This window comes from Macaca mulatta, chromosome 14 (genome assembly GCF_049350105.2).
Source record: "Macaca mulatta isolate MMU2019108-1 chromosome 14, T2T-MMU8v2.0, whole genome shotgun sequence".
NCBI lineage: Eukaryota > Metazoa > Chordata > Mammalia > Primates > Cercopithecidae > Macaca > Macaca mulatta.
The window spans coordinates 113,249,100-113,321,188 of record NC_133419.1 but is presented as its reverse complement, the minus strand read 5'-3'; the positions used below and the strand labels follow the sequence as shown (position 1 = coordinate 113,321,188).

At 43.9% G+C, this 72,089-nt stretch overlaps 1 protein-coding gene across 1 annotated transcript; it reads left to right on the top strand.

Annotated features, from left to right (window-relative positions):
* Positions 1-23,675: 23,675 nt before the first annotated feature.
* On the top strand, positions 23,676-45,620 carry LOC144334587 (uncharacterized). Its single transcript, XM_077964899.1, has 4 exons — positions 23,676-23,825; positions 26,132-26,327; positions 31,175-31,286; positions 43,993-45,620. The coding sequence occupies exons 1-3, from the start codon at positions 23,676-23,678 to the stop codon at positions 31,219-31,221; spliced, it is 393 nt and encodes a 130-aa protein (XP_077821025.1). The 3' UTR covers positions 31,222-31,286; positions 43,993-45,620.
* The last annotated feature ends 26,469 nt before the right edge of the window (positions 45,621-72,089 follow it).

The window sequence follows — 72,089 nt, the reverse complement described above, 5'->3', positions numbered from 1 at the left end:
CCACAAAAGTATTGATAATGATGCCTTATACCAGAAAAGCACTTTCCCCCCAATCTGGTGGAAGAAATTTGACATCTATTATAACATTTAACCCTCACATCTAACCTATACAGAAAACCATGTTTAAATAGATAAGGAAATGGAGAAACAGGAACAACACGGACTTGCCTCAAGTCACTCACTCATTCGCAGTAGAGCTGGGGAGAATGCAGGTCACCTAAGCCTCGTTTATTGTTCTTGCCAATAGGCCATAATGCATTTAGTTTTCTTCTTCTTGGATTTTGTCTTGGAAAGTTTCTCTTTCCCTCTACCTCCTCCCCTCCCCCCTACTCTGTTATTGCAAGCACAGAATCTGGCAGATGAATGACCTGGCTGATCTCCCAAGTTTCCCTCTGAAATGTAGAACCCGACATCCCTTCCATTTGAAATTCCAAACACAGTCACTGCTGTGTCAGAAAAAATATTAACCGTTTGAGCAGTGGACCTTGCCACCAGCCCAGGAGAATGATAAGCACAGGCAGAGAAGGGAAGCCACTCACTGCCTTTGTTCAGCTCTAAGGGAAGATGCATGACCTAGCTGGGGTGGCGATGCTGTTTTTTAAAAATAAAATATAGGGATTCGAATGCCTGTGCTAAGAGCATTTGCTCCATGGGGAAACGGCCTTCTCCGGGAGACCAATAAATGTGTGCTCGGGCTTATTTATTTGGCTTTCCTTTGAGGTTGAAGTGGCAACCAGTGGGCAGGTCCTGAGGCCAGGGCTTCTGCAAATGTTAGGCCATTTGGAATGCTGGCGATTCCACTGTTCTTTTTTATCCCTGGGAGTGAATCACTCTGACAGCCTGACAAGGCTGCTGAGAGACAGAGTGAGGCACCTGTTTAGACAGTTGTCCCATCAGACTGGGTAGCCTGCTGTCTCTTCACCAGTGGGGGTCAGGGCAGGGAGGAGACAGGAAAAGGATGCGGGGCTGAGCAGAAAGCTGCACTGTCACCTGAGGATGTCCCCTGGCCAAGTGCCTTGCAGGCACCCTCCTAGGGTATCCCAAGCTGCTCCACTGGCTGGTTTGGAATTCTCAGCTGGATCAATCAGGTAATGTATGTGATTTGCTTCCAGAAATATCAGAGACAAAACAGGAAAATTTCTACATCTTCATCCATGAAAAACTGAGCTCTGAAAGGCATTCTCTAAAAGGAATTTCATGTTGTTGGCAATGGCAGTATCATTGGAAGATGACCCACACCTATACACACCCACACCCATTCACACACACACACATGTGCACCAGCACCTCCTCATTCCCTTATATTGCTTTATTTTTCTCCATGGCACTTACCATTTTTGCTGTCACTTATTTATTTGTTATCTCCTCTACTAGAGAATATTCGCTCTGTGAGGGCAATGACTTTGTCAGTTGTTCACTGCCGCAGCCCCAGTCCATCAAATGGGGACTGGCAATAGTTAGTTCTCATTAAATAACTGTTTCTTCACTTGTGGCCTCAAGGCCTATTACTGGAGATTTATTAACTTAGTTTTCAAAGACTTCAATGTTATTAAAATGCAAACATCCTTAGAATCGCTCTTTAAGTCTTAATAATAGTTCTCAGCTAATAAATTTTGAGGATGAGAGAGTCTGCCATCACATTGTGAAGCGCAGATACTTTCTGGAGTTATGCTTGAGAGGAAAGCATTACAGGTGAGGAGGATCTAAAACAAGAGGGTGAGTAACAGTAAGGCCTGGAATGTGGCCTCTTGAGTATTTTGCCCCAGTTGGCCCTGCCTGAGTCAGATTTGACTCTCGGGTCACTCTAAATCCAACGTCAGCAAATCCTATGTCAGCTCTGGTAGAGAAATCCCCTTCTCTCCACTCTCACTATTGATACCAAGTGCAAGAGCCCTTCGCCCTGAAATACCCGTGGTCAATCAACATAACCAGTCTGCTGCCTCCAATCTCCCTATCTCATCCCTGTTGTGTACCACTTCCGGGCCAACTTTCTAAAACACCACTGTCTTTGGACTACCCTCTGACAGTCACTAAGATGATTTCTGAATATTTCTGGTTCTCCCTTTAGAGACCAATGATAGGCACGTGCATGACTAGTTTTGTTCTGTGAGTTGTGAGAAGACACAATAGACATCAGTTCTGGGCGTGAACATTTCATTGCTGATGTGAGACCCCCCCCCCAGAGCTCTTTCTGTCTGGCACAGTGACCACCAATATTTCAGATTAGCCTGGATCCTGAGTGAACAGGGTGAGCAGACACCCCTGGTAACCCACAAGGGATATAAAATGTAAAATTAACCTTCATTATTTAAGGCCCTGATAATTAGGGGTTGCTGATTTCTGCAGCATAACACTGACTATCCTAATACCTACCACATGCAATAAAACCTATAATGTTTCTCATTACTCATTATCATGTGTGATGTATAGTACACAGATTATGGTTCTATAACCAATGTAATAGGTTATATACAAGTAGGTTACATAGTACCTCTGGTACTATTAAACAGACATGGATCTAAGTCCTAGTTTTGCTACTCACCATCAGACAAGGGCAAGCTATGTAATCTCCTACTAAGTCTCCTCCTTTGTAAAATTAGAATAATACTTACCTTGGGGTGATTAAATGAAATAACAGTGCTGGTGACAGGCCTATAGTAGTCATTCAGCAAGGATGCCGAATGTGGGTAAGTTCCCTTTTCTCTTCCTCTTCTTTCTGCTGACATTCACATGTCTCTATCACCTGGCCATACCCAGCCCACCTGACTTACCTCCCACTACTCGCCTGCACAACTGATGCTCACATAATGTCACAAAGAGTGATGCTCAACCCTGGCTTCACATTTGAAAAATTCGGAGTGCTTTATTAAAATACCCATGCCTCCTCTTTACCTTACGCCAATTAAATCAGTCTCTAGAATTGGGGCCTGGGCTTGGTTTTCTGTAAAAGCATCTTTGGTGATTTAAATGGGCAGCCAAGATGGAGATCCCTCATCTGCAATTATATAAAGGGTTGTGAGCGTGGACTCTGAAGCCAGTTGCCTGCAGCTACGTCTTAGCCACATAACCTTAAGTAGTTTTCTCTGTGCTTTTACTTCCTCATTGGAAAGCATGGATGAGAATAATGAAACCTCACCTCTTAAGGCCTTTATGAGGCTGGCAGAAAAGTGTGAACGCACTTGTGCCATGCCTGACTCGTGGCCAACTCTCAGTGAGCATGATTGTCCCTTCCCCCAGACTGTGCTCCGCCCTGGAATGTCCTCTTCCTCCTCAAGGCCCTCTCCTCCTCAGCCCCTGCCTGAGTCTTTGTTCTGTAATTCCTTTACATGCCTCCTCTACTCCAGATACGACTGCATAGAGAGCATGTACCATGATTTGTGTGAAGAGTATGTACCATGATTTGCGTGGAGAGCATGTACCATGCCTTTACATATGCAACATATTGCTCTTCGATCTACTAAATCTATCTCCTCATAGAGACTAGAAACTGATGAAGGAAGGGGTGATATCCACGCTTCCTTTCCTTCTCTATTCCTTACAACAACCTGAGTGGCACTGTGCACATGGTACCATTGGCTGATTGATGGGCAACTGTTGGATTCAAAGCCATTCTCAGCAATGGCTGTAGCCACTGGCATGTCAACAGCTGTAACACCCAGTCATGTCCTCAAGGCTGGCTCCCCAACCAGAAATGGGGCAGAGGTTGAATACCTAAGCAGTCAAGGACCTGAACCTGGACCATACAGCACAGAGGACAGTGAGACAACCCTCCTCTCCTCAAGTCCCTGTGAGGGTGGTGGGGCCACCCAATCAAAGGAGAGACCTGCATTGTAACTTTTATACTGTGGCTGACAAACGATCCCGCTCCAAAGAAAGGGAGTGCTGGGGAGATTTTATTTTCATCCTTCCTGATCTTCTGAGATCTGTGGAGAAACGCTTCCCACCAGCGGTGGGCCCTCCTGGCGTAGGCCCAGGTGACCTGGAGTCCATCCGGGAAGTCACAAGCCTGAGGATACGTGCAGGACTTCCTTGCTACACCCTTCAGATGAGGGCAGGGGAGGCTGTGGAAACCTGTAACAATTTCTGAGGATCCGGGTTGGACCTTTGAGCCCCCTAAATCAGTATCTCTTTTCACTGATGTCTGTTTTCACTGCCTCTTTTCTTCCCAATAGTCTACCATTAGAGGAGAAATAGCCAGTTGCAATGGCTCATGCCTGTAATCCCAGCACTTTGGGAGGCTGAGGTGGGCAGATCATCTGAGGTCAGGAGTTCGAGACCAGCCTGGCCAACATGGTGAAACCCTGTCTCTACTAAAAATACAAAAATTAGCCGGGTGTGGTGGTGGGTGCCTATAATACCAGCTACTTGGGAGGCTGAAGCAGAAGAATCGCTTGAACCTGAGAGGCGGAGGTTGCAGTGAGCCCAGATAGCGCCACTGCACTCCAGCCTGGGTGACAGGGCGAGACTTTGTCTCAAATAAACCAAAAAAAAAAAAAAAAAAGATTTTGGCCGACTGCAGTGGTTCACACCTGTAATCCTAGCACTTTGGGAGGCTGAGGCGAGTGGATCACCTAAAGTCAAGAGTTCGAGATCAGCCTGGCCAACATGGTGAAACCCAATCTCTACTAAAAATACAAAAAATTAGGCCGGGCATGGTGGCTCACACCTATAATCTCAACACTTTGGGAGGCTGAGGCCGGCAAATTGTCTGAGGTCAGGAGTTTGAGACCATCCTGGCCAACATGGTGAAACCCCATCTCTGCTAAAATTAAAAAAAAAAAAATAGGTGGCTGTGGTGGTGGGTGCCTGTAATCCCAGCTACTCTGGAGGTTGAGGCAGGAGAATCGCTTGAACCTGAGAGGCAGAAGTTGCAGTGAGCTGAGGTCATGCCATTGCACTCATGCCTAGGCAACAAGAGCAAAACTCTGTCTCAAAAAAAGTGGGGGAGGTTTGGGGGTATAGTGACTGACCGTTGGAAACTGAGGCAAATAAAAAAATTCTCAGATTCGGCCGGGCGCGGTGGCTCAAGCCTGTAATCCCAGCACTTTGGGAGGCCGAGACGGGCGGATCACGAGGTCAGGAGATCAAGACCATCCTGGCTAACACGGTGAAACCCCGTCTCTACTAAAAACTACAAAAATCTAGCCGGGCGAGGTGGCGGGCGCCTGTAGTCCCAGCTACTCGGAGGCTGAGGCGGGAGAATGGCGTGAACCCGGGAGGCGGAGCTTGCAGTGAGCCGAGATCGCGCCACTGCACTCCAGCCTGGGAGACACAGCAAGACTCCGTCTCAAAAAAAAAAAAAAAAAAAAAAAAAAAAAAAAATTCTCAGATTCTTGCCAGTGATTCACCCACCATCATTGAGTAATGAAAGGGAAACGAAGAAAGGGAACAAATACTCACCCTGCCTATGCCCAGCTCCAGGTTCTGGGTGATTTGTCTATTTGTTCACCTATTCCTTGTCCCCATTTTACAGCATGGGCATTGTTGTTCCAGTTCCACAGAGGAGAAAACAGTCTCAGACAGGACAGGTGACGTGGCTTGTCTGGTGCAGGTCAGAGTCAAGTCAGTAATTCATTCATTCATCTATTCATTCTCTCACAGGATTTAAAGTTCCTCACGATGAGGGTAGCAGATGAGGTAGAAGCAAGGACTAGGAAAGACTTGAAGCATGGGTGAGTGTGTATGTGTTAAAAATGTAACAGGATTTGTTTTAATGCGGTGTGGTAAGACTGCAGATGTGGAAATGATTGTTGTGAAGAAGGAAATCTATACCTGCAGATTCCTAGAAACAGGAGACACAACGCGCCTTGCAGGGCCACATGGGGAAGGGGCAGGGACAGTCAGGGGGCAGAAGAAGGAGAGGGAAGAGCATGTCCAGAGCCTCTCCTGGGGTTTCTGTGGGAAGGAATGGGTGAAGCAGCATCAACACGCCAAGTACACTTAGGATTGGATGGTTTGAATAATTCTGAGGGTCTCTGGGCCATCGGGGTGGTCCCAAGTTGTTCGGTACCTGGCCCTGGGATGATTTCAAACAAGGAGAATATTGTCTTAGTACGTGAGAGTTTGATAAAGGAGATGGTTGGAAGTGTGGGCCCTAGATTGGTTGGTTTGTATATCAAAGGTGTATTCATTTGCTATCCCTAGCAATTAACTAGGACTGGAAGGGCAGTCTCTTCAGGATCAACGCCCCAAATGCCAGAGCATTTAGAATACAGAAAATAAGAAAATAGTCAATACACTGTGTGATGATAAAAATCTGTAGGTGAAAACACTTGGGAGGAATAAAAAGTGATTTAGTCTCATGACCCCAGCCACAAAGGACTGAGGCTATTGCCTGAGATAAGGGTCTAAAAATGGCAATGACGAAGCCAAGAGAGTGTCAGCACCTCTTCTGGGGTCTCAGTCTTGGGATGCTGTAACAAAAGACGTTAGACTGGAAAATTCATAAATAATAGAAATTTATCTCTTACAGTTCTGGAAAGTCCAAAATCAAGGCACCAGCAAATTCGGTGTCCAGTGAGTGCTTGCCCTCTACTTCATAGATGGTGCCTCTTGCTCTGTCCTCACATCGTGGAAGGAAAGGAAAGGCCAAGCAGACTCTCAAGCCCTTTGATGAGGGCACTAATCCCGTTCACGAGAGTGGAAACCTCATGACCCAGTCACTTCCTAAAGGCTCCACCTTTTAATACTATTGCATTGAGAATTAATTTTCAACACTAATTTTGGAGAAATACAAACATTCAAACCACCACAGGGTCCATGCAGTGGAAAGACAGCATCATCTTTGGGGGAGGAACCACATTTTAGTTATGGCCAGAAGATAGAGAAAAGAGCCCCAAAATATAGGGAGTTAGGACTGAATGAAGGCTCCAGAGTGAACAATGGAAAGCACTGGAAGAGACTGTGAGTGGGAATAAGTATGCAGAGGCTGAGGAGAAAGCATAAGACAATAGCTGAGAGGGTTGTAGAGCTGTGGAAACAAGGAGCAGGGGGCATGGTTGGGTCTATTGTCCTGGGTTGTGGCCCCACCTAGGCTGAGGTCCCAGGTAATTCAGGAAACCTGGTTAAGCTAGCAATTTGTAGGCAGTGCTCATTATTTTGATACTATGTGGCCAAGGAGTTCTTGTATTTTTAAATGGAACCTCTGCACAGCAGCTGTGGAAAATGTCTTGGCCTCTTAAGGTGTTATTCCCCGTAAATTACCAAAGTTCAGGATGCCTCAGAGATTTAAGGTTTCACTTGGGTAGATAAAAAGCCTAGAATATCTGAGGGAACTGCCTTTGACTCCTTTCTTCATAAACAGGGAGAGAATGCACTGAATCCAAGTGCCTTCTAGCGGAGTTTCCATGGTCCTTATTTCTTGGGGTCTTTGTTTTTAAATCTGTCACTGTACCAGCAGACAAATTAGCACTCAGGACATCAAGATACTGGAGACCGGAAGTGGACATGAGATAATTGATCTGAGATCACTTCTAAGACATCTAGGTCCAAAACTCAAGGAGTTACAGGTGGCCACACAACGTATGGAGGGGCTACTCCCAACATCTTTTTCTTAAATGGAAGGATCCATTATTGTTCAATTTTCCCAGTCATATCACATAGAGAGCCTGAAACTTGAACTCTTTTCATATGCTGAAACTTCCTCCCAAAGCCTGTGTTCATGTTTTATGGCCCCCTTGCTTGTGCTGACCTTCACTCTTACTTCTCCTCCTACCTCATCCCACGCTTCTTACTTCATACTTGCCCCACGTGGCTGCTTTTTAATGTGTTTATTCATTCATTCCTCAAATATAGAGAACCTACCATGTACAGGCACTGTACTCAATGTTAGTGGCCCTGATTTCCATCCTACACACCAGTCTTAAATCAATCCATATTCATGACAGATCCTCTACATGAAAACACAAGAACCAGGGTAGGTGCTGGGTGTGGTACAGGAGAGGAAAAGTGTTCGGTTCAATCATCGACTGACTGGAGCTTGCAGGCTGCGGAGGCAACATGACCTGCGCAGGTCTTCACTCTGAGAGACAAGCTAAGCAATGGATGGGATGCTGCTAACAGGTGTGTTTTCAGTTATGGAAAGAGCAAGAGTGAAAAATCCCAGACTCTGCCATTTAACTCACTGTTTAATCTCAAACAAGTTTCTTATTCCTATGGGAGCTTTAGTTTATCAAGCTGTAAAATGAGAATAATCATCTACCCCCAATATTGTTGTAAAGATCAAATGAATGGATGCCTGTGGAAGTACTTTACAGACTGTAAAGAGAGATGTAGATTATTATCTGCAGGTAATAATAATTATCTAACTATTTGCAGATTAACAAAATAAGTATATCCCCAAACCTTGCTCCTCACGGATAAGCTGTATTCTCCAGATCTCAAAAACCAAATGAGCTGGCTTCTGAAAGCTCTGTAAACATACCCCTAAAGAAGATACTCTTAACCACACTCCTTTCCACTTTCCTCTATAAACTTTGGTAGTGCCCTGAGAGCCATGGGGATAAGGAGTGCACAGCTATCTGGGATGCTCACACCTAATCAGGGCCCCATGGAAATCCTTTCTAGAGCAAGTGCCTAGTCCTGTATAGCAGAGCTGAGTACCCGATCGGATAATGAGCCGCACAGCTGTGCAGGCAGATATTTCCCCAATTATTGTGGCATTAGGGAAAGTTATTGGAAAGGACTTTCTCCCACCATTGAGTAGTAAATGCTTTGCTAATTTGCCTGATGATACATTTATGACGGTTGCTTGCTAATCCTCTTTCACAATCTACCTTTAATAGCCTGTCTGTTTGGAGAGGCCAGTCTTCTCCAGTGAACCAACTTTATTTCATTATGGCTTATTATTGTATTTTGTTCAGGGAGTGCCTGCAAATGAGAAAGTGCCCCACAAAACTCTCTCATCATGGGCATAATTACTGCCTCGGTGCTTAGAAAGAAAGAAAAACAAATACTAATCTTTGCTAATTGAAATAGTAAAATATGTGTAGTTCAGAACTATTCTGTATGGAATTGTGAGAGGAAAAAAATCCTACACGCACACAAGTACACACTCACACACAAAATGGAGCCTTGCCCTGAAACTCAGACTATAAATATGTAGGACCCTCTCCTCTCTCATGCTCACTCATCTGTCTGCCACAGCCCCATATTTCGCACATGTGCATTTGAGGCTCAGTGTACTGGTATTAATTATTTTTCAGATTTTGGAGGGGGTGCGGCAGCGATTGTTGTCTAATTAAATTCATTTCTCTTGGGGGAATTTACTTCACTTGTTTGCATTTCTTGTGCTCCTTTTACAGAACGAGATCTGAAAGGAAGGTTTTGTTTGTACTCTGTTCTGTAATTTCTCTACTTTCTCTTTTTTCTTTCTTTTTTCCTCAGGTTCTCCCAGGCTCTGGCCACAGGCATGACACACAAACAAATCAAGGATTCTCAGGACAATATTAACTTGGAGTGAGTTGGGAGAAGAGTTGCTCTCCACAAAAGAGGCCAAGTGTTGATTAAGTGGGCAGATCATCCTGTAATTAAGGTCTTTTTTTCCTATCGCAAAGATAAACTAACTGCTCACCTGGGCTGGCTTTACCTCCTTCACTGAATCAGTAACACCATGTGCAGCTGTGGGTAAGGCAAAGGCAGCTTCATGGATAATTTTATGGCCAATTTGACGGTCATGTATTTAAGAGCATAAGAAGAAAAAGTTGCGCGATGCATGGCAAAACAAAAAACAACAAAAACAGAAGTCTTATGGTCAGTCTTGAGTTCAAACCCTACATTTACCGTGAGGACATTACAAGGTAGAGTAAGCCCAGTAAATCCCTCCCATTAATTACAACTCAAAACTCTAGACAAAATAGAAAAAGCAACTATCCTAGGACTCTGAAAGTAAACAAAACAAACAGATTCAGATTGTGAAGGCGTGTTAACACCTAGAGCAGCAAGCCATATGGGAGTGACTTCCTGAGGCCGCCTACCCTGCGTTCTCTCTCACCGCATTGACCTGAGCATGGCTGCACACACGCAGCAGTACCCCACCGTGGCACCTGCAGTCAAAACTTTGATGGAAACACCATTTTTCTGGCAAGAGAAACTGGGAAAAGGGGGTCCTCCTGGAGGCTGGAAAATGTGAGAGAAATGTCATAGAAGAAAACCTTGGAGAATAAAACCTTCTAATTCTATCTATAACACACACATGGTCAAAGAACCCCTGAGCTGTGCAGGCATGAGACAGAAAGTGGCCTAGCAAAGGTTTTGAGAACTGAACTAAGATGTGTATCATTATCCACAGAAGGTAAGACAAAACTTACAATCTGACCCCAACTGGTTCAGACTAAAATAACAACAAAAATCAAGATTCTTTAGAGGATTTTAATAGAATACAGAGTATGCACAACATAGTATTTATACTATCCAGGATGTAATCCAAAATTACTAGAGATTATCAAAGACTTTAAAGCAGATATTATAACCATCTTGTATGAGGTTTGAAGAAAACTTGAAAAGAATGAAAAAAGTTTTCAGCAGTCTATTTCTATATTTCACCAGAGATATAGAAACCATAAAAAGAACCAAATGGAAAATTTAAAACTAAAAAGTAAAACATCTGAAATTTTAAAATGTTCACTAGATAGTCTCAATAGGACTTGAAGATAGCATTAGAAATTGTCTCTGAGAAATAGAAACAAAAATTAAAACAAACAAAACGATCCTCAGAGACCTGTGGGATAATATGAAGAGAGCATTGTTGTCCCATGAGGAGAAGAGAAAGAGTACTTGAAGAAATTATGAGTAAAATCTTCCCAAATTTGGTGGAAAACATACATTTACAGCTTCTGAAAGCTCGGCAAGTCTGAAAAAAGATAAATTTAAAGAAGAATATGCCAGACATATGATAGTCAAACTACTGAAAATCAAAGATTAAAAATATTCTGAAAGTAGCTAGAGAAAAACGTCACATTATATATAAGGAGACAGTGAGTTGAAATACCATGCATTTCTCATTAGAAACTGTTAAGATCAGAAGGCAATGGGACTATACTCTGAAAGCATTAAAAGAAAAATAATTCTCAGTCTAGAATTCTATAGTGAGCAAAAATATTCATTATAAATGAAGATGAAATAAAGACATTCTCAGATAAATGAAAAAGTGAGAAAATCCATAACCATCAGACGTGCTCTAAGAGAAATCTTAAAGGAAATTCTAGAGGAAAAAGAAACCAGAGAAAAACTTGTATCTTTAGGGAAGAAAGAAGAGCAACAGAAATGGTAAATATCTGGATAAATATAAAACATTATTTATCATCTCTTAATGCCTTTAAAACATGTGCCTGTTGAAAGCAGAAATTATACATTGTTTGGTAGGATTTTCAATGTATGTAGGGATGACACATATATATAACAACTTTAACGTAAAGTGAGAGGATGAGAGGATAAAGAGACCAGTATGTTTCTAAGTTTTCTCCATTTTACTTGAAGTCATAAAATATTAACTCTAAATAGATTGTGCAAGGTTAGGTATGTATATTGTAATCCTTAGAGTAATTATTAAAAATAATACAAAGAGAAATAGTCAAAAAGCCAGCAGATAAGTTAAAATGGAATATTTAAAAAACTTAAATATTTCAAAAGAAGTAATTAAAGAGGTAATAAGGGAACAGAAAATAGAAGGAACAAACAAAAATGAAAAATAAACTAGTAAACCTCAATCCCACCATATCAATAATTACATTAACTATAAGTGGTCTAAACAAACCAATTGGAAGACAGAGATTATCAGGTGGAGGGTTTTTTTTTAAACCTGTCTTTACTATGTACTAGCTATAAGACCTTGAAAAGTCACCTAATCTTTTGATCCACAGTTTGTTTTTTAATTAATTACAAGGGAATAATAATATCTACCATGCCGAGTTGTTATGGAGATAAAATGAGGTGGTGTCAGCTAAATGCCTAGTGTATGGTAAGTACTCTATAAATTGTATCAACTCTCTGCTAATGACCATTAACAACGCCTACTAACAGCTACTAAATCCATCTACAGTAAGTTAGGACCATTCATGTAGCTCTACATTATTTCGTCTTTGAAAAAAATCACTAAAGAATAGGTGGGATCACAAATGATTATCTTCTCCAAAGCATGGTTTCTCTTATCCCACTCTGAATATGACACAAAATTACTATATTTTATCTTACAAGACTCACTACATATTTATATCTTTAGCATTATGAATTAGTAAATTGTATAGATTGACTCTCTATTTCCACATCTTCCAGCAACTCTAAACATTTATTTGTTTGCACTTCTTCTACCCTCATTGAAATGATCCTTGCTTACTAGAAAATAATAATCTGTACTACTTCCCATAAGCATTTCTGAATTTCACAATACTGAATGTCAGAGCAAGAACCCAAGCCTTTCAAGACCCACCCTTACCAATTTATATGTAATTAAGACATCCGTTAATGAGCGCACATCCTCCACTGGAAGGTGCAACACTGATTTGTTCTCTTTGCCGAGAAGGTAGACTGCTGGGATTCCAGCCAGAGGAGAGACAGAGACATAGATACTGGCTGCACATTTAAGAAGCAGCATTTGTCAAGGTGCCAGAGAGGGCTTGGACCTTGAGATCCATCAGCAGTTGTCAAATTTCCTCACTAAATATTGTTCCAGGGGTAAAAATACAGAAAAGTTCATCTCGACAAATATATAGTGAGCACTAACCATGTGCAGGGCACAGAGCCAGGGGCTAGGAAAAGAACTATGAATCAGTGACGATAATCAACATAACTGCCACCCTCAGATAGCTAAAGGTCTGATAGAAGAGGCAGCTGGTCAACAGGTCATTTCAGTCAACTGTGGTCATTGCTCCATTCGTACCCTCTTAGACCTGCCCTCAAGAGGCCTTAATACCCAGGGCCTAAGTTCCCACAAACCCCAGATATCCCAGAGATCAGTTTGGAGAATTCCCACTCTGGGAACTTCTGCTTTTCTTCAGCCAACATCGTACACATAGAGAGGTCTGGGAGTAGATCTTTCCTGGTAGTGTTTGCAGTGTCATTTACCATTTATGTCACCTGTCATAGGAGCCATTATAATATTTGTTTAAGTATTTAAATCAAGTTCTTTACTTTAAGCCAGTGGTTGCTGAGCTTTAATTAAAGTGTATTTGCATACATTACTATCACCCAGCTTCCCTACATTTTAACTGTATTTTTGCATTCAAAACATGACATTTCAATAACAATAGTTGTCAGTGCCTGGGCTCTTATTTATGCCACAATTACAGATCCTGTTAATTACAGCCCCGGTTGGCTTTTCCAGCTCCTTCTGACACAGTCTGCATGCAGCCATGGCTTCTAGTCTTTAAGCATGTGCATTTCGGTATTTAAAGAGCAGCTCCACCATGCTGCAAAGGTTTTTAAAATGTCGGGCTTCTGTTTTCTGTTTCCAGCCCTGCTGATGTTCCAGCCTTCAGGAGTCAGGAGGAACAAATGCAGCTTTTGTATCAGAGACTATTGGGCCTGGCAGCTTCTGGGTAAAATTCTAGTCCTTGCTAATGATGGATCTGATGTGTTAAAAGCTGAGGACCAACTTAAACTGATTTTAACTGTATCTTCTCAGCAGTTAAAATAGTGAAGAAAGAGAAAGTAATTTTGGTGGACTATGAATGCTTTGAGTTGTAAGTGAAGGAATAATAGGGAAATTCTCACCTCTTAAGCGTTGCTGAGTATTACTGGGGGTGGATTGCTGCTGTTTAGTGAGTGCCAATGTAAGCTGGATGGTTGGCACCATAGAGGGTTTGCCCTCCTGGAGAATTCCTTTTCCTGCTTTAGCATTTGGTCCAGGTCACCCACCTCCCCAGACAAGCTAAGTTACTCATTCTCTCCCCTTTGTGCTCTCGAGGAATCTTCTCCTAGCCTTGTTAGGGCACTGACCACTCCTCATTATTTTCTTATCTCTCTTTCCAGCTAGACCATGAATTCCTAAGGAACCATATTTTATCTCCCCATACCTGACATCAATGACCCCAAATAAACATTTCTGGAAATGAGAAACCATAATACCAGACTCCCAGGGTCTTTCTGGAAATGAGAAACCATAATACCAGACTCCCAGGGTCTGAGCTGGCACCAACAATCAGGTAAGGGCCCCAACTGTGGGAAAGACCAGGACTAAAGGCCAGCACCATACCTGAGAGAGGGGGGCCTGTCCTCTCCAGTGGTTTAACCAGCCAGCCCACATGTTGCAGGCATCCCAGGTGCAAGTGACCCAGTTCTGCCCCGGCGGCCTCACCAATCAGACCCTGGACTTTCCCTCCCTCACTCCAGGAAAAATGTTCTGCAATCAGAAAAGCAAATGGCTTCCAGCATCCCAAAACTGCAGAGACAGCTAAAGAGAGAAAGCTCTTCCAAAACATCCTTTGTGGCCACAGTGGATTTCTGAACCCTGTGGTGAAGCCAGAGGAGTGAAAAGTCAGCCCAAGGTTTACATTTCCAAACCCTGAGGCTGGAACAATAAACAGTGTGCTCAGCAGCCAGAGAGACAGCCTGATTTGGGTTTCTCTTATTTATCCACATACTCTCCAGCAAGCCCCAGCTCACAAACAATCTGTTTGTGTACCGTGAGGCCATGGATCACTGACCTCCGGGAGCCAGACAATGTTTCCTGGGTCCGACAACAAAGTGATAGCAAATATCTCTGCAGTGTAGAGAACAACAAAAGATGCTATGAGCCAAAAACTACTGAGAACCAAACTGGAACCCCAGGGAGGTGGGTGGATGCTAGGCCTGCTTTGAGGAAAGTATGTGAACTTGTGTTTGAGCTCACAGGCACTGGTCCAGTCCCATTTTAGCAGCCACTTTTAAGCCCTGTCTATATACTGCCTGTTCTGCAAGCTTTTCTGTCTCCTTGTGTGTTAATCCATTCTTACACTGCTGTAAAGAAATACTTGAGACTGAGTAATTTGTAAACAAAAGAGGTTTAATTGGCTTACAGCTCTGCAGGCTATACAAGCATGGCATCGGCACCTGCTTGGCTTCTGGGGATGCCTCAGGGAGCTTTAACTCATGGTGGAAAGAGAAACAGGAATAGGCACATCACATGGCCAGAGCAGGAGCAAGAGAGAGAGTGGGAGGTGCCACACACTTTATATCAACTAGATCTGGTGTGAACCCAATCATCACCAAGAGGATGGCACTAAGCCATTCATGAGAGATCTGCCCCCATGATCCAAACACCTCCCACCAGGCTCCACTTCCAACACTGGGGATTATATTTCAACATGAGATTTGGCAGGGACACAGATCTAAACCATGTCACCCTGCATATCAGTTCACTGCAAAAATATATCTGTTGAATACAGATTATGTGCCAAATACTGGGCTGGATTCTGGAGCTACAAAGACAAATTAGACTCAGATTCTGTCTTATAAGTTTGCCATCTACCTGGAGAGACAAACCGTTAATATTTTTGTGGAGTGGCAAGTGTCAATTTCAGAGTGTACAAAGTGCTACAGGTGCAGAGGGGAGGATCATTAGACCCAGCCTGGGCATCTAAGGAAGGCCTTCTGGAGGAGAAGACATCTAAACTGACTTCAGAAAATAAATTATGTCCAAATGAAGAAAGATGGGAAATGTATTACAGGCAGCACAACCAAGAGGAGCAAAGACACAAACATGTGAAATGACCTGGTGTGTGTGAGAAGCTAGAAGCAGTTGAATGTGACTAGCTGTATGTGCAAAGTAGACTAAGTAGAGGTAGGGCTGAAGGGACCAGCAGGGGTCAGGTCAAGGAGGGTCTAGGGGGGTCCTTTATGTCAAGGGGGAGGCACTTGGAATTTCTCCTCTGGGAAACGGGAAGTCTTTGAATGGGTTTAGGAAGAAAAGTGGTATGGGGAAATCTCCTTTTCAGAATGATCACTCAGTTGCAGCACAGAGAATGACTGATTAGAGGACACTGTGGAGGTAAAGAGACCAGTTAGGAGGCTGTCACGGCAATCCAGGAGAGAGCTCAGGTAGCAGCAGAAGGTAAGGAGAGTATGTTACGCCATTCTTGCATTGCTGTAAAGAAATACCTGAGGCTAGGTGTGGTGGCTGTAATTCCAGCAATTACAGGAGGGCAGATCACTTGAGGCCAGCAGTTCAAGACCAGCCCGGCCAACATGGTGAAACTTCATCTCTACTAAAAATACAAAAATTAGCCAGGCGTGATGGCATTCACCTGTAGTCCCAAATACTCAGGAGGAGGCTGAGGTGGGAGGTCGAGCTGCAGTGAGCTGAGATCACACCACTGCATTCCAGCCTAGGCGACAGAGTGAGACTCTATCAAGAAAGAAAAGAAAAGAAAAGAAAAGAAAAGAAAAGAAAAGAAAAGAAAAGAAAAGAAAAGAAAAGAAAAGAAAAAGAAAGAAAGAGAAAGAAGGAAAGAAGGAAAGAAGGAAAGGAAGAAGGAAAGGAAGAAGGAAAGGAAGGAAAGGAAGGAAAGAAAAGAAAGAAAGACCCGGTTCTGGGTATTTATAAGAAAAGAGGTTTAATTGGCTCATGTTTCTGCAAGCTGTACAGGAAGTACAGCAGCATCTGCTTCTGGGGAGGCCTCTGAAGCTTCCAATTATGGTGGAAGGCAAAGAGGGAGCAGGCATGTCACATGGCAAAAGCAGGAGCAACTCGGGGTTGGGGCGGTACAACACTTCTAAATGACCAGATCTCATGAGAAGTCATTTGCTACCATGAAGATGCTACTAAACCATTCAAGAGAAATCCACTCCCATGATCCTATCACCTCCCACCTCCAATACTAGAAATTACAATTCAACATGAGATTCAGGTGAGGACACATTTCCAAACTATATCAGAGAGTAACAGGTGAACGTGAGAAATACTGAGAAAACGGACTTGGCCAGACTTGGTTATGCAGCTTGCAGGAGAGAGAGGGGTGTTAAGAACAACCTTGAGATTGCAGAATTGAAGAGCTGTGGGAAGGGTGGTGCCACTGATGGAGATAATCACGGTAATTCTTGTTATATGCATGGTTTACTATATGCCAGACATTATGAGTGCTAGAGGGATATTTCAATTAATATTCACAACAACACTATGAGACTGGGACTATTACTTTATCTTACAAATGAAGAAACGAGACAAAGAGTGTTAAGTAACCTGTCCATGGCCACGCAACTACCAGATGGTGACCCTGAGCCTTTGAACCCTGGGCAGAGGGCTCCAGAGGCTGTGATCTTATCATTATGCTGTGTGGCCCTCCAGGACACAGGTGGTGCCATTGGTACCTCACAGAGTGGCTGGCTGGCACTCAGTCATTGGAGTCTGTCTTGGTTTGGGTTCCTCTTGCAAGTAGTTTGTTTGGGAGGCAATCCCAGGAAACATCAGCAGGGGAGTGGGGAAGGGAGATGGGAGAAGTGGAAAGAAAATCAATATAGGGTAAGGTGGCATACAGGAGTAACAAGTGGAGCTCAATCTTGCTGGGGAGCTCTGGGATCAGTGTAGAACACATGTGTCAGGCCTGTCTCCCCTAAGGGTCAAGGAAACTGGGGTCTATGTCTACTCACTTACTGGCACTTCCAGCCAGCTGTAAGGGACAGAGTGGGCTCTGGTAACCAGAGAAAGCTGACAGGCAAAGTATCCTAGGTGCTCACCATGGAAGTCTGGCTGGAACACAGGTAAGTACCAGAGGATATGGGTGAGGCTTTGACAGCATCTGCCACAAAACCCAGGAAGAATCTTGGGACTGTATCACAGAATGCATCACTCTGCATTGCAGAATACATGACTCCATCCATGCATCTAAGCTAAGGAGAGCAGAGAGACCACGAGAGTCAATACAAACCAGATATCCCAAGTGTTTAACCAACAGATGTCCAGAGCCCTTTAAAGTGGCATGATAGAACTTCCAGGGCTTAAAGTCTCCCGATAAAGTTCCTGCTAATTTTGTATTTTTAGTAGAGATGGGGTTTCTCCATGTTGGTCAGGCTGGTCTCGAACTCCCAACCTCAGGTGATCCGCCCACCTTGGCCACCCAAAGTGCTGGGATTATAGGTGTGAGTTAGCCAGGCGTGGTGGCACATGCTTGTAATCCCAGCTACTCGGGAGGCTGAGACAGGAGAATCACTTGGACCCAGGAGGTGGAGGTTGTGGTAAGCCGAGACCGTGCCATTGTACTCCAGCCTGGGCAACAAGAGCGAAACTCTGTCTCAAAAAAAAAAAAAAAAAGTTCCTGTTGTGCTGGTGATTACAGGAGTTGGAGGTGAGAATGAAAAAGGAAAACATTCTGGAGGCCTTTTCACCTTTCTTTATTCCAAAACCACGTGTAGAGAGAATGTCATCCAACCCAAGCTTACTATGGTCCTCTAAATAGAAACATTACCAGTGGCTCGTGACCCCAACTTGCACAGGGTCTGGGTTAGACATAGGGGAGAGTGGATGTGAATCTGCAACGTGTATTCCCATCAGCAAGGGCTTCCCACATAACCTCACCCTGAACACAACCATTAGACTTCACTCCATGTCGTGGCACCAACTATCTCCAGGTCTGAATTTTCATTCATTTCTCTAAAGCAGAAAACTCAGATGGTGTTGTAGTCCAAAGTCAAGAAAATGAGCATGTAGCCGTGTTCCTGAGTTTGGTGCAGAAACAATGATGAGACTGCAGTAGAGTTAAATGTTAAATATAGCCTTGACCATAATTAAGGATTAGAGGGATTAGAGAAGGTGCTTTATAACAAGATCTGCTATTAAGATAAAATGTGCAGATTACTATCTGGACCCTGTGTTCAAAAGCATGCAAAATTGTCATCTCAAAAAAAATAAAGTTACTCAAGGTGGGCTGACTAGATATGGAAAAATCAGAGAGATGCCCCTTTGACATGGAAGGGTAACTTGTAGATACAGAGGCAGGAATTAAACTTCATCAAAACTGTTACCATCACTACCATGCTGTCAGGTAAACTGTGTACAAGGCTACTCACTTCAGAATCAGAATTTGACTGAAATTATACCAGTCTCTGTACCTTAAATTCCCAATAGATTCTTTCATAAGGACGAGAAGATTTAGCTGAGAATGGCCCAACCAGTACAACAGAATGCACTACAGGCAGTTTCCTAAACAGTTGCCTTTAATCATGAATATCAGCATGAGTTCAAGTAAGTAGTAAAGGTGAAGTTCAAGCCAGGTCTATCAGATGCCCAAGTTCATTGTTTTCCTTTTTTTTTTTTTCCCTTTGAGACAGAGTCTTGTTCTATCTCCAGGCTGGAGTGCAGTGCCAAGATCTCGGCTCACTGCAACCTCTGCCTCCCGAGTTCAAGCGATTCTCCTGCCTCGGTCTCTTGAGTAGCTGGGACTACAGGCACGTGCCACCACACCCAGCTAATTTTTGTATTTTCAGTAGAGATGGGGTTTCACCATGCTGGCCAGGATGATCTTGATTTCTTGACCTCGTGATCCACCCACCTCGGCCTCTCAAAGTGCTAGGATTAGAGGCATGAGCCACCGCGCCTGGCCCATTGTTTTTCAACTACACCTTCCCCATTATCACCATTTGCTTCTCATTGTGTTTTAGAAGTGGTGTCTGTTTTTCTTAACGTCCTACCCATTCTTCCATGCCTGGCTCCCAGAGAACTTCCCTGACCACTGGAGTCCTCACCTTCATTTTCCGCATCCTCACTCCAGAGACAGTTCAGTTCTGCTTGTCATTAGAGACTGACCTGTGTTGTTCGCTAGTGTGGGAATATTCAGGTCCCTCATCTCTACCAAAAACTCCTGTGGTGATTTTAAAATATGTTCACAAATCCTTGTCTCTTCAAAAAGTGGAGCCTAATTCTCTTCCTCGTCGCTTGAATGTGGGCTGGACTTAGTGATTTGATTCTAACAATTAGAATGTGGCGGCTGTGACAGCATGTGACTCCTAGAGTAGATCATAAAAACATGGTACTTCCTATTTCCTCCCCCGACCCAACTCTGTGTGATCTTTTACTCGGGGAGAAGATGGCCGCCCGTGCCATGAGGACACTCAGCCCAATGGAGAGGCCCATATGGTGAGGAACCGAAGCCTCCTGCCAAGGAACAGCCCTTGAGGTCTGCCAACAACTGCATGAATCACTTACTATAGAATGAAAGAAATGTCAGACACTTTAAAATGCTAAATCCTAGACCTTTTTTTTCCATCTTGAAAGTAGATCCTCCAGCCGCAGACGAGCCTCCAGATAACCGCAGCCCTGGCTAGCATCTTGACTGAGGCCCTATGAGAGACTCTGAACCAGAACCACTTGGCTTCCTGAGCCACAGAACCGTGGGAGGTAATAAAATGTTGACAGTTTTGAGCCACTGCATTTTAGAGTTGCACCACAGATAACTAATATTCTCCTTGAAGACCCTTTCTTGCCATCTTTCACAATGCCTTACACAGGCTGGTTCTCCTAGTAGGTATCTGTTAAGTATTTGCCAGCCAATTGCTTTGACTGGGAAGGCCAGTCTGTCACCCTAGGACATGGGAGAGCTTAGGAAAAGCTATAACTTGGGCCTTTTAGGTGGCAAAGAGAATATGAAATGGTGAAGGGCACAGTGTGATAGAATGGTGTATTTATTTCCTGCGGCTGCAAGAACAAATTACCACAAACTTGGGGCTTAAAACGACAGATTTATTCTCTTATAATTCTGGAAGCGAGAAGTTGGAAATCAGTTTCACTGGTCTAAAGGCAAGGTATCAGCAAGGCTGGTTCCTTCTGGAGACTCCAGATGAGAATCCATGTCCTTGCTTTTCAAGCTACCACAGCTATATTTCTTGCATTTCTTGGCTCGTGGTCGCTTTCTCCATCTCTCTCTGTTACTGTCTTCATAGCACCTTCTCTTTTATAAGGACCCTTGTGGTGACATCTGTCCCACACAATAATCCAGAATAATGTCCCCATCTCAAGATCTGCAACTTAGTCACATCTGCAAAGTCGCTTTTGCCATATAAGGTGACATTCACAGGTCCCGGAAATGAAGATATGGACATATTTGCAAGAGGCCGTTATTTAGCCTCCTACCACAAGCAGAAAAGCCTCGCTTCTTGCATCAGACAGATTTGAATTCAAATCCTCCGATTAATCATTGTGTGGTGTTGAACAAATAACATTAAACTGAGGCAAGTTTTTTAAATTTCCATAACAAAGACAAAATGTATTAAATGAATACTACATATAAATGCACCTGGCACTTAGTGGTTGTTTTTTGGTTATTTGGTCTCTAACTACATGCTAGCTTTTCTCTGTCTTCCTCGTATTGAGTAGCTAGGAAGAAAAAGACCCGGGCCAAGAAGGAACTCAGAGGCTGTGAGACTTGACTCGTAACTAGTTTTATATGGCGCTTATCATTTACAAGGCAGTTTAATATCTGTTATGTAATTTGACTATTAATCCCATTTTACCAAATGAAAGAAACAGAGGCACAAAGGAGTTAAGTGATTTTACCAAAATCGCCCTGCTAGTGTCAGAACTGAGTTTCCTGATGCTAAGTCCTAAGTTTTTTCCTTTATATCAAATGTATTTGAGTAGAGTCTGCAAAAAAAAATGAGAACAGCTACCAAATAAAGCAAAGGAAATGAGAAAAGAAGGCCAACCAAAGAGTGTGTTACTGTGAATGGGTGAAGGAATGGTGCACAAAAGCTTTTAGAGGACAGAAAGGAAATGCAATTATAAGAAGACAGTGTTCCTCTGAGCAGGTCCAGGCTGGCTCTCAGGGAAGTAGGGAGAGAATGGGACTGACTTTCACCTTGATACGATCCACTCTAATTCCTTTCCTCTCACAAAGAAAGGCACAGAGAAGCAATGTGGAGACTGCTTTCTGAACTTTGGGAATAAAAAACTTTCTCATGTGGCTAATCAGTTTGGCTTATCCGATGAGACACCATCACAGGAGTTAAAGACGAATCCGGGGATGATTCTGGGAGGTAACAACATTGGATGGTACTGCTGCACGGCCTGTCTGGCTCCTGAGCGTGATGTGTTCTCCCTCTCATCTCCTAGACGGGGTCTAGACTCAGAAGGTGGGAGAGCTGCCCTGCTGGGGGTCGAGGTTACAGTGAGAGGAGAAGTTTGCTACTGCCTAGGGTGAGAAATCACATCAATAATAAACACATTGCATGTTCCCCTTCCAATTTGCAAAGCACTAATACCCTATATTTTTTTCACTTAGCCTCACAAAATCATGCTCAAAAAAAAAAAAAAAAGGAAATGGATGCAATGAAAGAACTACTACCATTTATTGAATGTTGAATATGTGCTAATCACTGGACAAGGAGTCTTGTGCCTTTGCGATTAGCACATACAAGGATCATATAAATGTAATCATCTCAATTTCTCTGTAAAGTATGTCTTTTTACCTCCAGAAGGACTTAAGGTTCAGAGAGGGTAAGAGGCTTGCCCAAAGACCGCAGCTACCAGGTGACAGGTCGGAATTCAAATGCAGAACAGCAAGATGCTTACTAGCAGATCATTTCAAACGAGCATGCCTGGCACGCAGTAAACACTCCGTAAGTGGTGTCGTCTGCTACCGTCGGTGTTCTCAGAAAGGCTCTGGCCCATCCCTATCTAGAATCATCACTCCATTGCAGGCTTGCCACTGGAACCAACTCTTTGCTCTGGAGTTAGGATAAATCATTGCTGGCTTCAGGCCCTTCTCCATGAAAAAACGTACCCATGGAGACAATGAATCCAGTGAATTTCCACCGTCATCACGCCGTGGTGTCAATCAGAAGGAATGTCCCACAGGAAGGCTAGGACTGGGCATTCCTCTCTACCTATCACACGATTTGATGAGCACAAGGTGCTGTGGTTTGATGTATAGAGTCTGCCTTTCTTAAAGGAGCCCTGATTGTGGACTGGAGGGGTCTGTGTGAATGACTGCCCTGAGGCCAGCCTGGCAGAGGGCAGGATGGCTATCTCTCCACTGTGGCTACAGCTGCCTTTGGAGCTTTCTCGGGAATCCCCAGTGTCTACTGATAGAACAAATGTACTTGGAATCAACCCAAATGTGCATCAGTGACAGATTGGATTAAGAAAATGTGGCACATATACACCATGGAATACTATGCAGCCATAAAAAAGGATGAGTTTGTGTCCTTTGTAGGGACATGGATGCAGCTGGAAACCATCATTCTTAGCAATCTATCACAAGAACAGAAAACCAAACACCGCATGTTCTTACTCATAGGTGGGAACTGAACAATGAGATCACTTGGACTCAGGAAGGGGAACATCACACACAGGGGCCTGTCATGGGGAGGGGGGAGGGGGGAGGGATTGCATTGGGAGTTATACCTGATGTAAATGACAAGTTGATGGGTGCAGCACACCAACATGGCACAAGTATACATATGTAACAAACCTGCACGTTATGCACATGTACCCTACAACTTAAAGTATAATAATAATAAATAAATTTTAAAAAAAAAGTCACATACTGCTCAGTTGAAATAAAATATTCAAGCTTTAAAAAAAAAAAAGAACAAATGTACACAAACACAGCAGAGCCAGCTCCTGCCGGAAACAGACTCTGAAAGCTACAGCGACCAGGCCCAGAAAAGTTCCCCCCCAGGCCAGCTCAACTCCCACCAGCAGGGGTCACACCTGAGCAGCCAGAAGGTTGAGGGGCCCTGAGAGTCTGGCCTACCAGCCAGCAAACCTTTGTATGCTGAGGGTGAGGCACACACTTAGTCAGCACGTGGAAGGGGAACTGGAGGAGAACATTCCGCTGAAAGGAGGTCCTGGTGGACTGGGGCCAACTCCCCAGGAGCAGAGGAAGCGGCCAGCACCCTGGATGGGCAGAAGCAAGACCAGGGTAAGCTACACTACAAATTGTGCCTCTGCAGGCGGCTGCCAATGCCACCTTAACGAGGTGTCTCAGACAACCAGAGGCAGCTGTTCACCAGATGGCCCTTCCCCGCTAGTGGCAGGAGGCTATGTCACTTCCCCTGGAATGCCACCCCGGTCAGATGGCCAGATGGAAGCTGAAGAAGCCCTGAGTCAGTCCTGGAACCAGAGCCCCCACAGTGGGCCATGACCCATCCCAGCTGAAAGAGTGGAGAGGGCCCTTTCCATAGCCATTTGGGTTCTGATTTTTTATTCTTTCCCTCTGGAGGAGGAGTCAAAGGACCTTCCTCAGCAAGGGAGGTGGTAGGAACGGGGGTGAATGTCACAGGCTGGGTTTGGATGCTTTTGTGGTAACTCAGAGCCTGAGCACGAGGCATATCTGGAAAAAATAGTCTTGAATAAAACATGGAAAATGAAGTCCACCTTCCAGCGTTTTTCTCATAGCTGGGAGTTGGGGCCTCTGTGGCAGCTGACTTCATTTTCCCCTTAGCATCTGAGGTCCTCACAGCAGGCAGACCCAGCTAGACTTCAGATGACTCCATCCACAGGGGAACAGGATTCAAATTGCCTCCTGATAACCTCTCAGGACATTATTTTCCCCCTTCTGGTTAATTTCTATTTCAATGTTAAGCAGAGACCTTTCTTCCCTCTCGGCTACTATCCCATTTATTAGTAGTTTAATTTAGAAAAGGACTCTTTAAAATATTCCATTGAAATAATTATCCCGGCTTGGGAGAGGAGCCCCAGCCACAGTGGGTGGTTTGTGTTGCTCTGAGGCCATGAGGCTGGCACTGGCTCCCTGGTGAGTGATGGGGACACACCCTGTGGTCCGGGGCTAGAGAACAAGGGCTGGAGCACAGTGCCCTGCACCTAGCTCTTTGTTGGGTCAGAGCCCAGGTGGGCTGTGTGTGGGGGGAACAAGATGGGTATACCCACAGAGAGGGGGCTGAGGTGGGAGAGGGCGAGCATGGGGGCTGACCCCAGGCAGGACCGAGACCTGAGCTTACAGGTGCAGGACAATCCCCAGGATGTCTTGCTGCCCTCTGTCTCCAAAAGAGGTGGAAATCCTCACCTGTGCTTAGCATTCCCCTACCTCTGCGGCAAGGAATCCTGCTCCCTGAGGGTGACCACTTGGTCCCCGGCCCTGACTCTGCCCCAGGACAAAGTACAGAAAGGTCTGTTGAGAGTCAGCAGGTGAGGTCGGAAGAGGTAGGCTTTGAGGCAGACAGAATGAATCCAATTCAGATCCCCCACTCACTGGCTAGGTGACCATGGGCAAGTGAGTTAATTTCTTTATGACCTACTTTCTTCCTCTGAAAGCTGGAGATAATGATAGCTACCTGGAGGTATTTTCTAAGGAGAGTGTATGTGTGCAGGAAGAATAGCCAGGGAGGGGCCTGTCAAGTAAGTGCTCAGTAAAAGTCCTTTTCTGCTTCCCTTTCCATGTGAGTAGGGCCAAGGGAGAGGGCCCAGAGCTCAGCCTCGCATCATTGGCTGCCAGCCCTATTGGTACCTAATGCTCTTTCTGAGTCTCCTACTTGAAGGGACATGATGCACAGGGAGACAGAGCCCCAAACCTGGGACAAGGCCAGCCTGAACAGAAGCTGGACAGACGCTGGGTATCCACTGGGCACAGACCCTGGAGGCCACGTAGGAAAGCACCCACAAGCACCTACATTTGCATAGTGTTCTATAAACCTCAAAGCATCTTTGCCTATGTTTCAGCATTTGCCTAATATCACTCTTTGAGGTAGATAGAGCAGGTATGCCTTTTATCTTTCTCGTTTTACAGATGAGAAACCCAAGGTTTCAGCAGTTTCTATAACTTGCTGAAGGTCACAGAGCTAGTGAGATGCAGAGTTGGGGTTCAAACCCACTTCTTCCGGCCTCTAGTCCAGTACCCTTTTCACCACACCCTGTTAACAAGCATCTTTCCACTGAAGCTGCTTCTGAGGCTGAGGAGGAGATAAGATTCCGTTCAAGGTTAACCACAGCCTCTGAGTTGGAAGGACTGGGGTGGGGGCTGACCTCTCTGGACTGGCTTGTTGATTTAGTGCTAGCTTGACCCCTTCAATTAGCTGCTGGACAGAGCCAGGCCCAGGAGAGACGAACGGCAGGGCTTAATGGAAATGGGGATGCTGGTGATGATATGAACAATCTGAATTATGGTCTCAATTTGCACAGAGCCTGATGGACTTGCAATAATTCCAAACCAGGTCAAGTGTCTGCGTCTTCTCTTTTGCTGATCTCACACAAGGTATCTCCATTTGTCAGGCTCCAACTCCCTCTCTCCCAGAAGCTGCCCGTCCCCTCTTCCCTGCTGCTTTTGCAAAGTTTTCTGAGTTCTGTCTGCAGTACTCTGACCTGAGGCCACCTCTAGAGCTGGGCCCAGAGCGACGGAAGCTGCTACTAGCATGGCACGGTCCTGGGAGCTTTGAGGACACCCACAGAGACAGACGGTGCACACGAGGTGAGAAAAGGGTCAGCTCTCCATCATCTCGAGGCCTCATGCTATGGTCATTTTGTTTGTTTTGAGATAGAGTTTCACTCTTGTTGCCCAGGCTGGAGTGCAATGGCGCGATCTCGGCTCACTGCTACCTCCGCCTCCCGGGTTCAAGTGATTCTTCCGCCTCAGCCTCCCAAGTGGCCGGGATTACAGGCACCTGCCACCATGCCCAGCTAATTTTTTGTATTTTTAGTAGAAACGGGGTTTCAACATGTTGGCCAGGCTGATCTCAAACTCCTGACCTCAGGTAATCCACCCACCTCGGCCTCCCAAAGTGCTGGGATTACAGGTGTGAGCCACTGTGCCTGGCCTTGTGATCATTTTTAAGACAAGGGGATGGCATAATTTGGTGTCTTAGGGGATCATCTTGTGTAGGTGTAAAATGGCTACAATTAATGGATGCAGAGATACAGTTGCACGTAGTCCTCCTAGTACCAGGAACTAGGATAGCAAAGGCCTGAAGCAGATGCCAGACCCTCCTCCAGGCCAAACCAGGGATAAATGACCCATTCCACAGCTCATGAGCACTCTTAGACCTGGGCACTGACACCAGCTACACTGTGTGGCACCCTGGGCAAGCCTGTTCACGGTTCTACTCCTTCCTTCTTAACCCTTGGTATGAATTAATCTATATAGATTGCTAGATAATCCACAATTGTTGGATGAGCATCAGCTATACACTTGGCTCTGGGATGGGTGCTGTGGGATAAAGAAGACTTTTTAAAAATAACTATTATTAGTATCATTTATTGAACACTTATTATATGCCAGGTATTGTGCTAGATACATTACATACATTACCTCTTCCTTTCTCATTTTTTTTTTTTTTACCTTAAAAGGTAAGGTCTATTATCATCTCCATTTTATAAAGAAACAGAGGCCCAGAGAAGTTAAGTAACTTGCTAACGATGACATAACTGATAAGAGGAAGAGACGCAATTTGCACTCAAATTTGTCTTGGTCTCAAAATACGCTCCTGACCACTAAGCAAAGATACCATCCCAACCTTAAGGAGCCTAAAATCTAATAGGAATGAAAAAACATAGTGCACAAGGAACACAAGGATAATGAAGCAAAACAGCAAAGAAGATGCTACTCTGTGCTGTGCAGATGAGAGATGCTTGGCCTTGAGAGCAAAGAGAGAGCGTCATGGGTCAAATTAATGAAGAAACTTTTGAGTAAGCCTTGGAGCATGGGAGGACTGAGGCGGGAAAAGAAAATGTATCTAGTGAACAGAGTAGAGCAGAGAGGCCCCAGCAGGGACTTGGGGCACGGGAGGAAGAAAGCCTAGGGAGAACACTTAGAGCCACATTAGGAAGGAAACCTTGAGTGCTTGGATAAGGAATATAAAATTGATCTCTTGGGCAATGCAGAAGAGCCTTCAGCTGAGAGAATATAGGGGCACGACTGAATCACAGCACGGGGAGCAAAGAGCTCTTGCCCCACCTGGGAGACACAACCTTCCCGGCACTCAACACCCACACTGAGCAGCCACTGCAGTAGTCTATCAGACAGAATGTGGAGACTCGTGAATAAGAGGACCCATTAACAATCCCCACCGTCTGGGTGACAGAAGGTTAAGACAGAGAAAGACAAGAGAGGAGAGAGAAGGACAGGGTGGGACTGAAAGCAGAAAGATGACATAAGCCAAGCCCTGAGGCCTGGGGAAGGCTGGGGGACACCCATGGCCATGAAGCTGTCTGAAAACCTACAGGTGAGAGGGGATCACCAGAATGCACCCTGGGGCCAAACACTCCCAAGCTGGGGAACTGGAGAAACTGCTTTGTACAGCATCATGACCCAGCTCACTCCTGAGCAGTGGGCTCCATAAGAGCCGAAAGACTCTCTTCTTGTGGAAGCTAAGATTGGTAGTAGCCAAGCCAGCTGGAGTACCTGTTCAGCTATCACAAAGGGCAAGATGGGTGGAAGTGGGAGCTAAGTTTTCACAGCTCCAGTTCCCCTCCAGCAGGGGCTGTGGGTGGCAGGGGCATGCTGAACAGCAGGTTTGGCTGGCTGCTCCAGACCATCAGCCTTGACCGACCCAAACAGGAAATATCATCCATTGGTTCTGCAGCAATGGCTGGTGAGCCCCACGTGCTATCTGTCCCACCAGACAGAACTGTGCTTTATGGAGAAAGAGCAACTGACATGTTCTCTATGGGAAAGGTACAAGTAGGAACTGGAGGTGGGGTGGGAAGAGCTCACAGGACTTAAGCTAGCCCTAGCCTAGCAGAGGTCAAGCACTATAGAAAGGCACCTTTAAATCATTCCTTGGAGGGATCTGAAAGTCATGGTTGACTTCCTGACAAAAAGAGTTTGGTGAAACTCTTAGAAATCATTGGTTCAACACTTTACAATTGACAAGGTCTTTTACTTACATTATCCCACCTAGTTGCCACTATAACCCTTTGAAGTAGACAAAAGAGATATCACTCTCCGCATTTTACAAATGAAAAAAAAAAAAAACAACAACGAATGATCAGAGAGGACTATGTCTTGCCCAAGGTTGCACAGCTCAAGAGTAGGACTGCAGGGATTCATTCCTGGGCTCCTCTCTTCATAGCCCTTTTTTCTTTATTAAACCCTGTTGCCTACTCTACAGTGACTGTTGGATTTGAAGAAAGGCAAGACCAATCCTAGAAAATAAGAACCTTAACTGGTCGCTCATCTTGCACAGAAATAGTTTGTTTAATATGTTTAGCTTCATAATGGGTTACCCTGTTATATCCCAGAAAGGAGGAGGTACACATGAACTGAGGAGAAGGTAAACTAAGATCCATTAAGTCTATTGAATGGGCTGGGTGTTATATCTTTATTTAACATTCACTATTTATTCATCCATACATTCTACAATTATATTCCTGAAAGTTAGGTACTACCCCAGGCATAGGGGCACAATGAAAACACAGAAGACATGACTCCTGTCCTCATAGAATATAAATTCTAGTAAAAATTATAGAAAACAAACAACCAAAAATACCCTTCTGCATTATGCTAATGAAACAAAGAAATAAAAGACTAAGGTAGACAATGGAAGGAAAGAGGGTATGTTCTTTAGATACTATAGTTAAAGAAGGCCTCTGTGAGAAGCTCTCATTGGAAAGAAATCATGGAAGATCATTTCAGGCTGACCATCTGGAACAGTGGGCCACACCCAGAGAACAAAGAATCTATAGAGTATTTAAATAAAGTCAGATTCACTGGAACAAACAGAATTGGGAATCCCATTCCTAAAGGGGTGAAAGTAAGGACAGATGGTATAGTATTGTGTTAGGCAGGGGAAAGAGCTGGGTTTACTCACACTGCATTAAAGGATTTTATACAGGTAGGTGGCATGATCTAACAGATATTTTAGGAAGGTCATTTGTATTGCTGTTTGGGGAATACAAGGGGTAAAGTTGAAACAGGAAGCCTAGTTAGAAGAGTATTTCAATCATTCTGTTGGAAAGTGATGGCAGTGTGGATTGGTGAAGGCAGTAGAAAATGGGAAATGAATGCAGAATCTATTTTGGAGGTATAATTGACAGAATTTGCTGTTGGATTAGAAAGGTAGGAGTTAGAGAAAGGAAAGAATCAAGAACAATTTCTAGAGTTCTAATTTAGGTAATTGGATGAGTGGCAGTGACATTTATTGAGACAGAGCAGGCAAGGCAAGAGAGGTTTTGAGTGAAGAGGTGGGAGTGAAGAGTTCTCTTTTGGACTTGTTAACTCAAGATGTCAGTGGGACATTCCGGAGGAGATGTGAAGTAGATATTTGGATATGAAAGTCTGGAGTTCAGATGATAGGGCTGGGCTGGAGAGACAAATCTGACAATTGTCAGTACCTATGTGGCATTTTAAAGTCACAGGAATGAGAATATCTAGAAAGAGAATGTAGATAAGGGAAAGGAGGTCTCATGATCTAGCCTCAAGGAAGTCCAGCGTTTAGAGGAGGAGAACCCAGCAAACAAAACTAGAAGTGGATCACGGGGTAGGAAAAGAAAACAAACACAGGAGCCAAGAAGTCACAGCATTCACAAAGAGTTTCATGTTTCAAGAAGGAAATATAAACAACAGTGTCAAATTCTGCTAAGAGGTCAAGAGGAGGACTGATTTGGCCACTGGAAAGTCATCAGTGACCTTTAGAAAAGCAGTCTCAGTAGAGTGTGGAAGCAGCCAGATGGGAACGAATTGAGTTGTAAATATGAGGTATGAGACCAAGACAAACAACTCCCTCCCCTACCCACCAAAAAAAAAAAAAAAGAAGAAGGAAAAACAAAAAGGAAACACTGGGTGAATTGCACAGGGTTGAGGGAAGGTTACTATATTCTTGATGTTTCATAAGTCAGGAGATGCTAGAACACGTTTGTATGATGCAAATGATTCAGTAGAGTGGAAGAAATTAATGACACAGTAGAGACAGGGCATAACCAAGAAACACAATCTTTAAGAATGTAGAAGGAGGCAGAACCAGAGCATCTGAGAATTGACTTTTAATAGGGAAGAAATTAATAATTTCTCCATTATAATAAGAGAGAAGGAGGAAATGGTTGCTGATGCAGGTGGATTTGTAGGATCAATAGGGAATTAGCATCCAGTAGCTTCTATTTCTTCGGAAAGGATTGAGGTCACCCATGGAGAATGAGTGCTGATAAGGGAATACGGAATTTGAAGAGGGAGGAAAAGATGTGAAATGATTATGTTGGAAAATGAAGAATAAGTCTATTAGAACACAGTAGAGTTGCTAGGCAGCTATGATTCCCCAACTGAAATGTGTCATCATGAATTAATTTCTTTTAAAAAAAACTTTGTTTTGTGGCTTTCTCCATTAGTGCTCTGCTGCTCAGAAACAGGCATGGAGAAGGAAAGTTGCACTTAGAAGCCCTACAGGAGTTTCACAAGACAAAAGTTTAATGAAAGGAGAGAAGAGCACAGGAACTGAAGGTATTTGGTAAGGAACTGTCATGAAAAACTATAGAATTTGGGCTGGACTAGGAAGTAAAGCTAAGCAGGTGCTGGTGGAAATGAGGAATGAGTGGGGTCAAACGATTAAGGATCTCCAAGAAGGCAAAGATTTGTAAAAGAGGAGGTATCGGTGCAAGGAAGGTAGAACAATTGGTAGGTTGGAAAATAATGTGTTTGAAATTGAGATTTGCAAAGTGGTATAGTTTCTATTGCCTGCAAGGCAGAGTATGGTCATAGGAATGAGGAGGACCACAGAAAAAAAAACAGAAAAAAAGCATGGCTGGACTTAAGAAGATCAAGAAGAGGGGCCCAGGTGTTGAATGGCTCATCCCTCTGCTTAGCTTATGCTCTGTTAGAGGCAAGTGGAAGATGTGTACATACCTTCACATGAATCCGCCATCTTTCCAAGATGTAAATGCCTCACTTGAGATAAGAAGCGTCCATATGACCTGTTTCAGCATTACTCAAACTTGTTCTTTATGGCTGAACAACTCTCAGGCATGGTACTCTTTATGGAGCATCATGAAATATGGACATATTAAACTTAAAATAGCTCAACATAAAATTTTTTTACAATATCAGACACCATTTAAAACTAGATTTTAGCTTCCATAAGTGGCGTATCTGGTATCAAAGGCTTAAGAGAATGAATTAAAGTAGAGAAATTCTATCCACTCACTTACTGTTTTCCGAGTACTAGGAAAAAGACAGCCATCCCCTGTCTCTTATTCTTCCCTTGAGAATGATGTATACCTGATGCTCTGCCTAAATGGGTCTCCAGGGCTCTGAGAGGAAGGGGAGGGACTCCTGGCCTAGGAAAGGGGGAACTGAGGGGCTCCACACCCAGAGACCTGGAAATAAATGGAGCTAGAGCTTCTTGCTCTTGGCGCTCTAGGAAGTGAATCAAAGGAGGGGTTCTGAACAACAAGCCAGCCCCATCAACACTTCTAGATAGATCACATGAGAACTTCAGGTAATTGCCTCATCTTACCTGGCACATGTTTGCTAATTTTATTACACAGCTTCTTTCTTTCTGTTAACTAGTGGTTTTAAAATATCTTAAAGTAGATCGAGACTATCCTGGCCAACATGGTGAAACCCTGTCTCTACTAAAAATACAAAAATTAGCTGGGTGTGGTGGTGCATGCCTGTAGTCCCAGCTACTCAGGAGGCTGAGGCAGAAGAATCACTTGAACCAGGGAGTCAGAGGCTGCAGTGAGCTGAGATCACACCACTGCACTCCAGCCTGGGGACAGAGCGAGACTCTGTCTCATATATATATATATATATATATATAAAGATATATATTTATTATAATATATATAATATATATAATATTTATTATTATAAGATACATAATATAGTTATTATAATATATAATATATTATTATAATATATGATATCTTACTATATATATCTAATCTTATCTAATCTTAAGATTGTAAAATCTTATCTTACAATAAGATATCTAATAAGATATATATATGTTATAATTATAAGATATACATTATTATATATATTATATATCTTATTAGATATTATAAGATATATATAATATCTTAAAGTGAGAAACATTTATATACTTCAGAAACAGTAAGGAAACAGGGAGCCAGAAAGACCACATCCTCCTGAGATCATCTTAGAGGGTACTACTGGGTGGAGGATGACTTCAGTGGACTCATGTCAATCATGTACAGTCTCTTGGTCCTCTCCAATGGTTTATCTGAGCTGAACACTCTGAAACGTGAAGACATGAAGCAATTGAAAAAGAAGTCCATTTATGGCATGGATGGACCAAAAAGTAAGATGGAAAAGGCACCAGTCTCCCAGGCTCTACTGTCTATTCTGGGCCCCCGAGTTAAAAAAAAAAAAAAGAAAGACTCACACTGACCTGATGTAAGAGGCTGATGAGGACCAGAGAAGCACTGGATCCCACATCCTCATTCTGACAAGGTTGGACAAGCCTAACACCAGATGAGTCTAGCCACCCAAGCACCTGACCTGGGTCTGGGCCTTTTCTATGCCCCTTCCTCAAACTCCAACTATTATTTTACTTCTTGGGATGCTCAGTAGACCAAAACATTCATATGTTGGGTCACATGATCCACAGAACATTGTTTTGAGCTCACGGTACATGTGGAGCCATTACTTGAACCCTGAACAATGGAAAGGCCTTCACTTCTGTCTTTTCCCAAGGGGGAAAAGATGTCTACAGAAAAGATCTCCATGCACAGAATGCACAAAGTGAAACATCTTCACTTTGCTCATCTTAACTGCCAAGGTAAGATAATCACAACAATAATTAGATTTTTTTAAATATCCTCTACTCAGAGAAGGAAATCCCCAAGATGTAAAATCAGCTGTGGCAGCTATTGAAAAGGGACAAAAAGCAAGCTACCTCCCAGGAGTCTTTGAGACAAAAGGAAAGTCATCTGAAAGGGTGCTTCACCAGCAGGAGGCTTCTTGGCAATAATGGTGATGATAACTTGTGGAATGTATATACCTGAGACTTGGGAAAGTAGCAGGTAGCAAATCTAAAAAGAAACGTCTTCCTCAACCCTCACAAAAAGAAGATATTACCATTTGATGATTCTCATTGTCTAAATGCTCCTTAGGGGAGACAAGGGAATTAAATGTCTAAAACTTGAAAAAAGGGTTAGAAATCTAGAAAAAGCTTGGACAGTGATGAGAGTTGGAATAAATGGGGAAGGGCCCTTTGTCCCCCCTAGTGGATCAGAGCTCACTGCTATCATGAGAAAGAAAGAGAAGATCATCTTCCTTGTAACTTTACTTATGGGTTTCCGGCTTCTTGTCTTAAACTTTGTCTGAAATCCTTCTCTGTAGCATTTCCAGTATTCCAGTACAGGCACCTTTAAAGATGCCACTGATTTTACCATAAGATGAGAGTATTACAGTCATGTCCAGGTTGTATGGGTTTAGTTATATCTGCCTCACTTTCTGCTCAGGCCTCTGGTTTGGGCTTTAAATTGATGGACACTGGGACTCATACACATTGTGAGAGTATAAATCAGCACAGGTTTTTAGACGGTACCTTGCCAGTAAGTATTTTTGAAAAAAACCTCTACGTGAGTGCATTCGCTTGGACCCAGCAAGTCCTGCTCTAGGAATTCATCCTAGGGAAGCAATTAGACACGTGCCAAAAGATTACACAGCTAGGATGTTTGGCTCAGCAGTGTTTATAATCATGAAAACTTGGAAACAGATTCCATGTCCAGCAATAGGAAGTTGGTCAAATAGTGTGACACAGTCAAAATGTGAACCCCTAAAAATAATGATGTAGAGAAGTATTTACTTAAACTTAGACATTGATTCGCAATGTATTTTAAATGGAAAAAGAAGACCACAAATATTATTCAAAACCATACTGTTTTTGTAAAATCTACATATATCAATCAAAAAGATAAACGCTAAGGTATGTATTCGTGGAATGGTGAGTTATTAATGTTTTGAAGGAAATCAAAATATTTCTCTCTAAAATGCTGAAGACTGTTGAGCCAAAAAAGGTTGAAATGCAGGGCACGCTTTGCTCCTCCTCCCTGCCTTCCCCACCCACAAGTAGGCCCCTTCCCTACATTTGCTTATCAGCTCAGAAGCAGATCTCAGAGACAGCAGCTGCCAGAGGATCTGTGAGCTGACTTTACTCTTACCGTAAATCTACCTTCCCACATTTTCGTGCCTTTTGGAAGCCTGAAGATACTCTCCTCTTTGTCTTGTCATTGAATAGAATTTATGGCTCTTTGTTAAAACACTATTTAAGCAAGGCCTCTAAAGCCACTGCCTTGAGAGAGAAAAAGAGTTTTGAACTGAGGCCTCTTCTGTGTGATGAGTATAGTACATGTTAATAAACTTCTGCTTGTTTTTCTTTTGTTAGTCTGACTTTTGTTTTCAGGAGAGTATCTCAACTTAGAACCAAAAGAAATAAAGAAAAGAAATTATTTTTTCTCCCCTACAGTTTATAGTTTCTGTTTCCTGCTTTATCTGTATTTTCTAATTTTTTATAGTGAACAAGTATTGCTTTTGTAGTAAAGAAGTCATCTTAATTAGACTGTCCTTAAAAAATTAAAAATACATTTCTAAAGCAAAATGTATCCCTTCCTCCCTCTCATTGCCATTTTCCCTTGTAGAAGCAAGGAAACTTGGATAACTTCTGTGACACTATGCATGTGATAAGGACAGGAGGCAGAGAAATTCTAGGCAGAAAAGGGCAGGTCCCCAACAAAACCCCACCCTCAAGCCTGAAACCACAGCCCAAAGTGAGAACTGACATCCCTGTTTTCCTGCTCGAATGTTGCCTTTTCCTAAACCCATGGCCCACCACTCCCCACTGCCCCCGTCATCCTGTGCCTATAAAAACCTCAGACTCAGCTGGAAGAGAGGAGAAGCAGCTGGACACCTGGGACTATGGCTGGACACTGGGGACTATGGCTGGACATTAGAGAGAAGCTGCTTGACTGCAGCGGGACAGCTTGATGGTGTAACAGTGGAGAAGAATCTGGCTGAAGATGGCTGGAGTTCAGGAGAAGATTTCCTTCCTGCCCCACCCCCTTTTCAGCTCCCCTTCCAGCTGAGAGCCACTTTTATCAGCAATAAAATCCCCCACATTTATCATCCTTCAATTCGTTTGTGCAACCTCATTTTTCCCGGACATTGGAAGAGCTCAGAAGCCAAGTGTGCAAATACAAAAGGGCCAACTGAGTTGTTAACACTTAAGCTGTCCGTGGATGGCAGAGCTAAAGGAGCACTGTAACATGCCCTCTGGGGATTTAGGGGTCATGAACACCCCACTAGATGTTGCTGCTGGGCCCGCACAGAGTTTGGTCCTGCCAGTGCCCAAAAACACTCTCCCAAGCTCCTGCACCTGCTCATCTGCATGCTCCCTCCCACGAGGGGGGGAACACAGCAGGTCTGAGTGAGTGGAGCTCACCCCCACCGGTGCGGAAGTGGCCAGCTGGTTCCAGTGCTCGTGCACTCCAGTTCCCACCTTGTACACTCATCCACTCCCTCCCACGAGGAGTTGAATGCTGCAGGCTAAGTACACAAGGTACCCCTGTCACGAGTCTTGCAAAGGGGTCAGGGAAATATCCTGCATCACCTGTACACATAAGTGAAAAAATTTTTTTTATTTTTCAAAACCATATTAAACTAAACCTTAAATCAGAGATTCAGGAAGGGCTAGTTATTGTGGAAGGAAATGTATCCTGGGGTCCTTTTCAACTGCCTCTGGCAAGCAGGGCTGGTACCAGGCTGAAGTGAGCAAGGCACTTGACTTAGGCACAAAATGTAAGAGGGTGCCAAATACTCAGTAATCAAGACAAAGAATATGTTAATACCATATTTTAAGAGTCAAAATCAATGCAAGTACTTCATGAAGAACAAAATCAAGACAGGACCAGATTACTGTAATTTATTTTCCCTTTCACCTCAGGCTTCAATGTGGCTCCATATGGCACCATCACTGTCAGTGGCAAGAAATCAAGTGATAAGAAGAGAGAATATTGGAGGTGGGGCAGGGGGAGAAAGGGATCTGACCTACACTGACTCTTCACTCTGTGTCAGGACTGTGGTTGACACTTTCTAAACATTATTGAAAGAAGGTGGAACCCATCTATCCCATTCATGATGGTTCCCTCTGGATGGAGGAAGCTCTCCAGAGTAACACTCTGACCTTCTTTCCTCCATCCCTGACCCCTCCACAAGGAAATGGAGTCAGTTACCTGACTGGTGGATTTGGGAGAGGAACTGTGCATATACAGCCCTGCCCCTTCCTCCCTCTTCCTAGTGGGATGTTTCTGCCTATAGAAATATTCAGGAGCCACCTTGAGTCAACAATGATCTCACTTTCTTGGGGAATTGGCTCCCTTTGTCTAGAGGGAAGGCCCCTTGCAGCCATGTTCATACTGTATACTTGACCTTCTGGCCATAGCACATTAGACCAGGGTGGACACCTGACCAATCTGGGCCAACTAGAGTGTCTCTTTATGGACTCTGGAATTCTGATCTAAAGAGAGCTAATTTGTTGTGTGTGGAATTAGGCCAAAGAGAGATGCAGTTCAGTCTGTGGCTGGCTAAGCTTTTAACAATGAATCTAGGAGCTGGGAGATAGCCACCTTTCACTCACTATGGGGCGGGAAGTGGTCACTGATAAGATGGTCTGCAACAAAGCAGACATGAAGATGGAGACAAGAAACAGTGACAGGGTCCCTGTGATTCCCAGGTCCTGATTCCAGACCCTTCAGAAGCCGTGTTCTGGCCATTGGCCTCCGTGAGATGCTCCTGTGTACCTAAAATAACAGTCCTTTTCCAAGCATAAGCTGACTCAAATTGGTGTCTGTTATTTGTACCTGAAGATTCCTGACCACTACAATCATCTGTGTTAATATCATTGTTATTTTTCTCGCCCACAGTCATTTCATGCAAGATCCCCCAGACTCTAATTAGTCTGCTCGATTGCTCTCCTGTGCTCTTTGATTACACTCCAGAGTTTTTCATCCTTTGGATGACTTAATTCCTCCCCCTACTGCTGACTCTTGTGGGTGCAACTGGCTGGGACCGGCATCACGAACAGTAAAATAATTTTTCAAGACAATTGTGGGTAAAGAAAGGCAGATTTATTTGAGAAAGTACAAAGATAACGTTGTAAGAAAGCAGTGGGCAGCACAGCAGAGAAGGGACTGTCTGCCAAGAGGCCGTAGCTGGAGGGAAATTTTATAGGGTCATGCTGGAGGGTCTACATGCAGACAGTCATGCTGCTGGGGCTACATACTGAGCAAAGTATTTGGGAACAGGATGTGGGGCTAGCAGGTTGTTTGTGATTAACAGTCTCTCAGAACAATTGTTCTTCCCTACGTGGGGCTCCTTCCTTGTTGTTGCTTACTTATCAGGACTCCACATTGATGCCACCCTATTATTCTTTTCCCTTATAAATACCACTCCCTGTGAATAAGTAGAATTGTTTTGCATCATTTACTTTCAAGATGTATTAGTCAGTGTAAGCAACACCAGCTGCTCTAAAAACCAACCCAAAATCTCAGTGGCTTAACACAATAAAAGTTTGTTTCTCACTCACACAAAGTCCAGGGTTCCTGTTCAGGCACCTGTCCTGGTAAATTCTTGTCCAAATGGTGACTCAGAGATCTGGGATTCTTCCATTGTGTGACAACTCCGTCTTCTAGGTCCCCACAGCCCTTCACTTGGCTTCTTCTACATGGCTGGGGATCAGGAAAGAGCACAGAGGATCACACAAGATGTTTTGTAACTAGACAAGTCTAGAAGTGGTGCACATCATTTGTAGTCAAAACCCATTTGCCAGAGTTCAGCCAAGAAGTTCACCTAGATGCAAGAGGAGTTGTGAAATGTAGTTTAATTGCACATCTCAGAAGGCAAGAAGAGTAGGTTCTCTACCACAGGAAAAGGAATAATGTCTAGCTCTAGAGTAAAGTAACTACTAGTTCTACGACCCTCATAAAGTCATAACCTCTCATTTTTCCTGCCCTCTAATGTTAGGAGTTATACATCAATCATTTAAAGCATATTCTTTGGAACCCGAGGTTTCAAAACAGATGTCCCAGAGGCAGTGGTATGCTGGACCCAGCTGATACTAGCTCCTAAAAGCCAGTTGCTCAATTTTTGAAAATTTTGCTCTCTTGTTCTTAATTGAAGTCATTATAAAAAATTAAATTACAGGCATATAAACTTATAATTAGATAAATTATATTAAAAACAAAGGTAATAAATATTCAGAATTTACCACTCAATTAATTTACTACATCAAATTCTTAATATCCTTGAGGTTGTTTACAGCAATTGTAGGTTTGGTGAAATAACTATATAATGGTGCATATAATTCTGAGCAGAGTCCCAACTCTACCTTCAGTCTTGCCACATAGTAGCTTAAAGCAGTGGAAATATTCACACCACGGAAATGTGAAAATGCTACAAATCAGGACTCCCAACCCCAGAGTCAGTTGTTAAACATTTACTAGCAAACCACAGCCCAAGGCCAGAGAGGGTGTGATGGGTGCGGGGGGAGTTGGGCGGGGAGAGTGAAGCCCTAAAAAGAGACAACAGAACTGTAAATGCCCCAAGGTCATGCCCCCCCACCACCCACTTCAGTCACAACAGATGTGGTTTTGGTAGTTTTATATCCTGGGCTTCCATGTGAGCTTTTGTTTAATAAGGGACTTCTCCTGCTTTAAAAGAAAAATATTTTCAAACTCTTGCATTACAAGATTTATAAGGCCCCTTCTCACCTACTCATTTTTTCCTTCACACATTTCATTTAACATTTACTGATGCTTACATTTTATGGTATAGATAGGGTAACAGCTTGTTTGAAGTCAATTATGATATTAGTGTTCTACCCTCTTCCCAAGAAAAGGGAAAGAAAGTAGAATTACCATGGATTGAGTTCTATAGTTTAGATGCTATCATTCTCATCATCATTCTCATCTTTCATGACTAGCATTTAGATACTAGTCATTCTCATCACACCCACAGAAAACGAAAACGAGGACTGAGCAAGTTCAGAGACTCGGCCAAGGTACACACAGGGAGCAAGCTGCACATCTTCCCCGTGCCTCCTCCTACACTCCTCACCAGACTTCGGACATTACTTCAGCAAATGTTTATTGAGCATTTGCCATGTGCCTGACAGTGTTCTAGGTGCTCAATGTACATGGGTGAATTCCTAAAGAGGAACAAATCCAAATCAAATCGAGGTAGGATAGGATAGGGTCTGGAAGGCAGGAAACCTAAGGATTTCCTAGAACTAAATCAAATGGAAATACTTCAGCTATGACAGGAAATATCCTCTTCATTTACATAGGGCATACACCAAGTAACCAGTGGAAACCTATAGAGGGTATTTAAACCCCCAAAAAGTCTGTAACAGGGCTCTTGAGTCCCTATGCTCAGGCCCACTCCCGCCCTGAGGAGCATACTTTCATTTTCAATAAATCTCTGCTTTTGTTGCTTCATTCTTTCCTTACTTTGTGTGTTTTGCCCAATTCTTCGTTCAAGACGCCAGGAACCTGGACACCCTCCATTGGTAATAAAATGTTATCATAGATTTGTTAGGATTAGACCAAGGAAAGCATCCTCTTTTTAGTTCTGGCTTAGCCTCAGTCAACCAAAGAGCTGTGTCTCAAGCTAATTTGATCCTCTCTTTCATTCCTTTGGAACCATACCCCCATTGATTTCCACAATGAGTGCAGAAGAAAGCAGGACAGAAGAGGATACACCAGAATGAGGCATGAACTTGTGAAAAAGTCATCATGAATAATAAAGTATGCACAGCATTTTGCTAACTCTCTGTAAAAATCGATAGTCTCCAAGTCTTCCCAGCCTGCTGAATTTTCCTAACTCCTTCCAGGCTGCAGATGTGGGCAAACTGCCATACTGTAAACCTTCTCTCTCCTCTGGGTCTCATTTTTTCTCTGACCAGAACCTAGTAAGGCCTTATCCCAACTGAGGAAGGCTAGCTGGTGACTATTGCTTGGGATTTGCTAAATCAGATGTTTTTTTAAAAAAATTACATTGAGTTCCTTTGGTCTGTGATAACATAAGAAAGCACAAATCAAAAGCTTCTATTCCCTTGTTCTAAGTAGCTGGAGCTGGGTAGCAGTTGTCAGTGTCTGCTGGGTGTGCAGAGCTGTGCAAGCCCCTGCAGAGAGAGAGAGAGAGAGAGAAAAGATCCAAATGTCATGTGAGGACTGGGTGAGGAACCCAGACTACTAGCTCCCTCTCCAGTGCTCTTTCCCAGATTGCTCATTGTTTCCGATTGCGGTTGCAACAGTTGCAGGGCTCCTGTCTGTCACACTCCTCCCAGTAGGGAAAGGCCCTGAGTGTTCTGCTGTGCATCCCCTCCGAGCCTCCAGCCAACTCCAGACGCTCCCCTAATCTTTGCTGTTTTCACCCACTTTCTTCCTTACCACCACTCACTCTGATTTGAGGACTCCTGAAAGTCAAGACAGGATACACAGGGTGTGACTCTGCCCTCCAGGTATTCCAAGTTACTTTGGTGACCGTTGTTACATCTTTAGGAGTATGAAGTTTAGTTATGAATTTACCCACACATACCTGCTCACTTTATCCCCTTGTCTTCTCCCGGGCTCTTGAGACTTAACTGAAGCTCTCTGTTCCTAGGACAGGTGACTTGGCAGAAACACACACCCTGTGAACACTTTTGAGAAAGGCAATGGACAGTAAGAGGATATTAGTCAGTGTTCTCCAGAGAAACAGACCAATGGGATATAGATAGAGAGAGAGATTTATTTTAAGGAATTAACTCACACAATTCTGGTGGCTGTAAAGTCCAAAGTTGTAGAGCTGGTTAGCAGCCTGAAGACATAGATAAAAGCTGATGTTGCAGCCTCAGCCTGAATTCCTCCAGGCAGCAGCAGTTTGGAACCTCAGGAAGGGTTTCTTTGTTGCAATCTTGAGACCAAATTGCTTCCTCTTCCAGAAGCTTCAGTCTTTGCTCTTAAGGCCTGTCTGTCAGCTGATGAGATGACACCCACCCACATTGTGGAAGATAATCTGCTTTATTCAAAGTCTGCTGATTTAAATGTTATTCACATCTGAAAACTTCCCTCATAGCAATATCTAGACTGGTGTTTGACTACACAACTGAGCCTAGTCAAGTTGACACATAAAATTGACCATTACAAAAGTGTTCTCACTTCACAGGCCCTCTGCCCTCTGGCCCTTATAGTGGAGTAAAATGTATTTCTCCACTCTAGAATTCGGAAGAAGGGATTCAGGAACACCACCCTTAATTATCATGAAATATAAAGGAGCTTTGCCATGTAATGCAAAACAGGAGGAGGAAAATTTTCACAAGAAATAAAGATGAAATTAAGTTGCTAAGGAGAATATAATTTCCCAAGTGAAGGTTGTGGAAGGAAGTTAATCCCTATTGTAGGGAGACGTGTTTAACTTAGAAGACATTAGCAGGGAAAAACAAGCCATTACTCAAAATGGACCTTCTTCTCCCAGCACCTCCACCACAACCACATTATTTCCATTCATGGGCCCAGAATTCACCCCTTCTTCCCCATCTGCCTGTGGAACCAGTAGCTACTGAGGCCAGGGTCCATCCTTCCCATACAGAGCCAGTAGAAAGCAGGCCAAAGGGAAAAGTTACTAACCTGCAATGTACACTGTGTGAACCCACTCAGAATCCCAGACTTGGCATCAAGATTATTTTAAGCTGAAGATATTTGAGATTCAACAGATATAGAAAGAAGACTTCCCAGAACTCCCCTTATCTGACTCAACAGAGATACTTCTGAGAAATGAGAACTGCCATAAATTCCCTCTTTGGGGCAAGTCTATTCCCAGGAGAGAAACCAAGAATAAATCTCCCATGAATCTCCTCTCCGGGGGAGTTGTATGGCCGTAAAGAAGACAGAAAGACCACTCACACCTGCATAAACAAACATTATCTTAAACTTTACCTCCTATTTGTTCTCCTAAAAACCCATTTGTCTTTCCTAAAGAAACCCATTTGTCCTTCCCATAGAAGCCTTTGCTCTCCCTACCCTTTCTCCTAAATTAGGTATATAAGCTCCAAATTCTAACCATCCCTTTGAGTTACACATCACTGAGTACTCATCACTGGGTGTCCATGTGTACACATTTTGTGCGTATAAATAAGCTCTTTCTTTTCTCTTGCTAATCTGTCCTCTGTCAGTTTAATTTGCCCATCCCCAGGTACAGGACATAAGAGGGTACAGAAAAAAGCTTTTCCTCCCCTACAATACCAAGACTGAAACCTACCCAAAAAAAAAAAAAAGTGCTAAATGAACATGGACTTTGCTCTTTCTTTAGGAAGAGGTAATGTCTGGGGAGAAAAATAAGTGGAAGCAGTACATCAGGGGAAGAAAGGATTAAAAGAAAATAGTGAGGAAAGGAGTAACATTGTGGTCAAGGCTGGAAATCCACCGAAGGCCCCGCAGCATCGGTGTGGAAGATTCCAGAGAGCTTGGCAGCAAGGCTTTGCTCTAAGCGTGGAAATGAGGGAGGTAGACAATTAACCAGGGTAGTAGTACCTGATTCCTGAGTAAAAATCTTCTTAAACCATCTTACTGATCCAGTGGATGTACCCTTTAGGAAAAATAGGTGAGGAAATACTTGCAACAGGCAGGAGAGAGAGGGTGCCCTCCTTCCCAGCAGAATGGCAGCTCCACTGGTCAGAGAAGCAGCAGCCTGTACCAAAGAGCTCAGCTGAAGAAATAGTAAAGCTTATTGCCCGACCTTTTCCTCCACAGAGGTAGGGGCCAGACACAGATATTGAAGGACAGAGACAAATGGAGACCATCATATGGGTTACAATCTAACTAGCCAATGGCAGTGACCAAGAGAATTTTGTATCAGTCGGATTCCAACAGAAAACACATAGCACACTCAAATTAGGACTACTTGAGGAGGCTTTAATGAAAGACTGTTTACAGAAATGTAGGCAGGGCATGGGAGGAAAGGGAAAATACATTAATCCAGAGGAATAAAGGAAAGGGCAGTGACCAGAACCCAAAAGAAATAAGCTTGCAGAGAGGGTTTCCTTGAGAGGGGCTATGGTCAAGGAAGGCCACCAGCCCAAGGCAAGTCTGCAGGAAAGAGGCCAGGGGAATAAATGCCCTGACCCTACATGCCCCTTTTCCTCCAGTTGACCACCTACACTCCTCCTTGGCTATACTTGATAGAAATCAAGAGTGCAAGGAACCATTGCTGTGATCCATCAAGTCAGCCCCAGGAAAGGGAGTAGAGCTGAGAAGGCTGGAGAGGGAATCTGGAGGAGCAAACAGAAAGTACCTGACTGGGTCACCAACATCCAGGAGAGGGTCCCTGTGTGTCAAGGATCCTGAGAGGGACAACTAATGCATAACAACAGATAATGGGTCCACACTCCTTTCTGCCTCCTCCTCATTGCAAAACCCACTACACACATGTAAATGCACCACACACACATGCACACTACACACATATATATATACACACACACACATATACATGCACACTACATGCACACACATTGCACATGTGCACAATGCATACATACATGCATCTACACACACAAGCATGCATATGTGAACACATGCACATATACACACATGCACGCTCACACACACATACCCACACTTAATCATAGTCTGCACACGTATCACTGCACACTGCTCAGGCTCCTCCAGATCAGTCAGAAATTATAGGAGATAAAACCAACAGAATTTAAACAAAGACAAGAAAGACCTGGAATGATGGGCAGACTTGTCTAATTATTGCTATTTTTAGAATCCATACTGCAAGTGGTAGAAAAGAATGGGGGTGGAGGGTGCTGACCAAAAAGATTGCTTCATTATTGGAAACAGAAGATAAGTAGGCTGAAGAGGGTGATTGGAAAGTTGAAAACAGGGAGGCAGTCCTTCCCCTCTCCCCTCCACCTCCACCTCCCCATGTCTCCCTCTCCCATTCCAGGAGCTGAGCACTAGGAGAAAGAAGGGCACATGAGACCAGATGATGGAAGCTGACCTGGCTTTCCACTCTGGCTACAGACTTTCTGGATGTGTGACATTGAATATGTTCCTCAGGGCCACCTCTAGCCTATAAAAGGTGTCTTTGTGCAAATAGAAGACACCTCTTTGCACAGATAAATAAGAGAATATTCTGGTTGGATGTAGCACCTCATAGTTCCTGATTTGGCAAATGCTGCATGGCTGAATTTCCACTCTCCCAACAGTGCATTTGTGCAGCATCCCAGCTACCCAACCACAGGCAGCAAGCAGATGTCACTTCACATCTGTAGACCCCTGCTCGTCCTCTCCATAAGTGAAGATAATATCTGCCAAAAAGGGAGATCCAACACAGGAGACAAAATGCAAGGCGAGAACCCATAATTAAAAAAAAAAAAAGAAGTAATTCAAGGTCTTAGGGTGCAGGCCATGCAGGACAAAGACTGGGAAGAGCATGGGTTCTCTGCCACTTGTGAGGGGGCAGTGAAGACCAATTTTGATTGATATCTTAGAGTAGGAAGTTGGAGGATTTAGGGATACCCAATGACTGCATTCTAGGTTATGTCATCAATATCATTTATTTCTTGACACAGAAGCTGACCAGCCTCTCAGAATTTCACAATCATTGCAGAGTGCAGGCTAGGGGCTCTGGGGCCCCAGCCCTGCCAATTTGTAATTGATGTGGGTTAACTCTATTCCCCAGTTGCCTCATCTGTAGAATCAGATAAGTGAGATACTTTTTTCACAGAGGAATTACAAAAATAAAACAGAATAATATCTGTGAAAATGTTTTGTGACTCATGTGGGATCATTTGGATTCTTCTTGTTGCTGGTTGACAAAATGCTATTTTTGATGATCCCTGGGCTTTGTTCCAGCCTCCACCTAGGGTCACTTGCCCATCTTGTTAGGAGCTTCACTATCAGCTCAGGTGTGTTTCTAATGTCTCTTCTGCACGTGATCCAGGAAAAAGAAGGCTGAGTGTTCCAGCAGAGAAGCTTCAGGTTGGACTTAAGGAAGAACTTCCAGACATTGGATAAGGTGAGTAAACAAGAAAGTGAACTTTGTACTGGGAGGGAGGGCAAGGGTCTTTCAAAATAGGAGTGAACCCCTCATCTATTGAGGACAGTGATTTATAAGTATGTTTGGATTGACCCCTGGGACACTCGGAGCCGTGGGGATAAGAGCCGTACTTATGAGCCCCTTCTAGGCTCCTTTCCAGGCTCCAGAGGTTAATGTTTCCATTTAAATGGAAATTGAGTGCAAAATTATTAGCAACTGTTCAAAAAGAACCAAATTACAAGAGGCTGTTCTTTGTACAGTACAAACAGAGCTGCTGCTGCTGTTCTGCACCTTAAATACAAAGGTGGGTCCTGCTGAAGGTGACTCCTCCACCCTCAGAGGAGCTGAACCCCTGGAAATGGTTCATTTGGAACACAGACTGGGAAGCCAGAAAGCTCCCCTCTGGCCTTGGATCCTAGTAAGCCCCAAAGGAGGGTCAGATGCAGAAGTTCCAAGAACATCTGCAGAATACAGGTCACATCGGTTCTCACCTCCCCAGCATCGCCTGGCACATAAAATCAATCCTCATTACTCACCAATTCCATATTTGCAAATTCACCTCCTCGCTTACATTTATGTATAACCCCAAAATCAATGTCCGAAGACTTTTTGCGGTCATTTGCAAGCATGCACAGAGCAGTGACAATTTTGAGAAGCCTGACGTGCACATTCCCAGCTGAGATGGAGCAAGGGGATGCTCTGCCTTCTCGTTTCAGCTCTCATACTGTAAACAAATATCCTTTTTAATTTTTGAGACAGGGTCTGGTTCTGTCATCCAGGCTAGAGTGCAGTGGTGGCACAATCATGGCTCACTGCAGCCTTGACCTCCTGAGCTAAAGCCATCCTCCCACCTCAGCATCCTGAATAACTAGGACTACAGGCATTCACCACTACACCTTGCTAATTGTTTAGTTTTTTGTAGAAACAAAGTCTCATCGTGTTGCCCAGTCTGGTCCCAAAGTCCAGGGCTCAAGCAATCCACCCACCTCAGCTCTCCAAAGTGCTGGGGTTATAGACGTGAGCCACCACACTCACCTAACAAGTATCTTTTTCATGGTCTATTTAGTACCAATTTTTTTTTTTTTTTTTTTTTGTTGATTCTACTATGTAAAATGGCCACCAAGTGTAATGCTAAGGCACTTTCTAGAATTCCTATGTGCAAGAAGGCTATGAAGTGCCTTAGGGAGAATATATGTGTGTTAGGTAAACTTCACTCAGGCGTGAGTTCTAGTGCTATTGGTCATGAGTTCAATGTTAATGAACCAACAATGTATATCAAATAAGGTGACTTTAAACAGAAACACACACAAGACAAGGTTATGTATGGATCGGTTGAGGAACATGTGACCAGAGGCTCACAGGTCTGCACTTCCCCTAGAAGCAATGGTTCATTATTGGCTAATTCAACATTAGCGGAAACATTACAGAACACAACTCCTACAAATAACAAGAATCGACTGTTGTAGGTGTTCAGTGAATGATAACTATGACTTCTTCACAGGGTTATCTCTGAGTTCGAATGTGGAGGTACTGTTTCAACCCCTTGCCAGCAAGTTTAAAGGATCTTCTCATCCAAAAAAATGCCTTCTTCTACAGCCCAATTTTTCCCATGCTCAGATCTGCACATCCCAGTATAAAGTATAAGGCCCAACAGGACCAAGAAGGGGTTATTTCTAGAAGGTTCCATGATTCATAGCCATGGTGGAGTCTTCTCATCTGAAATAACAGAGGCTTCCCAAAACCCAAAGAGTAGTCAGAGCATAAAACTTCAAGAATCCAGAGCTTTAAAAACTCAGGAAGAGTAGGGTCACCCAAATCAAAAAGGATGGGAGTTGGCAAAGTCTAGCTCTCAATGAGCCAGGAGCCAAGACCCAGCCTGGGACAGTGAGGCCAAGAACAGGCGAGGAGACCACCAACAGCAAGGGCTTGGGGAGAGGACCGAGAAACTGGCTGGTGTTGGGGCTTGCATTTATGAGCCCTTTGTGGAGGCAGTGGGAGAGGGGAAGCCCCCCAAAATGATGTAGAACAAAAGTTGGCCTTCTCAATAAATGCAATGTATTCATATAAATGCCATCAGAGAAGGTGGCCAAGGCAATTGAGTTTGGGGGACTCTCTCCAAGGTCCTAACTCGTGATTTTTATCAGTTTGTAATGGAACTCTGGTAGAATCTGGAATGACAAGCTGCCTCTCTGTTCCCTGGTTTCTATTCCTGCTTCTGCTTCCACTTCCCTCTTCCCTTCCTCCCTTTCCCTCTTTCACCTCCTTTCCCCTTCTTTTCTCTCTCCCCTTGTTTCTCTGTCTGCAGGAATTGAAATGTACAACCACGGGTCACTCAGCAGGCTGGCTGACTGGCTACCATCACCAGTCTTCTTTCCCTCCATCACAGGTCATGAGGCTGCAGTTGCCTTGTAAAAATTCTGGTGCTACCCTCCACCGTACAGGGAGATTTTCCTGGCTCCACCTTTTTCCATTTTGAAATGTTTTTTGCTTTCATGTCATTTCCCATTTCTATCCAGTGGCCTCATGTCTGGATTTACTGTCTCTTCCCAGTCCCTTTGGCTTAATGGCTCAACCGGGGGATCTGGCCTCTGATTTTTGTTTCTTTTGAGTTATGTCTTCCCAGATCACCTTCATTTCTACCCTGCCTGGATCACAGTGGAAGCATCAGGAGGGTGTGTGATGGCCTCGAGGAAGTCCAAATGCAAAGATGCTCCTCCTACTCAACCCTTGCAAGGCTGGTTGGACACACATAAAATCAGGAATTGGTGTTAGGGTGAGAAAGGTTTATCAAACTCACATTTTAAGCTCTGAGTTAATGTTGTTTTAAGCTGACTCAGTCATTAGATTCATACAGCATGGGCTGCGGCGAGGGGCAAGGGGCAAAAGAGAGAGGAAGGAAACCAAGTAAGGAGGGCTGAGAAACAGTTTGGGATTTGGAAGCTGTGGGAAGTGAGACAATTAGGGAGGAAAAGGGGGGATTTCTGAGAAGTGGTATGTGGGTGAAATGGATTCTTCTTAGCATTCTTTAAGAGATCTCAATAAAGATTTAAATTATTTGTTGATTGGCTTGCTCTTCTCCAAATGCAACTCTATATGGAAACTAAGAAACATGGAGCCACAGCTTTTTTCAGTTTATATCAAGACAGCCTAAGCTCCTCACCGTGGCTGACCAGATCTTGCAGACACACCTCTCACCATTGTTACCACTGAGAGTTCACATTCAGCTAGACTGGGCTATTTTGGATCCTTTAATAGGTCAGGTTTTTACTCCCTCTGTCTGAAACTACCTTCCTATTCCCTTGCTGCCTTTCTTAGTCAGTTCAAGCTGCTATGAGATAAGACCATAAACCAAGTGGCTTATAAACAGGAGAAAATTATTTCTCCAAGTTCTGGAGACTGGGAAGTCGATGATCAAGGTGCCAACAGGTTTGACTTCCCGGTTCATACAGGGCATGCATCTCAAGTGACCTTACCTGGTAGAAGGGGGCAAGGCAGCTCTCTGGGGCCCCTTTTATAAGGGCTCCACCCTCATGACTTGATTACTTCCCAAAAGCCCCACCTCCTAATTCCATCACATTGAGGGTTAGATCTCAACATAGGAATTTTGGGGAGACACATTCAGGCCATAATACTTCCTTTTTCCTAGCCAATTCCTACTCATAGTTTTAGCTTAAATGTCACTACCCAGCAACCCCAAATCTGGATTCTGTGGCTATCTTCTGTCTCCCATAGCACCCCAACATAATTCTTTCAGACTACATTGTAAGTGTGGACGTGTTGTCTTCTCCACCCAGTTGTAACCATTATGAAAGCAAGGGCTGTCTGTCTCACTCACCCCTGTGCTTAGCACAGTGTCTGATATAGCCTAAACGCTCAATAAATATCTGCTGAATGAATGACTCTGACACTGAAGCTTCTTCCAGCATACCAGGATGACTCCAGATGTTCTATACTTCTCCACCCCTGGTGCCACTTATACCTCCCTTCCTGACAGTTTTCAGACTCCGGAGTAGAGAGTTCACCCACTTCTTTCCCTGGAAGCAAGAATGGAAAGAGTCTCAGCTTCTGGCTCCAGGCAGGTTGTCACCCAGGGGCTCACAGAGCATGAGCAGCCTCCGTGGAGTGGGAAGGGCTCTGCAGCAGACCCTCCTGCAGGCAGCATAGCCACCTGCCAAGTGTTCACCTCCCTAGGACTGCCTCTGCCCAGCCTGGATGCAGAACCTAATCTCAAAGAGGACTTTTGTTTTTCTAAGGATTTCCTTCCTCAGGTTGGATCTCTCTCCACTTCCCCAAGATCTGCCCAGCCTGGATGCAGAACCTAATCTCAAAGAGGACTTTTGTTTTTCTAAGGATTTCCTTCCTCAAGTTGGATCTCTCTCCACTTCCCCAAATCCCTGCTGTCCCTAGAATAGGTCTCATTTATTCATCTCAGTAAACAAACATGTGCTGAGCACTTACCACAGGGAGGATCCCACAACTCGCCCTTGTTATTGTGTAATGTGCAATCATACGGTAGAGGATGCAACCACCCAAAGACACAATCAGAAAGCGTGTGGAGGCAGGGGGTCCAGAGAGAAGTCTAATCCAGCCTGAGGGCATTCCTCCAACCCACTGAGACATCCCTGGGGGGATCCTCAGTCTTTCCCAGTCAACCCTCTGTTCTCCATTTATCTCCTTTTCAGTGATTCCCTCTTTTCCTTCTTCCCTAGATATCTGGAGCCACATACTGATGTGGGCAGTTTCCTGCTTCTCCTCTAGATAGTCAGAGCCTCACACCCCTACAGGGAGGTGTTGCCTGCAGCCTCAACTCAACACCCTGGTCATCCTTTGCTCACACTTACTGACTTTGTTGGACCTCAGATTGAAGCATCTGAGGACGATGGGCTGTGTGACTAAGGAAGAGGCTGCCCCCCTGGAAGTTTAGATTATGTATTTGTGTGCAGGACCTAGCATAGATAGGTCTACCTAGCATAGCTTTTTCTAACTTTGACTGAACTCTAGAAGAGCCAAGGAGAATGTAAGCCTCATGTTGGGGAGGTCAAGTTACTTTCTAGCTCGAGATCCTAGAGAGACAATTGAGCAACATGGACTTTGAGGTCAGGCTGCTAAGATTCAAATCCCAGCTCTGCTACTGGCTGATTAACCATTACTGGAGTTATTTATCCTCCTTTTTTTTTTTTTTTTTTTTTTTTTTGAGAGGGAGTCTCGCTCTGTCACCCAGGCTGGAGTGCGGTGAGGCAATCTCGGCTCACTGCAAGCTCCGCCTCCCGGGTTCATGCCATTCTCCTGCCTCAGCCTCCCAAGTAGCTGGGACTACAGGCGCCCACCACCATGCACGGCTAGTTTTTTGTATTTTTTAGTAGAGACGGGGTTTCACCGGGTTAGCCAGGATGGTCTCGATTTCCTGACCTCGTGATCCGCCCGTCTCGGCCTCCCAAAGTGCTGGGATTACAGGCTTGAGCCACCGCGCCCGGCCTATTTATCCTCTTTAAACCTGAGTTTTCTCAACTGTAAAACAGGGGTAGTAATAGCTCATACTTCATGGTATTTCTATGAGGATTAACTCAGATAATTTGTGTAAAGCCCTCCATACAGTGCTGACACACGGCACTCAATAAATATCAGCTTTATTTTTGGAAACGCCCTCCTCCCCCGTTTCAGGCACTGGATAGCCCAGTCCCCAAGCTGGACTCTGTGGGAGCCACGTCTTGCTGAGAATGACAGGAAGAAGGTATTTTTAAAAGAGATTACATTGCTGGGTTAAGTCCCACTTTTAAACGCTGTTACCTTTCTCCTTTGATTCCTTCTAGGTGAATCCTAGATGGGTGCCCAGCATTTTGCTTCAATCAACTCTAAGGAAAACACACTCTGGAAAGTCTGTTAGTCTAGTCTAGCAACGCAGGGCTGGAAGCTAGGACCAACGAGAGTGACTCACAGCAAATTTCATCTTTCCCTGGAGATGCAGAAAGGAAAGACTCCAGACATCGTCACTGAAACTCCCTTGCAAGCCTCCACCTCCCATCACTGCACCGGGAACTTGTGTTTCTCACTTATGACTTGACCCTGGAGGACTCTCCTCCTCCATAACTCCCCTCTGAGGATGCGGTCACTGCATCAACCATCTCAGGCAGCACCCTCGAGTTACATGCAAACTGCTTCCCCTCAAAGATGCGGTACACACCTTACACAGCTGGTATGGTGGGCCGTTGTCAAGTTTCCTGGCTGCCCAGCACCTTTAAACACCCTTCTTACATTAGAGGAATTTTCCATCCTATGCATCCTGCCTCCTAAAAGTGGAAACAAGAACAGTCACTTTCCCAGCCTTCTTTGCAGCTAAGACGCAAGCAGGTGGCCAAGGAGCTGCCGGGATGATAAGGTGACATTCCGGGGCCACATGTGGCATGGACATTGAAGGCAGCAGTGGCGACAATGGTCATGTTCCTGGCAAATTGTGATGCAAATTGGAACATCCAGTTGGCGGCAGTGGCGGCCACAGCAGTTTTCTCATGAGGCCAGTTCTGCCACGTGTAATGGAACATTATTCTGCACGTGTAGCGTGGGGCCTGGTTTTCCAGGCTCCGCTGATTCTGTGAGGCACCCAACATCCTGTTACTAAACCTTTCCTGCTGTGTCAGCCAGAATTGGCTTCAACTGCTTACCATGAGGAACCCCGATTCCTACAGGCAAAAACCACAGGGAACACATGGTGGCAACTTAGAAGTCAAGCCTTACTGAGATCTCTCTTGCTTAATAGATATGTCCAATCCCTTTAAATTCCTGTGCCCCTGGTCCTGTCCCAAAGGGAAACCTCAGACTTTATGGTTTTTTAGGCAAGTGGAGCAGGCTGTGACCCTGCAATCCAGCCTGAGAACACAAACAGCATCTCAGCATTTGTCGAAGCAGCTTCCTCCAGGGGAGGAACAAAAACAGGGCTGTTTTTGTCAGGAGGATTCCAAAATAGGCTCCAGGGGCCACAGCTACAGGCTGAGACCAAAGGTCCTCTTCAGGCAACTGACACGCAGTAAGCAAAGGGCCTGTGGTCATACCTGGGTCCAGAGCTTCAGGGCTCTGAGGTCAGGCCAATGCAAGGAATGGTGACGGGAAAGACTGAGGAGCTCAGGCCCACTCGGAGAGATGTCATGGGTTCCTTGGCTGCAACTCCTGTCCAGGGCTTGGGAGCAGCCACCACGTTAAGCCCTTTCAGAGCCCTGGTACTGCTAACAGAAATACTGGCAAGGTGCCTGGTCACATATAAACAAATTAACCTTCCCAGACTCCTGGGCAACTGAAGAAGGAAGGCATGGAAGGCCTTGAGAACCATGCTGGGACTTCTCTACACACTCCCTGCTAAGGGTCTTCGTGTTTCCAAAGACCCTCTCTGGTCAGGACACTTGTCTAGGAGACAGCTGGCCTGTGGCTAAGGAACAGAGGGGAGATGAAGACATGGGGTAGCTGGAATGCAAGCTGTGAGTTTGGAGCTCTTGGAACCATCTCTTCCAGGTGACTGCTTGACTGAGGTCAGAGAGTCCAGGCCAATGTGCAAAAAGAACCAAGCCAAGCAGAGCAAGAGGAGAGCTCCAGTGTCAGAGTGTGAGTTCCTGAACCCACTGTGCCAGATCTACTTCTGGTGACAGGAGGCAAGAAATTTTCCTTTCTGCTCAAGTTAGTTCGGGGGGTGGCTTTTGCCACCTGCAACCAAAACAGGCCAGACCACCACAAGTTCCTGAGACAGAGCCTTATACATGTTTCCTGCTCTCTATATGCTCACAACAGTGGGGACAAGCCATCATTTCATGGAAGGAATGTCACTGTGCTTCTTCTGGCTAGAAAGGCAGCTCTCATTAGTGCATTACCTATGATTACCCCACAACAGAGCCAACATCATTTAAACATCCACAAAATAGCCTATAGTCATGTACCGAGTCACAGCCTCTTGGAGAAACGTCAGCATGAACTCCAGGAGACTTTAGTCTGTAATTGCATAGAGATATAGTCAAAGCAAAGATCTAGGCTTTTTTCTTCCCTCCGGCCCTCACCTTTGGTCCCGACACCCTCGGATTGCCGGGCTTGTCTCAGAAGATGCTGGGAACTGGCTAACTGCCCCTACCAAGTTAAGCACAGCAGGAGGCAAATAAAATGAGGCCCCGCCATCCTGTTATCCTGCGCCCCTCCCACCTTGGGCTGTCCAGATTCAGGGCTCAGCACCAAGCTTAAGCCACACTCCCTATATTCATTTTTTGGGAAACTGGCACAGACCTTCAGGCCTCAGCCCAGCAACAACTGTAGCTTTGTTATCCTGGGGCATGGAAATTTCCCTCTCACTGACAGCCTCATTCATTTGTCTCTTAATTAGACACAGACCCCCACGGTGCTGTGTCCTCCACTGTGATCTTTGACAAGCTCCTAGAGGGCCTCCCCACTGAGTCATGTGATCAGAGGGAAGTCATCCAGTCCAGCCCCTGCTCTAGGCTCATTCCCAGCACCCTGGCAGCTCCCAGCCCAGAAAGGGAGTCACGTCCCCGAGAGGCAGCTGTACCATTGCCGGCTTTTCAGTTGGTAGAAATTTCTTTTCCCTATTCAGCTAAAATTGGCCTCCCTTCCACCCCATTCGCCTTCTATCTTATCACAGATGTAGTTCATTTTCATATCCACAGGACAGGAATTTATTGAAAAACAGATCGTTTTGTCCTTACAAAAAAAAAAAAAACCTATTTTTCACCTAAACAACCTGTTTCCTCTCCTGTTCCTTATGGTTTTCAGACCTACAGCCATTCTATCCATGCTTGCCCGCATACTTTGCACAAACAAACATTAGACTACACTGCAGCATCGGAACTCAAATCGACTCCAGGTGAGGTCTTAAAAAAAAAGCCCATATGTTAGTTAATTATAATTTAATTTATATCCCTCCCCCTCACTGTCTAGAACTTGAATAGTTGGTGAGATAGAAATGACTAGTTGCCTCCAAATATCCATTTCCCCTTCTTTTCATCAACAGGATCTAATTTTTTAACTGGGCATATTGTCACCTGGGTAAAATAGTCCAATTCCCATCATCCTTTGCAGCTGTGTTACCATGAAACTAATTTCTAGCCAAAGAGATATAAGCAGAAATGTGTGAGAAACTTCCTGGAAGCCTCCCTAAGAGTGACAAGGCGGACCCTTCTTTCTGTCTTCTTCTCCACCCTGCTTCTGGAACTCAGATGTGATGCCTGGAACTCTAGCAGTCATCTTGGACCACAAGGATGTGGACTGTACACTTGAACAATTAGAAGGGAACTGGTCCCTGACAATCTGTGTGGCTGGCTGCCCCACGAGCTTGGGATTGCCTAACTCTAGACTTGTTTTATACAAAAAATAAACAACTTCTTTGTTTAAGCTACATAGTATTTGAGTATTTTCTTAAATATGCATTAAGACCTACCTAATCCTAAATTTGCCACCCTGAAGTCATCATAATGAGTTGTATGCCTACCCCAAGAAATTTCTCAACCAGATAATACTGAAGATAAGAAACTCCAGCTCTCATCACAATTTCTTTTTCTCTTAGATTTTTTAATGCTTAATAAAACTTTGCTGAAGACTTAGAGATAACATGAAAGCATTATAACAAGGAAAACAAATTTGGCATATTCATTCTCTGTGGATGTCCTAACAAATTACCACAAACCTGATGACTTAAAACAATAGAAATTTATTCTCTTCGTTCTGGAGTTCTGGAAAGCCAGAAGTCTGAAGCCAGTATCACTGAGCTGAAATCAAGGTGCTGACAGGGTTATGCTTTCTCCAGAGGCTCTAGCGGAGAATCCTTCCTTGTCTTTTCCAGTTCCGGGTGGCTTCTGGCATTCTTCGACTTGTGGTTGCATCACTTAAATTTCTGCCTCTGCAGTCACATTGCCTTCTCCTTTTTCTTTTAATGTCAAATATCCCTCTCCCTCCCTCTTAGGAGGGCAAATACGACTGTTTTTAGGGCCCACCTAATCCAGGATAATCTCTTTTTCTTAAAATCCTTAACCACATATGCAAAGTCTTTTTTTTTTTTTTTTTTTTTTTTTGCCATATAAAGTAATATTCACTTGTTCCAGGGACGAGGACATGGATATCTTTGGGGAGCCATGATTTTAGCCTACCACACACCTGGATGTTAAACAAAGCTCCTGTCAGAGCTTAAGCCCTAAGATCATAGTGGTGTCTTAGAGTGGTCATGTCCCCCACCTAGGTCCTGGTCCGTGTCACGCTACAAGGACAAGCTTTCTGTCCCGCACAGAGCCGTGCAGCACACCTCCCATAGCTGAGGTATATATTGTTTCCTGACTCCCCCAGACCCAAAGAGAGGGTCCTGTTTCTTATGCTTGCCTCTGCCACCTGCCTTTATATCCCACTGCCAAGTCAAAAGCCCACCTGGCCCATCTCCATCTCCTGTACCAGGATTGGCCTCTTCACAGGATGACAGACAGTGGGATTGCCCAAAGGGATGTAGGGTCCTAGGACTCTAAAAGTCGACAGATTACCTCAGAAAACAGTGACAAAAGATTCACCTATTCATTCATTCATTCGAAGAAAGGCAAGATTGTAAGGTGGCAAGCCTGTATTGCAATTGGAATCATGTAGGTTTGAGCTATAATGCCGTCACTTGCCAATTACATAATCTCTATAAGCCTTCATTTCCTCATCCACAAATAGAAGATAGAAAGGAAAATAATGTCCACATTGCAGGGTTATTGTGAGAATTAGGAAAAAAATATTCTGTGTGTGAAGCATTTGGCACCAAACCCAGCTCACAGGAGAAGCTAGATAAGCTGAGACTAGGACTTATCCAGTTTTCCCTCCAATAGTGGACTGAACATCCTACTAATGCTGGAGGTGCAGTCACGACCCAGGCAGGCTTGCCCTGAAGATGCTCATCCCAGGTCAGTTTCCCACGTAAGCCATCTACAATGGGATATGTACTCCAGTGCAGTTTTGAACAAAGTCTGGTGGAAGAAGCTGTTGGCTCTTGAGGTTCTTGGCTTGTCATTTTCTCAAAACAAGGCAGCACAGAAAAATTTACAGAGAAGAGTGCATTTGTGCACAGGGCCCCACCATCCAGTTAGGTGGCTGCTGGAAACTCCATTTCCTGACTGCAGATACTGACTTTGAGAGACACCCAGCTTGCAAAGGGTGGACCCAGGCCACTGTGCATTGCACTGAGAACTTCTGCTCATCAATTACTCATATGAGTAAAACAGCTTCCAATTTGGGATTTTTAGTTAAATGCTAAAAATTGGAGGTAAATTAATTAAGATATAACTTCAACAACACCAGCCTTCCCTCATCAACAGTTCCTAAGACAGGACAGGCAGCATTAATTGTTGCAATTAATTAGGCATTAAACTGATAATGGGTACAGCTGCTAACAATTAACAGCTAATTATGTCAAGCACTTTAACCATTTCACAAAAGAAATGGAAATTGGAGGGAAGGGAGAGTGAAATGAAAAGAAAGAAAGCAGTTACCTCATAAACAAATGAGAGGCAGTTAGCACCAAGTGCAGCTGGATCCTGCTGTAGAAATGACAGAAAAAGTTGATACCAGCCCTGTCCCCAGCAAGGCTGAGCTTCAGAGAAGCCACGCGACTCTGAATTTGAACGAAGAGACTTGAGTCAAATTGACCTGAATAGTGATCAGAGCCAAAATGTGACAAGCTGCATTCTTAGTGCTTGGTGCATATATATATTATACATTACATATTACATATATTTTATATATATTATATATTACATATACTTTATATTTTATATATATAGTCAACTTTTATTTTAGATTCAGGAACACTTGTGCAGGTTTGTTACATGGGCTTATTGCATAATGCTGGGGTTTGGGGGCAAGTGATCCCCATCACCCAGGTAGTATGCATAGTACTCAATAGGTAGTTTTTCAGCCCTTGGTCCCCTCTTCCTTTTCCCTCTTGTGCTAGTCTGTGTTCACACTGCCATAAGGAACTTTCCTGACACTGGGTAATTTACAAAGGAAAGAGGTTTAATTGACTCCCAGCTACATGGCTGGGGATGCTTCAGGGAACTTCCAATCATGGCAAAAGAGGAAGCAGTCAACTTCTTCACAAGGTGGCAGGAGAAAGAAGAGCAGGGGAAACCACCACTTCTAAAACCATCAGATCTTGTGAAAACTCACTCAGGGGCCAGGCGCGGTGGCTCACGCCTGTAATCCCAAAACTTTGGGAGGCCGAGGGGGTTGGATCACCTGAGGTCAGGAGTTCAAGACCAGCCTGACCTACAAGGTAAAACCCCTTCTCTAGTAAAAATACATATTAGCCAGGCATGGTAGCAAGCACCTGTAGTCCCAGCTACTTGGGAGGCTGAGACAAGAGAATTGCTTGAACCTGGGAGGCAGAGGCTGCAGTGAGCCGAGATCATACCACTGCACTCCAGCCTGGCTGACAGAGTGAGACTCCATCTCAAAACAAACAAAAAACCAAACAAAAAAAACCTCACTCATTATTACAAGAACAGCATAGGGGAAACCGCCCCCATAATCCAATCACCTGCCTCCCTTCCCACGTTTGAATTACAGGTCCGTCCTTCAACAGGTGGGGATTGCCATTCAAGATGTGACTTGGGTGGGGACACCGAGCCAAACCATATCACCCCTCTAGTAGTACCCAGTGTCTATTGTTCCCATTTTTATTTCTTTGGGTTTTTTTTAGATGAAGTTTCACTCTTGTCGCCCAGGCTGGAATGCAATGGTGCAATCTTGGCTCACTGCAACCTCTGCCTCCCGGGTTCAAGTAATTCTCCTGCCTTAGCCTCCCGAGTAGCTGGGATTACAGGCGGCCGCCACCATGCCAAGTTAATTTTTGTATTTTTAGTAGAGATGGGGTTTCACCATGTTGGCCAGGCTGGTCTTGAACTCCTAACCTCAAGTGATTCACCAGCCTCAGCCTCCCAAAGTGCTGGGATTACAGGTGTGAGCTACCATGACCGGCCCCCATCTTTATTTCTATGTGTACCCTATGTTTAGCTCCTGCTTATAAGTGAGAACATCTGGTATTTATTTTTCTGTTCCTGCATTAATTCACTTTGGATTCTGGCCACCAGCTCCATTCATGTTGCTGCAAAGGATACTTCATTCTTTGTTATGGCTGCATAGTATTCCATGTATATGTACTGCATTTTCCTTATCCAATCCACCATTGATGAGTTGATTCCATGTCTTTGCTATCGTGAACAGTGCTGCAATAAACATGCTAGTGCAGGTGTCTTTTTGGTAGAATGATTTATTTTGCTTTGGGTATATACCCACTAATAACATTTCTGGGCTGAAGGTTAGTTCTCTTTTAAATTCTTTGAGGAATCACCAAATCACTTTCCACAGGATCTGAACTAATTTATATTCCCACCAGCAGGGTATAAGCATTCCCTTTTATCCACAGCCTCACCAGCATCTGTTGTTTTTTGTCTTTTTAATAATAGCATTCTGATTAGTGTGAGATGGTATCTTATTGTGGTTTTGATTTGCATTTCTCTGATGATTAGTGATGTTGAGCATTGTTTTTCATGTTTGTTGGCTGCTTGCATGTCTTCTGAGAGGTGTCTGTCCATATTCTTTGCTCACTTTTTAATGTTTTTTTTTTGGGGGGGGGGCTTGTTGAGTTCCTTATAGATTCTTAATATTAGACCTTTGTTGATGCATAATTTGCAAATATTTTCTCCCATTCTGTGGGTTGCCTGGTTTACTCTGTTGATAATTTCTTTTGCTGTGTAGATGCTCTTTAGCTAACTTAGTTTCCACTTTTCAATTTTTTTGTTGCAAATGCTTTTGAAGACTTAGTCATAAATTATTTGCCAAGGCTAATGTCCAAAATGATATTCCCCAGGATTTTTATAGTTTGGGGTCTTACATTTAACCTTTTTAATTTTTAATTTTTTATTTTATTTATTTTTGAGATGGAGTCTTGCTCTGTCTCCCAGGCTGGAATGCAATGGCATGATCTCGGCTCACTGTAACCTCCACGTCCCGGGTCCAAGCAATTCTCCTGCCTCAGTCTCCTGAGTAGCTGGGATTACAAGCATACACCACCACGCCCAGCTAATTTTTGTATTATTTGTAGAGATGGAGTTTCACCATGTTGACCAGGCTGGTCTTGAACTCCTGACCTCAGGTGATCCACCCGCCTCAGCCTCCCAAAGTGCTGGGATTACAGGCCTGAGCCACTGTGCCCGGCCTTGAGGTCTTAAATTTAAATCTTTAATTCATCTTGAGTTAACTTTTGTATATAATGAAAGGAAGGAGTCCAGTTTCATTCTTCTGCATATGGCGGCTAGCTAGTTGTCCCAACACCATTTATTAAATAGGGAGTCTTTTTCCCATTGCTTATTTTTGTTGACTTTGTCGAAGATCAGATGTTTCTAGGTGTACATCTTTATTTCTGAGTTCTCTGTTATGTTTCATTGGTCTATGTGTCTGTTTTCATACCAGTACTTGACTTTTTTATTATAAAGACCTTGCCATATATTAAATCCATGTAATCCTCACAACAATACTTTGTGCTAGTCACTATTATTATTTCCATTTTGTAGGTGAAAAAACTGAGGCACAGAGAGGTTAAGTGACTTGCCCAAGGTTACTCACTTATAACCGTTAGAGCCTATACTCAAAAACCCAGACACATTGGCTCCACAATATATCCTAAAACAAATGGACCTCACTAATGTGATGAACCCTTAATAGCCCTTAAAACTCAGATAGCAATGTTTTATTGAAACTTAAGCTCAACCAGTTAATTTTAAGAGAAAAGAAAACATATTTCAATTGGAATTAGCACTTTCTAAAGTGATAAAGTTGATAGAAATCCATAAATTTAAATCACCTCTAATCCAACTGGTATTTTATTTGTGCTTCTGTCTGTAAGGACATGTGTCCTGCTTCTCCAGGAGAACCCATTATCCTGCTAGTAGCTGCCAAGCAGCTCCTTAGAGCACCTCAAGATCCTGTTTCTCAGATGACTTCACAGTAAACGTCATTGGTTGGTTTTGACTCTGAGTTTTTGTTTCCGATAAGCTTTCTTTATCTCATGGGAATGGAAGGTGAAAGGAAAAGAAGAACCAAAGTAAACTAACCACACACACACACACACACACAGACATACAAAACGTACATACACATATGCACATAGACATACATGTGCATGCATACACATAGACACACGTATACACACATGCATACCTTATTTAGATGATTACACTAACAAGGAGAGAGTTGCAGGAAAAAGTATCAAGTCTACTTATCCTTACGTAAAGCCAAGAGAGACAAAGTGGCTTGCTTAGTATCTCACAGGATGGCAGATAAAGCCAAGACTGAAAATTCCTGTCCCCATGTTCTGCATAGAACCCCTGGCCCCAAGTGCTTCATAGAGAACTTGGTGAATCACACATTCCAGGCCTCATCCTTTGAGATTCCAATTCAGCAGTTTGGGTGGGGCCCATGTAGTTGCATTTCTGATAAGCTCCCAGATGATGCAGCTGCTGCTGGTCCACACACACCTCAATAAATAACCACTGCCCTATTCTGTCCCATTTCTCTCATCAAGGCCCACTAATGTTTTCTGGAGTGAGCTCTTTTGCCCAGCCTGGCCCAGTGGGGACAAGCGTTTGTGGTGGTTCCATTGATTGGGAAGTTCAGCTCATGGTCCTTGGTCATCTGTGACCAGAACCTATTTTTAAACAGAATCCAGGAAAGGGGACCAAATAGGTCTTCTGTTTTCACTCTCCTGCCCCACCTCCTGTCCCACCTAGCTTGAGGGTGGGGGAGTTCTGTTTTCTAAGAGTACAAAGGAAACTGTTCCTAATTAGAGCAGAACTGGAAGGACTTTGCTGATACTATATTGTCTTCCTCCTCAAGACTCCCAAGCGACCTGTCCTCTCTCTTTCACAGAGACAAGCCCTTAAATCTTACCACTCACCTCAGGGCTTGCCTGATCCCTCTGTCATCTTCCTGGAGCTGGGGCTTGGGGCAACTAGAGCCATGAGACTAAAACTAGAGCTTTGGGAGGGTGGGCAGAAACATCGAGAACACAGGATGGGCAAGAGGTTGGAGGCCAGTGGTGTACACCCTCACTGCAGGGAGCTTGTGGATGCTGGCTGGCTTCATGCTGCACTTTGGGGCTATGAAGGACAAATTTCCTGAAAATACTTAGCTGGGTCAAGTCAAAATCACAAGTCTTCTGCAGCCCAGATTCCCCTCTTTGAGAATATGTGCCCTCCCCATCAAAGGGACCCAGGGCTCTCATTTTAGCCTCATAAAGGGAAGTATCTGATAAAACTCAGATATTGGACATTGGGAACTTCATGATCTTTTCCAGTGTTATTTATAAAGAAGATCATAGGGTAACTTTATTCACTCTTGGTACAAATGGAAATTGTTCTGTTCTCTCCGAAAGAAAACATGACACAGCACGTGAAAGATCTTTAAATGGGTAATCCTGCTTCTAGGAATTTGCTCTAAGGAAATAATTGGACAAGGACTCAAAGATGAATGTACAAGGATACTCAGTCCAACATTATTAATAACAAAAAAAGTAAACATCCTAAATGCATGAATAAAAATAGGAGTTTGGTTAAATGAACCATAGGAAATACAATCACTGAAATATTATGTGACTAATAAAAATGTTAGACACAAGAAAACATTCATAATGACAATGCCAAATTGTAAAATGTAGTCGATAAAACAGTATATATAAAACGATAGTATTTTTGTAAAACCGTATGTGACTATGTGTGTGTGTTCTCTAGAAGGAAAAGAATCCTAAAAGGGCATACAACAGGTTAATAGCTGTTATCTTTACATCATGAGTACACAGGAAATTTCTGAATTTTTTTCCTCCTATGCTTCTTTTAGGTTTTATTCAAGCATCCAAGTTTCCCACCTGGAGCACACAATGGAATGAGAAAAAATACATAGAATAAATAAAATCACTATGAATTGTATAATTTTAGGTGTCCTGAATGAGCCATGATAAATATTTTGGGGTATAACTTTCCTATTGTTTCTGAAATCTATTTCCATATAATAAACTTAGAAAGATAACTGTAAATACAAAGATTAATTTTTTTTAGATCTTGCATGCACATGTGCAGACAGGCCAGTGTACTAGTCTAAGAAAACACATCCTCAGTACATAATATACATATTCATTGGTCTCTTCGCTCCTTCCATCCCCCACTCAAGCAACAAAGATTTTTTTTTCCCCACAATGTCTCCTGGCAGCCAAACACAGGCACTGCTAATGAATATTAATTGACCTAACATCTTGTGGTGATGAAACTGCACATTTCCCTGTCTCATTTGGTTGCTAGGGAACCATGTGAGACAGCCATGGGGCTCTGGGACCCAGACCTTTTAAGTACAGGGCAGGGTTAAGCTACAAATCAAAGTACTCCACCCAATTAATTGGGTATACAAGGAACTATATGTATGTATGTGATCCTGTCAAATAAACAAGAAACAAAAACATGGCAATAGGCAGTTTGGCAGTGGGTGGGCAAGCTGGTGGAGATGGGCATAGACTCTCAGTTACTGCAGCCCCTCCCCACGGATCTCCTGCAGTCCCCTCTCCAGGGACCCACCAGCACCACTGTTTCTTCCTCACCATCCTTCAGGGTCTACAGTGGAACCATGCAGTTGGGGCTGGAGGCAGCACGGAGGAAGGGGAAGGAGAGAATGTGATAGAGTTGGATGTAATTGCCCTGAAATTGTAGGCATCATTTTCTGTCATCCTAGTGCTCATATTAGATGCAAATAAGCTGATGAGTGAACCTGGCCTACCTACAATTTTCCTTCTGCGCCTGACTTTGATCTTCTTTCCTCCTCCCTTTCCCTTCTCTTCTGTCACTCAACAAGCAAAGAACTCATCCTCATCAGTGCTGGTCTCTGGTCTGTCCACCTTGAACCCTTGCACTAAACAAAGAGCAAGCTTTCCCACCCAGGCTTTTGGAAGAAAACCCTCATGGAAGCTCCTCACTTCCTAGGCCTCCTGCTTCTCTTTCCTCCCCAGTCTTCTCCCTTTAAGCGCTTACTTTACACTACTTTTCCTAACCAGTCTCCCTTTTCAACTGACTAAGCACCTTCCCTATGAAATGAAGACGTCTTTGTCCTTTAGCCCCACAGGCATACCAAAGACTTTCTCTTTCTGTTTGGCAGGCTCCCTAAAGGCAAGGGTTGAGCTCTGGTCTCAGCATCTGCAGGCTTAACTGAGAAATGGGAGGGCGAGTTCTAGTTCCTCGAAGTGAAAGGCAGTGAGGCTGGGGTGGTGGGTGCTCTCATCTGGCTTCATCTGGTTTCCCTTCAAGTACCTGAGCAAACACAACCGTGAGGATTAACTCCTTGCCAAAGACTGCCTGTCCATATTTTTAGAAATCATATTCTTTTCTTTTCATTTCCATATATTCATTCATTCATTTAACAAATATTAATTGAGCACTTACCCCAAGCCCAGAACTTTTGCTAGGCCCTGTGTGGATTCAATAACGATTCCAAACAGACACAGCCCCCAGTATGAGAACATGGGGAGAGACACAGAGATGGAGCTTAAAACATTATGGAAAATCCTGAAAATAATCAAATAAATTCACAAATAAATATAAAACCACAGCTGTGGTATAATAAGGCGAGACATATGGGGCCATGGAAGGAGGAGGCGCTCTCCTAATCTTAGGGACTAGGGAAGGCTTTCCTGAGGATGTTGACCCTATCTCCTGGGGAATACTAAGCTTCATGTTCGCCACCCTCCATGACCTCACCAAGATCAAATGGTGCCTGTTTCCTCTTCCTGCGTGGAGTGGAGGTTGTGGGGCTGGAAGGAAAGGAAGTTCTAGGCTCTTCTAAATGAGAAAGATAAATGTGCTCACTTGTTTTCTTGCTTTCTCTCCCCTCTCTCCTTTGAATTTGAAAAGGTTTGTCAACAAAGATTCTAAAGGAAACTCCATGTTCTTAAACACATAAACCACTTTCCACAGGGATGACTCCTGGTGGCAGAGGCTTCCTCATTGGCTAATGGTGTGGGTGGGAGCAGAGATGACGGGCGTGGGAGGACAAGATGAGAGGATCCCACAAGTCCAATGGCGGTACTCAGGGAAGAAGAGTAGAGACGTCTTGAGCAAAGGGGTAAGATTCCAGTATGAGAACATGGGGAGACACAGAGCTGGAGAAACAAAGAAGAGGCCAGAGGCTGGTATCCAATGAGGGAGACTGGGAGAGACACCCCAGGGAGACATGGGGGACAGAGCAGCTGCTGCCTTCCCCAGTTTTCACTACAAGGTCTTAAGTCCAATCTAAGTTCTCAGGCTCATGCCTAAAATCCCAGCACTTTGGGAAGCCAAGGTAGGCAGATTACTTGAGGTCAGGAGTTCAAGACCAGCCTGGCTAGCATGGTGAAACCTTGTCTCTACTGAAAATACAAAAAATTAGCCAGGCATGGTGGTGCACACGTGTAATCCCAGCTACTCGAGAGGCTGAGGAAGGAGAATTGCTTGAACTCAGGAGACAGAGTTTGCAGTGAAGCTAGATCATTCCACTGTAGTCTAGCCTGGGTGACAGATCAATGAGATTCTGTCTCAAAAAATAATTAATTATTTCCCGAAATGTGTGAGGAAGAGTTGCATCTATTTCATGGTTGGTTTGGAAAAACAGCTACCCCAGTGACAGCTGGATCACCTCAGAACTGGAAGGGATCCAAAGTCATCCAGCTGTTCACCAGTAATCTTCTCATTCATTCCTCCAGATAGATGTCCAGCTTTTGTTTGAGCACGAACAAAAATGAGCTCCCCTACTCCCTAAGGCAGCAGTTCTAAAGTTGAGGAAGGTTTTCCTTGTACTGAGAGCAAATCTGCCCTCAACATCCATTTCCTGGGTCATAGTCTTCACTTGGGAGCTACATAGATTAGATTGGCTCCTCATCTACTGGGAGCCCATTAGATACAGGAGGACACATCTTCTCCTTCATCTTACTTCCTCACTCATTCATTCCCTCTTCAGATGCTTACTGTGAGCCTCCTCTCTGATATACAGAGACAGGGCAGTGGCAAAACAACTGTGAAGAAAGCCAGCCTTGCCCTCAGCTGCCCAGAGTTTCCTGTGGTAGATGGGGAGTGTGTGGACAATTTCAACACAGAGAGGATAGGAGCCCAGAGAAGGGCCCGTCCTTTTGGGACATTTCAGGAATCCACTAAAATGAGTTTAGCAATATTTTTATGAAGATATTTTTCAACATACAAGCTGGAGCCTGTTTATGTCAGGTGGTGATTCAGAGAGGACTTGGTTTTCATGTGAACAAGGGATCCTGCAGGTTGGAATGAGTAATGCCAAGTGGGTGGCCAGATTCCGCCTGCTAGATCCAGCCACCCCACACCCATCAAGTAGGAGGTAATCCAAGAGTATCTAAAAGAAACCTGAGTTACTACTTCAGGAGATTAACTCTCCAAAGAGGGGCTGAGGAGAGGTAAGGAAAAATGACTCTCTGGCTCTCTAGCCAAGTCAAGGAGAAAGATAACATCTCCTCAGTCTATGCACCTGAATTCCCTGGCCTCTCAGGGCCTCTGATTCTTACAACAGAAGCACCTCCACTAGGCTGTAAGCAGGACATAGTAGCTGGGAATTCTTCTACACTAGGAACTCTTGGGGCTTTGAATTGGATATCCCTCAGGTTTATCTCAGGAATTTGGGCCATAAGATTATTGACTGGCCAGGATACAACGCTGGGAGTCAGCAAAACAAGAAATATCTGGAAAGTGAACTTGATCAGGCAGAGATTTACTAAACTCTGACAAAGTGGTTCAAGTCTACCTCAGGTTTCCCCAAGGCAGTGTTAATGGCCTCATGCCCTCATCCTTGAGGAGGAGGCACTTGGATGATGCAGGCAGAATTACCAAGACAGACAGATCTGACCAGGATGCAAAGGTACATCACCTGGGAAGCCGAAAGTCTAGAGGCCACAGCCACACCACTGCTGCCTTTGATGTCTTAGAAGCTAGAATCTAGGATGCCAAAATACTCTGACATTTCTGTCAATTCCATTATTTGTTTCAGCATTGGGAATCAACCATTGAATCAAAGTTCTGAGGCCAAAAGTGGTTTTGAGATAGTATCTTGTCTTTCCTCTAACTCCTTACGAAGCCATCTTAAACAGCAGAATACCTGCCCTCTACTAGTATAAAAACAGACATTGGAATGTACAGTGATGCAGCCACTTTGCAAAACTGTTTGGCAGTCCACAAAGTATTAAACATAGAGCTTTGACCCATCAATCCCATTCCCAGATATCTACCCAAAGGAAATGTATGTTCACACAAAACCTTGTACCTGAATGTTCACAGTAGCATTGCTTAGACAAAAATGGAAACAACCTAATATCTATCATCTGATTAGTGAATAATCAAAATGTGGTATATATATCCAAATAGTGGAATATTATTCATAAACAAAATGAAGTACTGATGTATGTTATAACATGAATAAACTTTGAAAACATTTATGCTAAGTATAAAGAAGTCAGTCACAAAAGACCACATATTGTATGATTTCATTTATGTGAGATATCCAGAATAGGCAAATGTATAAAGAAAATAGATTTGTGGTTTGTCTATGGCTGGAAGCAGGGAATGTGAAGGTAGATGGGGAACAAGTGCTAATAGGTACAAGTTTTCTTTGGAGAATGACAAAAATATTCTAAAATTGGATTATGATAATGATTATGGTTGTATACCTTTGTGAACTAAAAATCATTGAATTGTACACTTTAAACAGGTGGACCTTATGATATGTAAATTAATAAAACAGGAAGGAAGGAAGGAAGGAAGGAAGGAAGGAAGGAAGGAAGGAAGGAAGGAAGGAAGGAAGGAAGGGGAGGGGAGGGCAGGGGAGGGCAGGGGAGGGCAGGGCAGAGGAGGAGGAAGAGGATGGAAGAAGAAAGAGGATGGAAGGAGAAGGAGGATGGAAGGAGAAAGAGGCTATGATGAATTTTAAAGCCACAGAGGATAGCTCTTCCTGGTGGCAGGAGCAATATCCTCCAATCCAAAGCTATGAGCTATGAGAGAGAGTGTATGTGTACTTCCGGGGCTCAGTCAGGAACACACCTAGTATGTTAGACTGTAATTCTGGTGGCCACCAATGAGCCACACCTCCCTATAGTCACACCCTTTTTATGTAATCCCCTCCCACACTGGCTCTGTAACTTGCTCTGGTCAATGGGACATTAGTAAGCATGACTAAAAGGCTGTATCATCACTTGTCTACTGGAGCTTGTCCTCTTGGAATGCTCTCACATGGATTCCAAACAATTGTGAGAAGAGATCCAGCAACCCACTGAAGAGGCCACATGGAGAGAGGAAGAGAAAAAGAGGAAGCCCTGGCTGTCCCCCAGCCACTGCAGCCATCCCTGCTGAGGTAGAAGCCATGGGCTGAGGAGGCCATGTTGAATGGCCCAGCCACAGTAGCCACTCACAGAACCAAAGGACCACCCAGCTGAACCCAGCCTCAGTTGCTGAATCATGAAAAAGGAAACATCATTATTGTTTAAACCACTAAGTTTTGCTGTGGTTTGTTTTGTGATAAATACTAAAATACCCTGAAAGACCTGACAACCTCCAGCTCTGTCACTCACTGATTTGATGATGGACTTTAATCTGATGCCCTTGCATTCTGAGATGGATTTAAGGAGAAACACGATTTTAATGTGTGTATAACATGCCATTTGTCACTGTAGTTTAGTGCAATTTTACACAATATTTATCTGATTGGCATATCAGTTACATCACATCACTGAGAATTGCCTGTACAGGGATTCTGTGTGCTTGGCAATGAGAAGATTGATTATGGTTATTATACTAATGGCTGGAAACATAAATTTCATCAGGAAAGTTGCTTTGAAGCCGCAGTGACAGGCCTTGTGCATTTACTCGCTAAACGTTATACTACATGCATGCAAAGTACCATCCTAGGGGACTTGGGCAGAGACACTGGAGCTGACAAGACACGTTTGCACCGTCACATAAAGTGCTGCTGAGAAGCCAAAACCCTTCTTAAAAATATTTTTCCTAGAGTCTTGTCTCTCTTCCCATTGACTGGACCATCTCACCAAGCAAGGTGTTTTGGAAGACATTTCACACATCTCCACCAACGGGTGGATCTACCCTCAACAGACAGCACAGGTGGAAGCCTTTCCAACCCACTGCGCACCTGATATGTGATGGCTGCGACTGGTGAGTGTGTCTGTTTTGGAAACCTTAGCAGTACACATGTTTTCTTGTGTAATAAAACATTTTGACAGTTCAGACTATGCCAAATAAGTTTTCATCTGAAGCCTATTTGAAGGGTTGGAATTTAGTTGCATATTTTAAAAGATAAAGCTGGAAAATTGGGGGCTAAACGCCATGTTTTCTCTCTCTACAGCAGGTTCTCATCACCCAATTCAATTAATTGCTTCATTTTCCCATTTCATCTCATCACAGTTCCAAATTTGCACCTGAAGTACAGGGTCCTGGTAGAAAGGAGGTCATCTTTGTGTTAATAGAAGTCTTATTTCAAATTCCTATCAGCAGTCCGAAGAGGAACTGTATGCAACTCCTGGTCTCCCCTCAGGACCCAGCTTCTTCATGGCCTCATTAGACTCTCTCTAAGACCTCCACTGACCTTTACCACCAAAGAAAGAAAATGAGATTTGCCAGATGGTTTTTAGCAAGGGGCCGAGCTCTCAAGATAACACAGCATTAATGAAATTCACCTTCTGAGTCCTTTAATTGCTTCTAGTAGCACTTCACCTATAATCAATGTTCTCCTGTCCCCACTACAATTTTCTTGTTTTGAAAAATAATAGTGTGACACACACTTCAATTAAAAGACATAGGACTGGCCACACTCCTTAGCACCCAGTAGATCAGTCCCCACCTGAAAACATTCACCAACCAGTGGTAAACAAATGAAAAGGACACAAAAGCTGAGAGGTAGTCTCTGTAGCTGAGTTGCCAAATGAGTGGAAACAGAAGAGCTTCTATTAATAATGACACAGTAATTGGAGGTTACCCAAAGAGAGCCCTGGTACACTCAACTTTCACATTAGCTTTGCACAAAAACCATTATAGATCTTTCTAAAGGACTCATGTGAGCAATGGTGAAGTTGTTTATCAGATTTATCCAGTACCAGCCAGAGAGTTCTCCACCCCAGGGGAACTGGACCAGCCTAAAGCACCTCACTGCACGAGAAAAACATTTGATTGGGGCCAGTGATTCATGCAAAGTTCAATTGCATACCAAAACAGACCCCAATAAAGACTCCTAAAGTCACTTTTTAGGCATTTTCTCCTGTACAAAGTATATGTGAGTAGTTATCTCCTAAGGAATGTGGAGTATTGCCAAGGATGGCCCTGATAGACTCTGGGGAAGGTGGAAGGCAGAGGCAGAACGGCAGGAGGCAGAGGCAGAGTGCAGGGAATGTGTTTAATTGAATGTCTGAGTTTCATCAATCTCATTTGAAAAAATAATCCCCAGCTCTCTCCTTTTTTTTTTTTCCTGGCTGGATTGAGAGAAATTCATTATTGTTTGGTGAGTCAATATCAAATTCTAATAAAGAGACAATTTTTTAAAATCCTATTTTGCAGAGTGCTCATTAAAACATCCAGATAACTCCTGGGTATATGAAAATTGTTCATTGCCATAAGTTATAATGGTATCAAAATAGATTTTCTTTGCAAAGGGAGTTCCATTAACATGATTCATATAACCACCCCAACATGATATTTGCACAGGGATAATATGGAGGTGATATTATTAACACCTCCTCTGGCTAAGGTTTTATGGCTTCTTTAAGCATCTAGGGTAAGAAGACACCCTTCAAACTGAGAACTTGGCTCCAGGTGTGACTCTCCCCACTCCTAGCTTGCTCCCTAAGCTTCCTGGGTTTCCTACCTTGCTGCCTCTGATTTCCTCTCACATGCCCAGCCAAACTTTGTAAAACAAAATGGCTCTTGACGATTAGCTTCCCAGAAAAAAAAAATGAAATTGAACCCTAGCCACACACAAGATTCCAAGGGGCTTAAGGATGGGCTTAAGCAAGGGCTGTGTCTAGCCTTCCTTGCATCCCCATTACCTAGTACAGCATTCTTGGGCATGGCAGATGCCAGCAAACTTTCTTAAATGAGTTAGAAAATAAATGTAAAAATAAGATTTCTATTTCTATTTGCATTAAACCAAGAGGTAAGGGGCACCTTTAAATCAGGGTTGAATAGTTCCCTGTCAAATTCATGTCCAGTTGGAACCTGTGAATGTGACCCTATTTGGAAACAGGGGCTTTGCAGATGGAATCAAGTTGAGGTCATATTGGATAAGAAAGGACCCTAAATCCAATGACTGGTGTCCTTATGAGAAGAGGAAGATTTAGATATAGAGACACAAACATGCACAGGGAAAAGACCATGTGAAAACAGAGGCAGAGATTGGAGTGATGCATCTATAAGCCAAGGAATATCAAGGGTTGCCAAGCAACCAGCAGAAGCCAGAAGAGGCAAAGAAGGATTCTTCTTTGGAGTCTTCAGAGGACGTGTGGCCTGCTGTCACCTTGATTCTGGACTCCTAGCCTCTGGAAACATGAAAAGATAAGTTTCTATTGTTTTAAGCCATCCAATTTGTGGCACATTGTGACAGCAGCCATAGGAAATGGATACAGGTTTTGCACAGGTAGAAGGTATTTTATGACTTCCCTCAAGGTCTGCAAGCAATCTCACTAAGAACTCAGTGAGAGAGTAGATGCAAGTATAGACCACCTTTTAAGACACCTGAGTGTGAAGGAAGGGCTAGTTTGATCCTGCCTTCATCTCTTTTCTTTCAAGTATCAGAAAGAACGAAAGAGGTACAAGTCACCCAGATTCACCAAACACTTCTTTCACAGCACCTTGGCCTCCTCTCTCCCCATGTCCTTTACCTCCACACCACACCTGCCCTTCATGCCCCAAGTTCCACGTGTCCCATCTAAACTCTTGAAGCTTAATCCCCTCTTCTGTCCTCAGCTTCCTACCCTTGCAGGTCTTGTACTCCACTATCACATGTATTCATTCATTTGTTCAGTCAATCAATCTGGAGTCATGCCTCAGGACAATTCAGGTGTGACTTGGCACTCCAGATTTGGTCCCCTCTGGAGTCACGCTGCAAGTG

Excerpts from the sequence above, each read along its gene's own strand:
- LOC144334587 (XM_077964899.1), top strand. The coding sequence starts at position 23,676 with ATGCTGAGGGTGAGGCACACACTTAGTCAGCACGTGGAAGGGGAACTG. Across the intron at positions 23,826-26,131 it reads TGGGCAGAAGCAAGACCAGG|GCTCCAACTCCCTCTCTCCC; the intron begins GTAAGCTACACT and ends TCCATTTGTCAG. Across the intron at positions 26,328-31,174 it reads AGACAGACGGTGCACACGAG|TGCTCTGCTGCTCAGAAACA; the intron begins GTGAGAAAAGGG and ends TTTCTCCATTAG.